This window comes from Urocitellus parryii, chromosome 10 (genome assembly GCF_045843805.1).
Source record: "Urocitellus parryii isolate mUroPar1 chromosome 10, mUroPar1.hap1, whole genome shotgun sequence".
NCBI classification, from domain to species: domain Eukaryota; kingdom Metazoa; phylum Chordata; class Mammalia; order Rodentia; family Sciuridae; genus Urocitellus; species Urocitellus parryii.
In genome coordinates this window covers 139,286,985-139,357,259 of record NC_135540.1, presented here as the reverse complement: position 1 = coordinate 139,357,259, position 70,275 = coordinate 139,286,985, and the positions used below count along the sequence as shown (strand labels likewise).

The 70,275-nt window shown below is 48.8% G+C and overlaps 2 protein-coding genes and 1 pseudogene across 7 annotated transcripts; 1 reads left to right on the top strand and 2 right to left on the bottom strand.

Annotated features, from left to right (window-relative positions):
• Positions 1 to 17,842: 17,842 nt before the first annotated feature.
• Zbtb49 (zinc finger and BTB domain containing 49) lies at positions 17,843 to 41,015 on the bottom strand. Its single transcript, XM_026403571.2, has 8 exons — positions 40,945 to 41,015; positions 36,181 to 36,347; positions 33,040 to 34,130; positions 30,592 to 30,638; positions 23,855 to 23,928; positions 21,847 to 21,929; positions 21,599 to 21,760; positions 17,843 to 18,832 (listed from the first exon to the last, which is right to left on the bottom strand). The coding sequence occupies exons 2-8, from the start codon at positions 36,330 to 36,332 to the stop codon at positions 18,156 to 18,158; spliced, it is 2,286 nt and encodes a 761-aa protein (XP_026259356.2). The 5' UTR covers positions 36,333 to 36,347; positions 40,945 to 41,015; the 3' UTR covers positions 17,843 to 18,155.
• Positions 41,016 to 41,112: 97 nt separating this feature from the next.
• Lyar (Ly1 antibody reactive) lies at positions 41,113 to 65,356 on the top strand. Of its 6 annotated transcripts, none has more exons than XR_013344407.1 (10): positions 41,113 to 41,248; positions 47,121 to 47,294; positions 47,900 to 48,014; positions 54,493 to 54,600; positions 54,710 to 54,793; positions 58,454 to 58,904; positions 59,171 to 59,350; positions 60,539 to 60,664; positions 62,716 to 62,805; positions 63,149 to 63,228. XR_013344407.1 is itself a non-coding variant. In XM_026403717.2 (9 exons), exons 2-9 carry the CDS (start codon positions 47,173 to 47,175, stop codon positions 63,829 to 63,831), a joined length of 1,188 nt encoding a protein of 395 aa, XP_026259502.2. In that variant the 5' UTR covers positions 41,113 to 41,248; positions 47,121 to 47,172; the 3' UTR covers positions 63,832 to 65,356. The 6 variants fall into 6 exon arrangements, 2 of the variants coding, with proteins under 2 accessions (XP_026259502.2, XP_026259493.2); XR_013344406.1 differs by having other exon boundaries at positions 60,539 to 60,877; XR_013344408.1 differs by having other exon boundaries at positions 59,171 to 59,257; positions 60,539 to 62,805.
• On the bottom strand, positions 52,218 to 53,199 carry LOC113192619 (holocytochrome c-type synthase pseudogene; annotated as a pseudogene).
• Positions 65,357 to 70,275: the final 4,919 nt, after the last annotated feature.

The window sequence follows — 70,275 nt, the reverse complement described above, 5'->3', positions numbered from 1 at the left end:
ACAGGACCTTGGTGCTCCAGGGACAGAGTACTAGGCTTTGAGTGTTGGAGGCTTGGTCTCCAGTGTGGCACTGTGGGGCCTTCAGGAGGTGGGACCCAGCAAGAGTTCCAGAGGGAGCTGTCCTCTGAAGGGATTCCAGTGGTCCTTGTGGGACCCTGAATTAGTTCTCCTGAGTTTTGGAGGGGCGTCGTGAGCCTCCTATTAACATAGCCCAGACACGTTTGTTTCTTTTCACAAAGTCAAAATTCATTGAATAACAATAAACTCAAAAATTACATGCATTTCTTTGGCTTTAATTCACTGGGTAATGGTCCACTTGAGCAAGGCCACCACAAGTTCTTTTATTCCAATATCTGTGATGCCAAAATCACACATGGCACTGCACACAGAGGCTCCACAGAAAGGCTAACGAGAATTAGGGTGGCCACAGGTGCAGAGTCACTGTGATGGTCAGTTAAGGGCTTTAATGAACCAAGCCCAAGAACGTGTTCAAGGTGGAGCACTTTAGGGCAAGAACTGTTGATGGAGGGGGTCTGGGTGGCAGGCCACTTCAAAGTGTCAGCCTGAAGTGGGTTGTGTATCCCAGGCAGGAGGAGACGTGCTGAGCTAAAGCCCAGAGCCAGAGGGGACAGGCTGGGAAGTTCATCACCCGGTGATGGTCCTGGGCAAGGCCCACCAGGTGATGGGTCAGCCTGCTTCCTTGCCCAATCTTTGGGGGATCCTCCTTTTATGGACCTTAGGTGAGGGGGTTACATGGGGTTACATTGCACGTCCCCACCAAAACCCATGTTGCAATTCCTGCCCATTGTGAGGGGGGCACTGGCTTTGCCCTTATGGGTGGATTAATCCATGGATCAGTGGCTGGTGGGCTAGTGAGTCTCCATGGGACTGGGTCTCTTAGAAAAGCCAGTTTGACTGTCACTCACATGCTGCCCCTGCTGTGCTACCTCAGGACTCTACAGAGTCCCCACCAGCAAGAAGATCTAGCAGATGTGACCCCTGGACCCAAATCCCCAGCTTCCAGAGCAATGTGGTGGCGACACCTTCATTCTTGTTAAGTCTGTCCTATTCGGGGACTGCCACGGACGTCAGGTGCAGATCCAAGTCCACATGCAAGGCCGTGGCCAGGACTGGCTGTTTCTGGAAAGCCGTCCTCACAGAGGGGGACTTATGCCAGCTCTGGGTCGGGCAGAGTCTGCGGGATAGTTCCTGTTACCAGGCACATGTGCCATGGACTCCCAGCTCCTTTAGTTTGGCTTTGACACTCGTGACCCCATTTTGATACTGGAAACTCTCACACAGATGGGGAGACAGGTGAAGAGACACATTGACGAGGCCTGGGGCAGGGCCAGGCACACAGGTCCTCTCTGGGCTTGCCAGCCACCCTCCAGCCCCACCCACCATGAGTTCAGCACCTGGGAAGTGTATGCACTCCCACTGCCCAGGAGAGCCCTGCAGAGAAGCTCCTCTGTCAGTGGGTGGGAGGAAGCCCCCATGCACTGACCACTTGGTCTTTCTGGGCACAGTCCCATGCTGAGGCTCTCTGGGGACTCTGCCCAACGTCGCCCCATTAGCACAACCAGATGTGAGTGAAGGGTCATTATGGACTATAGTCACCTTCGTCACTCAGGGAATCCCAAGGGCTTAGGAGCCATGTGACAGGAGCCAGGGACAAGGAACAGGAGACTCCATGCTGCATCACCGCCCGTGTTGCTTCCAGAGACAGTCTTTTTGCCATCTCGGCTTCTCTCCTCTTTTGCAGGGAGAGGTGTGCTCTCTGGTGAGGTTCAGGACAACGAGCACTTGAGTCCTCCTGTCTGCACGGCGCCGTCCACACTGCGGCCCTGTGGGTTTACAGTGTTTTCCTTTTTCACAGCATACGCTCTCCTCTAAGTTGGCTCAACTCTGTGAACATCTTTCTTCCAGGCCTTTGTTTATTTAAGCAATCCCTGATGGTTAGACGTTGAAACTATTCCTCATTTGTTTTTACCACTATCTTAAAAAATGTTGTAATGACATCTTCATACAGAAAGTTTGACCGCATCTCTGATTATTTCCTTTGGAGAGATTTTTAGAAGTGGAATCACAGAATCAAATGGAATGAATCTTTGGCAATTGTTGGGAAACATGATCAAGTTACTTCCCAAATGAGACCGCAAGCAGGGGGTGGGGGTGGGGGTTCAACACAGTGGCCAGCAGTGCTAATTACCATTTTATTAAAAAATTTTCAAAAAAAAGCTTATCTAATTTAAAAGGAAGAATGGTTTGTGTTTGTTCCATCACCAGGGAGCAAACATTCCCAGGCTGGTTACCTAGTCACACCTTGTCCCCAGGGCACCTCTTTATAGTCTCTGCTCCAAGAAAGGGCAACCTGCCAACCAGAGCGAACCCCGTCTTGTCAGGATCATGGAGCACAGTTGGCCCCAGTCAGCGCAGAGCACGGACACCGTGGGGGCCCAGGGACTTGCAGGGTCTCCTCGTCTTCTTGTTTTGTGATCAGAGCCGATGAGGCAGATGAAGGGCTTATCCTTCTCTGAACCCAAACTCTGAACCTCAGAATGTGACCTTATTTGGTTCAGGGTCATTGAAGATGTCATGAATTCAGTTGAGGTCACGCTGGACTCGGTGGGCCCTGTGTCCAGGATGACTGGTGTCCTTATGAGAAGGAAAGAGACAAAGAGGCAGACAAGGTGGAAGGAGACGCTGTGACGTGGGACGATGGGGGCGGGGCTGGTGTGATGTGGCCGTGAGCAGGAGTCTAAGGAGCGTGGCTGAGACAGAGAAGGTCCTGCCCGGGGCCATGGGGAGGAGAGCAGCCCTGAGCCCTGATTTTGACTTTCCGGCCTCCAGAACCTTGAGAGAATGACCTTTTGTGGTTTTAAGCCACCCATTTGGGCCCCTTTGTTCTGGAAGTCATAGGGCTACAGCTGTCATAGGGACAGCTGGCAGCACGAGGAGGCCAGCAGAGGACAGGTCACCGGGAGACGCCAGCCCTCTGTGCTCGAGAATGGCTCAGTCCCACTCTGCCACTTGGCACCCACGGGCTGCGGGCCAGTGAGGTCACCTCTCCATGCCTCAGTTTCCTCTTCTGAAAGGGAGCAAGAGGGGGTGCGCCCACAGGCCGTTGTGAGGACCGAGGGGACGGTGGACGCTGGCGCTGGCCTGGCACGCACGGCACAGGGTATGTCATCCCTTCCTCTCTCTGTGGCTGCTTTACGGGTGGCCCAGCATCCTCACCTGGGTTCCAGGCCTGCTCCGCCAGCCTCACTGACTTCCTAAGCCTCCGACTCCTCATCTGCAAACTGGGAATATGAAGAGATCAAATGGAACTTGACAGTGTGACGTGAAATAAGCCAGACTCAGGAAGGCAAGGGGGCATGTCTTCTCTTTCGTGGAAGCCGGTGAGGAAAAGGGACAGCCAGGTAGACTCGTGACAGCAGACGGGAGACCCACAGGGTAGAGAGGGGACAGGGCGGGGTGCTGAGGATTATGTTGTCACACTGGAACAGTGATCTGCATCATTATTGTAACTAAATGCACTAATAAAAACCAAAGTGACAGACAAAAATAGAGAGATGGGTGAGATATCACTGTGACACCTTTAGCATGTCCCCCGGCTCCTGGTGACAGTTGGATTTAGGATAAAAAGAGTGACATTACTGAGTCTCAGAGGAATCGTCTGCACACCCAAGATGCAGAAAGCACAGCTGTGAATCTGGAGCAACGTGCCCTGGCCTGTGCCCTTGTAAAATGGGGGAGAGGCGAAGCACAGGGAAAAGAAGCACAAATGGTGGCTCCCCCAGCCTCCCCTGGCCCACCTCCAGTTGGGGCCCTGACTACGGCTCCCCCACAGACACTGGGGCCCCGCCCGAGGCGGGCTGCTCACTCTGGAGAGCTGCCTTCTCCTTGAATGAGTGTCTGCTTCCCGCCACTGGCTGCTTATGCTGAAGTGCTTTTCCATCTCCAATGCCAAGAGCACCCCCAGTCCCCACCCCCCGCTCCCGTCCTGAGTTGAACCCCCCCCTGCCCCTCTGGGAGCTCCCCAGACGCTTCAAGACACCTCTTCTCCCGTGACAAGAGGAAGGGCTTCAGCGCCTCAGAACCGCATAGGCCATGAGCACAGGCCCGTGGGCCTCCTCCTACAGCCCAGGTGTGAAGGTGGCTGGGCTCCACCGAGGAGCTGCCCAGGGAAGCAGAGCTGCCGGCCCCGCGGCCTCAGGCTGCATCGAGTAGGACCCCGGGGAAGTGGCAGGCACGGTGAGGTGCTGGCTGCTCTGCTGTAAAGAGCCCATCCCCAACTTTTCCTCCCCTCAGCTGACTCAGGAAATGTGCTGTGTGCCTGTGCCCAGGCCCACCCGGGGCATCTGGGAGATACCTGCTGCAGACCCAGCTGCGTTCCCGCAGGGGGGACCTGGGTAGCCTGGCCCCGGGAAGGCGCAGGCCGGGCACTTGGTGATCACAGAAGTCCTGCCAGCTGGGTGGCCCGTGGGGCGGGGTGGGGCAAAGGGCTCAAATGAGCAGACGGAGGGCAACGGCCTACCACAGAAGAGGCTTTTGATGATCGAATGAGTGAATTGATGACAATTAGGAAACAGCAACAGAGAAGGGTCCTTCAGTCCCCCGACCCCCGCCTCATGCCGACACCCCAGGGGGCTGCCCGCTAGTCCATGAGAGCTTCCCGTGTGCTGCCTCCCGGCCCCGCTGTCTCCACTGGGACACGCACCCCTTAATGACCCCCCCTGCTTTTCTCTTGTTAACCTGCTTCTGATGCCCAGGTCTGTCCCTGCTGTGAACTTCGAGGACTGTTTGAATTAACTTTGTGCTGCTGTGACCAAGAGACCCAAAGACAACTTTGAGGACCAAGTTGATCTGGGGTCACTCTTTCAGAGGTTCAGTCCGAGGTCAGTCGACTCCATAGCTCTGGGCCCGAGGGGCGCAGAACACCGAGGTGGAAGGGCATGGAGGAGGGAAGCAGCTCACAACATGACCATCGGGAAGCAGAGACCTCCGTTCAACAGAGACAAAATAGAGACCCCAAACTCACACCCAGGGACCGCCTCCTCCAGCCACACCCCACCTGCCTGCAGTTACCCCCAGTCAATCCCTGTCAGTGATTAGTCCACTGGTCGGTGCGCCTCTCACAGTGTAATCACCGCACTGTGAACATTCCCGACTGTCCCACTGTGAGCTCCACGGGGCACCTCTTACCTAAACCACAGCAAGAGTTGAGGAAAATTCTCCCCCCCCCCCCTTCTTTGTATCAAACCTCCCGAGCTCCTCGTCTATCAGGACCCTGTGATTACACTCAGGACTCACCGGGTAATCCAGAACGGTCCCACCTCAGGATCCTGAACTTGATCTCATCTCTAAAGTCCCCTTTGCCATACAAGATGCCTCCACAGGGCTGGCGACCAGGACCCGGACAGCCCTGGCCCAGTTGACCACAGGGACCTCACGGAGGCCTGCGCAGGATGGCCGCAGGAAGCCCGGACCAAGCAGGGGTGGTCAGCGGCCTGGCCTGCGCCAGGAGATGCCCGGGGATTCCAGTGACTGGGCAGCAGGGAGGGGGCAGGCTGCAAATAACCCATGGAAGGATGGCAGGCTGAGGTGACACGGCCAAGAGCAAATGTCACCCTGGGGATTGCGCTGTGTCTCCTTTTAGCACCCATGATCTGCCATGGCATGCACAATGGAGACCCACACTGCCCAGGCCTTGGGAGAGACCACGGGGGGGCGGGGGGAAGGAGAGAGGGACAGTCCAGCCCAGCCCCCACCCCATGCCCGGGAACTGGGGCCAGGGGAGGTTTACATCAGGGTGGGACTGAAGCCCCGACAGCAGACTGGACCCGACTTCCATGCCTGGACCACAGCACACTCCATGGTGTCCGAGTGTGACCAGAGGAACTAGAGGACCTGCCAGGCCCTCGTCCGGGGCCAGGTTTAAAGGGGTAGAGATGAGAAAGAGTGGCCCTTCCCCACGGCCACCAGCTCAACCCTGTCACCCTTCCCCACGGCCACCAGCTCAACCCTGTCACCCTTCCCCACGGCCACCAGCTCAACCCTCTGGCTTCACAGCCTCCCTCCCTCCGGGGAGGGCCCAGGCAGGCCTGGCCTTAGGACGGCCTTCATCCCAGGAGAGAGCAGTTTCTTCTGTCTGGAAGGTTCTCTGGCTGGCCTCAGGGGCAGTGGTGGCTGCAGGCCTTGATCTCACCCACCTTAGCCAGGAGGCTTTTCCACCTGGGCCACAGGGAGCAGCACTGGCCAGGGGCAGGGGGTCAGCTTCTGGGGCCTCTCCCAGGTGTTCTGGCCACACCTGGGCTGGCGGGCTCCCGCAGGGCCTCCTGCCACCCTGATCATCCTGTCTTGGGCCCAACTCGGAGGCAGGCTTCTCTGAAGCTGAGACTATTTCCTGCAGAGTAGCTGATCTTCTGCCTTGGCCTGGAATGTTCTGGAACACTGGTCTCTGTAAGCATGGACGGGCACCTGGCACACGGCTTCAGCTCCACGGAGCTATGGGGAGTGGGCCTACAGTGGACCCTGCCCTCAGGTGTCTCCTGGACAGGTGGGTGGGCCAGGCCAGGTCCCTGATGGGGCGGGGGCCAGGCTGGCACACCCTGCGGGCCTCCCTGGACCAGGCTGCAGTGAGCCTGTGGACAGCCAGGCCACAGGCACCCTGACCACCCCAGAGGTGGTGTGTGACTGACCCGTGTGTGGGGGAGGATGGGCCAACCTGCCTCTCAGCTGGGTGAGAACCAGGGCCACTGCGGGTCACAGGTGCGCTGTCACCACATGCCAGGCTGCCGCTAGGGAGCGGGCCCTGGGTGGGATGAGGAGGGTCACGTGGGTGCTGGTTGTGCCCTGGCTGCTGAGGGGAGGCCGGAGGACGCCCAGGGCGGGATGTGCGGGAGGGCTGGGTGGTGAGTCCAGAGGGCCCACAGGTGAGGAGAACGGACTGGATCTGCAGGGACGTTGGCTGGCCTGCAGGAGTGGGGCACGCGGAGCTGGGGACATGTGGGTGGAGTCTGAGTGACCCTGTTTACTTCCTGTTTAGCACAGTGCTGCTGTTTGAGGGGATCTCAGGGGAACCGGGGGACACCACCACACGGCATCCCAAGCTCCCTCTGGCCCTGGTCCATCACCTTGACCTGGCAAGAGCCCAGGGCATTGTTCTGAGACTGAGGCCTTGCCCTGGGCCACTGTCGGTCTCCGAGCGTCTCCAGCTGGCTCCAGGCCACCATCTCCCCCCTCTGAGCCCTTTAAATACCGGGGCTCCGGGAGGAGCAGGACTGGACTGCCCAGCTGGACTGCAGACCTGCTCCCGGTTCTGTTTGAAGAGCTCATCCCCCTGACTCGACCACAGGCCAGTCCAGCTTCTGTCCTCCTCCTGGGCCCTAAGCCTTGACCACCTTCAGATTGGGCCACTCTGTAGTCCCCAAGAGTCCCTGCCAAGGACACTGCTGACCATGGGACAGGCCCTCTGCTCCTTTCTCCTCTCCTGCACCTGTCAGTCATCCCCTGGCCACGCCTGGTTCTGCCTGGCCCTGCCCACCACTCCCTGGAGGAGGAAAGCACATCTGCCCAGGCTTTGGGACGTCTATGGCCCTCCAGGGTGGCCTGCTCCTGTTCGGGCCCCTCCTCCCTCCTCTTGTGACAATCCTGCCTGATAGTCTCTCCTCCCCTGAGTCTAGACATGGGTTTTTTGTTTTGTTTTGTTCCCCAGCCCTTTTTATATTTTATTTAGAGACAGGGTCTCACTAAGTTGCTTAGGGCCTTGCTCAATTGCTGAGGCTGGCCTTGGATTTGCAATCCTCCTGCCTCAGCCTCCTGAGCCCACTGGATTACAGGCGTGCACCACCGTGCCTGGCCACATGTGTTTCTTGTGTGTGCTTATTTCTCCTTTTCTTGAATTTGTGGTAAACAAAAACAAAAACAAAAACAAAAAACAGTGACATGAAATTATTCTTCTGATCTGTCTGCAGAGCCCAGCATGGTGACGTTCAGCACACGCACGTTCTCGTCCGTCAGCCCTCGCACTGTCTCCAGAGCTGCTTCAGCTTCCCCAGCCCTCCACGCCCCTTTCCGTCTCTGTGAATCTGTGTTCGGCCCCCCGCAGGGCAGCAACTGGGGAGGGGGAGTGTGAGGAGCAGACCCCTTCTCACCTGTTGGTCTGTGTTGGGCTGAGGCTGCGTCCTCCGCTGCTACTGTGAATGTGCTGCTAGAGACGTGGGGTGTCGGAATCTCCTCAAGACTCCGCTCCCAATTCTTTTGGGTGTGTACCCAGAAGGAGACCTGTTCGTTCAATTTCTAATTCCTTTTTTTTTAAAGATTTTAAAAATTTGCTCTGATTAGTTAAAATGACACCAGGACACATTTTGACACGTCATCCACAAATGGAGTCTGACTTCTCCTCCTCCTGGCTGTACGTGATGTAGAACCTCGCGGGTCGGTGATCATATACGTGTAATCAATTGCTCATTCTTAATGTCAATTTTTAAAAATTAATTTTTATTTATTTTAATTCAACATTTTTTTTCAAGGAGTCTCTGTTCCCTTTTCCACAGCAGTGGCACCATGTCCCACCCACAGTGGACAAAAGTGCCAACATCTGTCCGGGTCACCAACACTGGGCCTTCCTGTTTGGTTTACTAATGCTCATCCTGACGGACGTGGGGTCAGATTTGCTTTCCATTTGACAAAATCGGTGAATCTCTCGGAGCACTGACCTCGCCCAGAGCCCAGCGGCAGGAGAGGGGAGGATGGGAACCCGGGGCGGTCTTTGCCACGAGGGCAAGAAGGGCCCACACTGCCTCTCTGCCCCGAGAGGCCCCAGGGCCCAGGGGACCTCAGCCTGACATGGAGAGTAAGCGAGTGACATCCGCACCACACCCACCACCAGGGAGGGGGACGTGTGGAGCCACCAACTCAGAGGCCCCCAGCTGGGGCCACGCAGGAAGGAGGGCGCGGTGGGCCTTCCCTCCGAAGGGCTCCCAGGTGGCGCGGTCTGCAGCTCTGAGCCCTGCTCTCTGGGTCCCTCTGCCTGGACGGTCCTGAATCCCAGCTGAGCTCAGGGAGAGGCTGCTGCAGTCCAAGGGCCAGACCTGCAGGGGGCTCAGGCCCTGGGGGGGCACAAGAAAGAGGGCTTCACCCAGGCAGCAGGCGAGGCCCAGAGACATGGCTTCTCCCCAGGTCACGGCGCAGGAGCGGCAGGACGCAATCACTGGCGGCCTCTCCGGCCTGTGGAAAGTGAATCCAGAGCACACGCGGCTTCTTCCTGATTCCTCACCACCTCGCGGGCAGCAGGTGCCAGCCCTGGGGACAGTCCCTACAGCACTCACCTGGAACGCAGGACTGGCCTGGCCCTGGGGTTCCCAGATCGGCTACTTCTCTAGCATGAAAACAAATACCAGCTGCTGTAAGAGGATTGGAAAATCTTAAAACCCCAGGGCTGGAGGGAAAGTTGGTCTCTGGTCTACTACCTTTCAAAATAATGATTCAATGGGAAAAATTCATCGGTTAAAAAATAAAAAGTAGAAAAATGTGTCAGGTGTTGTTCTATAAACCCCCTGGATCTGCCAGTTCTGGGAGGTGGCCAGCTTAGCATTCATGAAATGTCGAGATTTCCAATAACAGATTCCCTTCTTGCTTTGGCCACCAGGAATCTCATGGTTAAAGGTGGAGCTCATGGGAGTTAACTGGCAGGACCAGGTGTGTGTTAGCTTGCTAGAGTTGCCATCACAGAGCACCCTGAACAACAGAAATGAATCATCTCACACTCAGGAGGCTAGAAGTCTGAGATCAAGGTGCCGTCAGGGTGCTGTCTCTGAACGTCCTGGGGAGGCTCTGCTCCCCGGCCTCTCTCCAGCTTCTGGTGATTTCTTGGTCTGTGGCAGCAGAACTCCACCCACTCTTCCCTTGTGTTTGTGTCCAAATGTCTCCTTTTATAAAGCCATCAGGCATATTGGATTAGGGACCCACCCTGTTCCAGTGTGACCTCATCTTAATCTGATTAGATCCAAACGATCCCATTTCCAAGGGGGGCCACACTTTGAGTTCTTAGGACTTCAACATGGGAAGTTTTGAAGGACATGGCCTTCTGTTGCCTGTGTCCCTGTGTGGACACAGACGGCCTTCTGCTCCCTATGTCCTGGCCTGGACACGGCCTGAGTGGGAATTACCATCAGATCCATGACTGGTCTCTCAGCCCGCGGTACTGGCACCGTGCACTGGAGGACGTGTGCTGCTGCCCTTCGGGCCACCTGCAGGCTTCCCGGCCACCTCGCTCCTCCACAGATGCAGGAGTCCCTCCACGCCACACATGCTGACCACTCCTGTATCCTGCTCCATCTTGTGGGCTGAGTCATGCAACCCCCATTCCTCTGCTGAAGTCCTAGCCCCCAGCACCACAAAAGTGCCTGTATTTGGAGACAGGACCTTTAAAGAGGTGACCAAGGAATATGAGGTCCTTTGCATGGGCCCTCGTCCAACCTTATAGCATATGAGGCCACACACACACACACATGCACACACACACACACGCACACGCACATGCACACACACACGCACACACAGGCACACACACACACATGCACACACACACGCACACACACATGCGCACACACGCACATGCACACACACGCACGCACACACACGCACACACATATGCACACACACACATGCACACACACGCACATGCACACACACACATGCACACACACGCACACACACACGCACACACATACACGCACACACACACAAATGCACACACACACACGCACACACACATGCACACACGCACATGCACACACACACATGCACACACACACACACACATGCACACACACACGCACACACACACATGCACACACATACACGCACACACACACAAATGCACACACACGAGCACACACACACATGCACACACACACGCACACACACATGCACACACACACATGCACACACACACGCACACACACACACATGCACACACACACATGCACACACACACACACGCACACAGACCGTGTGAGGCCACAGGAGGAAGACAGCTGTCTGCAAGCCAGGGGGAGGCTTGGGAAGGAGCAGCCCTGCCCAGGCCGTGATCTCAGACCTCCGGCCTCCGAGCCAGGAGACTGACATTTCTGTCACTTAAGGCATCTGGTCTGTGGGACCCTGGGAAGCCCGAGGAACCAGTGCCTCCTAGGGAGGGGAATCTACCAAATTCAGGCATCAGTTACAGGAAAGAAGAGAAGGATTTTGTCTGTCTGGACAAGCCTCAATTTCAGAGATTTGTTAAGAATAATTTTCAAAAAGGGTAAAATCAAGCCTCTCTCTCATACATGAAAGTGAACCTGTGGGAGAGCGGTCCTCCTGCTGGTCCTTCCGTGGGGAGCCCGCAGGCCTCCTGACGGGTCACAGGAGAATCCCAACAGCCATGCGGGGCCGGCAGCATGGGAATGAAGGTGAAGTGGGGGCCGCCTGGCCTTCCCCGGCCAGAGCCGCTGAGCCTCTGCAGGGCAGGGCCCCACATGCAGGTGCACAGACAGGTGACTCTGTTGCCATTGGCGACCTTCAGGAATTGGCCTGGAAGAGGAGCTGCGGGTAGGTAATGCCTGGCTCTCCACCCGGCCAGGGGTGCCTGACTGCACCTGGCAGCAGGCCCAGGGGCCCCCCGCTTTCTAACCTGTCATTTACCCTGCAGCCACCGATCCTGGGGAGCCCTTCCCACACAGTTCCTCACCCAGAGCTGCTCCTGCCTCCTGGCTGGTGCTCTGAGATGTGTCCCTGGCCCCTTTGAATCATTCCTCGTCCTCCAAAAGGTTCTTATTGGTGATAAAAATAACAGTACTAACTCTGATTTATTAAGTGGCTGTCACAGGCCCGATTCAGGGCCAGGCGCTTTGTGTGCATCTTCCTGGTATAGCTTTCCTCTCTACTCTTTGTATTTGCATGTAAATTTATTTATATGTGTAAATACATAGAATGAAAGGGCATAGGCAGCACGTGTAAGGGTGTGATGCAATCTGCAAAACAATGTGTCCATTTCCAGTCACGTATGTAAGAGAAAATCATAGTTTTAAATAGTTGGATGAGGAGAAGAGGATGAGTGTTAGATGAGTGTTAGATTTATTATCTCCAGGCCTTATGTGAGCCAAAAACCACCTGAGCAGCAAATGGCATTGTGCTTATTTTTTAAGAGATAAATTAGATTTTTTATGATCATTTGATGGTTTATCAGAGTAAAATATTTGTAATAAATATATAGTATTTCCAGAAAGGCCTGAATGACTGTACTGGTAGGCAAACCCGGGTTTGGTGTGCCTGTCTCAGGGATGAGGAAACAGACTGAGGACCCTGGACCGGTCTCCCCAGCCTGCTCCACCGCCCCCCTTACCCTGGCCTGTGTTTTGTACCAGGTTCCACTCGTTCTCAGGGGCTCTGTGTGGGAATTCTCCCTGCCTGCTGGAGACGGGCCTTCTCCCTGGTCCTGGAACGTGCCCTCTGCCTCAGGCAGGGAGTGAGATTGGGACGTTGGAGAAACTGCAGGGAGGAGCAGGGGCTGGCCCTGTTCGGCCACAGGATGGTCCTGAGATGGGCAGTAGATTGGAAAGCCAGGATTTGGGTGGAGAGGCAGGATTTTAAAAATTTCTTTCATTGTGTCCTTTTGCACGTCACAGGCCAGACCTTGGCAGTCTAGAGGGGTCTCAGGGTCCTGAGGCCTGCCGGAGGGTGTGGAAGATCGGGTACAGGAGGCAGGAGAATGGAGGGCGTGGGGCACGAGGGTGGGACAGCAGCACTTCTCCCCAGCCCAGGGGCGGCGCAGATCCCCACCTCCTGATGAGCAGGGGAGAGGGGAGTCTTCAGGCAGCCCCCACCACAACGTTCCCCAGGGCCAAGCTACCTGGTGACGGGCCAGGTCAGGCTTGTGGAGGACGCTGGCCCTCGCTGCTCTCTCAGGTGGGGGCCACGTGGGTGGTTCCTGGAGAGGAGGCTGGGAACACTGTGCAGGGCCACAACTGGCCAGGCCTGGTGGAAGGCATGGCCAGCTCCAAGGGCCATGGAGGACAGTCACCAGCTCTAACCTGGCCCTTCATGGACCATTTCCCTGGGCAACCCCACAGCAGCCCCTGAAGGACATTTCTACTCCCTGTGGGGGTTGGGGGTTGGACCCAGGGCCTCCCACCTGCTAGTGCTCCACCACTGAGCCACACCTCACCCCTTTTTATTTTATTTTGAGACAGAGTCTTGCTACGTTGCCCAGGCTGGCCTTGAACTTGCAACCTCCTGCTTCAGCTTCTCCGGAACTGGGATCACAGACATGTGCCATCATGCCTGGCTCCTCACTTTTGCAGGGAAGAAAACCGAGGAAGAGCCCAGGTCACAGCAGGGTCAGCTCCCCTGTGGGCCAGCGCCATTTGACCTCAGTCTAAATCAGTGCCTATGGTCACCTTGTGGCCTACACAAACACCAGGACCCACAGTTGTATAGGGGTAACTGGACTGAAGGAAGTTCCAGAAAACCTGGCCCTGTGCTCCTCTTCCCACTTCTTCATCAAGAAGCAGAAACAAGAGTCTGAGCCCACCTTGCCCTTGACACAGGGGGAATCAGTGGGGGTGTGGGCAGTGGGTAGACAGGCCCTTGACAGCCTCCTACCTGTGCTGTGGACACGTTGTCACCCTCATGGTAACAACACATGCACAACAGAAAATGCACCTTTTTAATGAGGGAGCACGTCGCCTTGGCCTTTGGTTCACGCACAGTCCGGCGTGACTGCGTCTGTGTGCGGACACCGTGGACACTGCAGACTGGGCTGCTCCACAGCAAAATGCTTTCCACAGTTCTGGAGGCCAGGAGACCCAGAAGGAGGTGCCCCATCTTGACTCCTGGTGAGGCTTCTCTCCCTGCTGGGCCCTGCTTGGCCTTTCCTGTGTGTGGAGAGATGGGGGAGAGGTGGGAGGGGAGGGGAGGGGGAGAGGGAGAGAGGGAGGAGAAGAGGGGTGGGGGGGAGGGAGAGGGGGAGGGAGAGAGAAGGAGGTCTGGTGTCTCCTTACCAGGACACAGTCACACTGGGTCAGGGCCCCACGGCCTCATTTGACCTTATGACCCACTTACCCTTACTGACCTCCTTAAAGGCCTGTCTCCAAGTACAGCCACATGAGGGGTCAGCCCTTCAACGCATGAATTTAGGGGTGGGAAGAGGGGCAAATCCAAGCCATAACATCCACCCTCTGGTTCCAGAACTCTCTCATCATCCCAAACCAAAGCCGTGTACCCAGGAAGCAGTCGTCCCCCATCCCCCTGTCCCTGCAGCCACGGACCTGCCTTCTGAGCCTGTGGGCTGGCCGGGACTGGAGGGGTCACAGGAGTCAGTGGTCCAGCCATGGCCTCTGTGTCTGGTGTAGCACAGTGTCTGAGTTTCACCCTGGCTTAGGGCTAGTTTTCAGCCCTTTTTTATAGCCAGAGTCAGGAGGTGCAGATGCCCAAGGCTGATGCCCTCTTGAGAGCTGGGAGGGCAGGGTCTGGACTGTGTGTCCCCACACGGCACAGACACTGGAGTCCAGGGGGTAGACGGCACTCAGCAAGGCTGAGACAACTGGGCAAGTGACTTCCCTTCTCAGGACACACTCCTCCAAACCACAGAGGGGACGGCTACCGTGCCACAGGCTTCCCAGAGGGCTCCTGGGCTCTGCCATCTGCACAGGGCAGCAAGAATGCCACATGGCCCAGGCAGGAGCCCCACCAGCCTTCAGCATTTCAGGTCTCCAGCCGCGTCTGCTGAAGCAAGTGGGCTGCTGCCACCTGGTGGCCGCAGGGAGCCACACAGAACAGCGAGGGGGGGGCGGGGGCGGGGCCTGTGCCTCCAAGGAAGAGGTCCTCCTCCACCACCTGCCACCTGCCCAGGACTCTGGTGCTCTCACCCATCCTCCGCGGGAGCAGGGTGTGGTGGGAGCTCTGCACAGGGATTTGAAACGTTGACGGTGACGTTTGAAGAGGGAGGAGGTTGATGACGACTTGCCCCACAAAGTGACTTCTGCCACAGACCAAGCAGCGCGGGAATGACAGTTTAGGTGAGGTCAGAATCTCTGTCCTTGCACTGGCTGCCTCCTCCTCAGTTACCCAGGCCTTGACCCTGACCTGGGGAGGCAGCTTCTGTGAGCCCCGCAGGGCTGTGGGCCTTCCAGAACCTCGGCAGCTGGGCCCCGGGAAACGGCAGGTTCCCAGGCCCTCCCAGCTCACTCTTTTTCTGATGGGCTGCCCAGCCTCTGGGCCTCTGCCCCCAGTCTCTGCCCTTTCAGAAGGCAGCTCCTGGCCTTGGCAGGTTCCCTAGGTCCTCGCCACGGGCTGTTCACAGAGAGTCCCAGAGCGATGGCATTAAAATGCCGTAGTCGCTCCATAGTCAGGACCCCAAAGACTGGACAGGGACGGGCATGTGTCCCGTGGTTGGACAGAGATGGAGACCAGAACACAAGCCCATCTCCTGGCTGGGATGGGGAGTGGGGGGGGTGTGAGTGGCGGCCACATACATTCCCGCAGGGCCACCCGGGCTGTGCACGGCACAGTCCCCGCCCACCCAGTGCCAGAGCACGTTTTCACCTCTGCCCAACTTTCCTTTATCAGGGGAAGACTTTGGGGCACAGTAGCAAAGGGACAAAAAGAGGACATTGGAAGTGTAAAAGCTTTTTACAGTTTTATTTCTCAAGCTCAAACTGTTGTCCCATCAAGCAGATCTGTCCGGCTTGGCCATCCCAGTCCAGGGGAGAGGAGCCTAGAGCCGATGGCAGGTCTCGCTGGTGCGGAGGTAGCACCCTAGTCCCCTGGTGGAGGTCGGTAGCTCTTGGGGTTTTTAGCCTGAGCAACTGGAAGGACAGGTTTCCCTGTGACAAGCTAAGCCGTGGGAGGGGAGGGCGGGGCTGGGTAGGTCGGGAGCTCAGTCTTGAGAGCTGTGGGCTTGAGGTGTCCATGGGACAGCAGGATGGTGTTGGTCGCAGCTGGGTGCATGATTCTAGAGTTCTGAGGAGAGGCCAGGACAGGCCCAAGTGGAGGTCATGGGCAAATAGCACTTCAGGTCATCCTTCAGGAGAGGCAGGGATGGAGGCTCTCGAAGGTGGCCTGCTGGAGGCGGGAAGGAGGCTGGGCTGAGCTCTAAGGGCAGGAGGGATGGTCCTCTAGGCTGGCTCCCCACTGAGGGGGCATCTAGGTCGGGGTGGAGAACCCATGACTGCCTGAGCCAGGGAGAGGTCATCAGTGGCCTGACGAAGGTCTCCATGGAGGAGTGGGGAATGAACAGGGTTTGTGAGAGCGTCAACCTAGGACGTCCGGTATTTCCACCAGAATGTGTTCCACAAACATTGATTTGACGATCATTTATGGAGCTTCTGCTGAGTGCCAGGAACTGCTCTGGGCACTAGGAACAGCAGTGATCCAGACAGAAACCCCAGAGCTCACATCCCAGGGGGGACACAGAACACACGGTGGGCGCAGCACTGCACCCCAGTGAGACAGAGCAGGGTCTCAGGTCACGAGGAGAGGGGGAGCAGAAGCTTGGGGACACCTTCGTAGCAGGTATCCCAGGGGTGCAGTCCACAGACGCAGAGGTCAGGAGGCGGGTGTGTGGTGGGGATCGAGGGGAGTTCCATTTGCTTCCGTGTTCAATTGGGAGCACGATCACGAGGAGGGGCAGCTGGGAGACCTGAGCAGGGGATGAGAAGACGGTCACGCAGAACAGCGGCGACCCAGGTGGGAGGGAGGCTGCGAGGATGAGGGCTCCCAGAGGGAGGGCTTCTCACCAGTGGGCACAGCGGCCCTGTGCAGGCTCAGAGGGCAGAGGCTTCAGGTGAAGGTGAGCGTGAGAGGCCAGTGGGGAGTCGCGGCTGAGGCCACAGGGATGACAGGGCCCAGGAGAATGCAGGGCTGCTGGGGTTAGGACAGCGCAAGAGCTGGAGCAGCGGGAGATGGGAGGACAGTCACACAAACGCGCTCCAGGCTCAATCCCAGGCAAGTCCCATGCAAAGCACCCACCTTGTTAAGAGACACAGCCTGTGCAGGGTCCCAAGTCCTCAAAAGCTCTGGTTCTCCATGTGCTGGTCAGGGACGCTCTGGCACCTACGCAGGCCTCGTGGACTGCAGCGCAGTGAATGGCCGGGAACCCAGGAGGGAGCCCACTGCTGGCTTCACACCTGCCCTGCGACTGTCTCTCCCTGAAAACACTGACCTCGTTGTTCACATCTGGTTGACAGAAGCTGATGTGAGGAGGCGAGGGTGCTCCCAGCTCTAATCTGCACAGACCACCCATGCTGAGCAGCACTGCTGCAGCTGCGCCCCGTGATCTCCAGTGACAGCGCTGTGGACACAAGTGCTCCCAGAGGCTGCCATCCTACTGGGAGGCAAGAGGAAGTGCCTGTTTAAGAAGCCCTGCCTGGGGCCGGGGGCTGGGCGGCACCTCCAAGTGGGTCTCAGGTCAGCCCCATAAGGTGTTTCTCACTCTGAAGGAAGAAAACCAGAGGACCAGAGAGGCTGTGTGGCTGCTGGGGGCCAGGCTGCTCGAAGCTCGGGGTCCCTGGTGTCAGATGGCAGAGCAATTGGACTTAGGACTCAGCTCTGCTGCCAAGACCTTGCTAACCTTTATTTTAATTTTTTGCCAGTGCTGAGATCAAACCCAGGGCCTTGCACATTGATATTTATTTTTATACCACCGTCGTCTTCAGACGATCATCATTTGGAGAAAACAAATATTATATAGAAAACAAGTTTTGTTTATTCAAATTAAATTATGTTTCCTATACAAATAGAATCTGTAAATAAAAATACAAAATGCTACAAATTTCAATCTTGTAAAAATGCAAAAATAATATCTGTATTATTATCACACATATACTTTTCCTTTAACACAAAAGTGTACAGTAGTTGACACAAAGCATGGGCGCTCATGCTGGTGGAAGGTAAGGTGATGGCTTCTTCCGCCCCAGGCTCTGGGAGCCCCACTCCCGTGCCTGCTCCAGGGGCACCAGTGGGCTTCCTCCCACTGTCAGGAGGGGAAGCATCTACATATTCTCTGATGGTCGGCAGGGACCAGGTGCAGGGGGGATGGAGGACTGTGGCCTTGAGACTGGTTGGCCACACTGAGGAAGCCGTACTGGGCAGCAGGTGCTGATGTGGGGTCATTGGTCCAACTCATTTTCATTCTGCAGTGTCTTCATCGCCAGCCCCCAGAGCGTCATACTGGAGAAAAACTGCCCCTCTGAGTTCCTATAAGCCGTGGAAGACGCACGGCCGCCCAGGGGATCAGGGCAGTGATTGTCCAAAGCAGCCAGAGAGGAGCGGACCATGGCTGTGCTGTCAGCCTGCAGCGGCTCGCTGCTGGCTGGAGTGTCCATGTCTGGGTAGGTGTAGGCCTGGGGCTGGGCCTGGGGCACCTGGGGCTTGGCCAGCTTGACAGCGTCCAAGCTCAGCTTCTCCTGGGCACTGGCACCAGGAGGGGGAATCATGGAGCGTAACTTGCAGTAGGAGCTGGCAGACTGGCCGTCAAATTCCGTCGTGGAGTTTCCCACCTGGTGGACAGGGAGTTTGACGGACACTGGCATCAGTGCCACTGACACGTCCTGGGAGAAGGAGTCGGAGCTCTGGGACCTCTCCAGGTCAGAGGTCTCGAGGGCGCGGCCGAGCTCCTCCAGCACGCCCGGGCTCTCGGCGTCAGCCCGGCAGTGCATCTTCCTGTGCCGCCGCAGCACGGCCGAGCGCGTGAAGCACTTGCCGCAGATCTCACACGTGTAGGGCTTCTCCCCGGTGTGCGTGCGGACGTGCCTGCGCAGGTCGCCGGAGCCCCCGAAACACTTCCCTGCAGGGGAAAGACCAGGGTTGTGAAGTGGCCTTTCTGGAAGGATCCCTTTCCTCCTGACATCAAGTGACCATGGTTTAAGGAGAGCTGGTGGCCGATGGCACCTGCTCACTTTGGGGCAGTATTCCTCCTGCTGCAGTCCCCCCACCCCCACTGGCCTGTGGGTGTCGAGTCTCTGCGAAAGTCCTCCAGGGACTCACTGTGCCCCCTGCACAGAGGCCACCTGCAGGCCTCTCCAGGTCTGGACTCCCCTCATCAGTCTCACTGACGTTCCTAAGTCCAACATGCCACCCTGAAAGTCAGAAACACCTTTCCTGAGGGTACTCCTGTAGTACACATACAACCTCCCCAGGCCCTATTTCCTTTTTCTGTGTAAAGAGATGGAGTTCCATAGTCAAAATAGGCAAGAAGCCGAGAAGTGGAAATTGTCCATCAGTACCAAGGTGTGTTCACACAGGACGCCCGCCCTCTGCACGCATGTGTGCGAGACCCTGCCTTATGCACCGCTCTGCTCCTTCAACTCTCTCTCTCTGCCCTAGTCACATAACAGGTGAGGTACTAAGAGGTATGTAACAGGTGAGGTACTAGGGAAAAACACCTGAACAATCCAACTAGATGGAACCACCGACACACTGAACTCTGGGCACTTTCCACACGCCCTGGGAACTGCCTGTTTCACTGCTGCATTCTGTCCAGCACCGCTGTCTTCACGGGACACAGTGGAAGCCCTTTCTACCCTGTCTTGATGCCGCACTGTATTCAGGTCTGGACACTTGTGATCGGAGGCCTCAGCATGGGGGCTTACTGCTGCACATGCAAGTGCTGCCAACCGTTTACCTAGGTGATGGATACCACAGCAAGGGCCTCGTCTCTGGCATGTGGGATCTTCATGATAACTCCCCACAGCAGAAAGGACAAGGGAAGGCTCTCCTTTATGCCTCATGCATGGACAGGAGCCTGGCTCCACCTGCGTCCCTGCTGTGATGAGGCATGACAAGATGGCACCTTTCTCTACATGGTCATGCTAGTGGCGGTTGCACTGGCAGCAGAGAGGAGGGTCAGCACTGCACCAGGTGGCATGCTCCGTGCTCCGTCCACAAAATGTGTGCAGCCACTGACCAACGAGGTCAAGCTGAGCTGCTTTGAATCCACTTACGAGAGCTGCCTAGAGGGCAAGGAGACACTAAGGAAGAGTTTCCCAGGCACAAACTCTGCAAAGCCCAGGGCGGAAGGGAGGGTCAGCTGGAGGGACAGTGCGATCAGGTGTGAGGGAGAGGGGCGCCTGTCTTCAGGGCCATGCAGTGAGTGTGAGAGGCAAAGCTCAGAATATGAGCCACCACAGCAGGAAGCCTGTCTACACAGCGAGCAATGAAACCCATCCATGCCAGACCCTGTCCCTGCATGGCCATAGCTCAGGGGCTATGTGAAGAAGTCAGACACCAGCTACAGGGAGCCTGGGTACAACTTCACTACAGAGCCGTCCTGAACAGGCAAACCCAGAGACAGAAGTAGACAGGCAGTTGCTGGTGGCTGGGGATGGGAAGGGAAGTCACTGCTAATGGGTATGGGGTTTCCTTTTGGGGTCCTGAAATGGTTCTTAATGAGACTGTGGTGAGCAGCACAACTGGGGGAATATATGAACACCCTGACTGTTCATTTTACATGGGTGAATTTTATGGCATGGGAATACTCTCTAGGCACCTGACTTGTAGGAATATTCCTGTTCCCTTTATATCTCTGTTCCCCCTAAGGTTGACCTTGTAAGTCAGAAGCAGGGGCAGGGCAGAACCCTGAGGTGGGGATACAGAGATCCCCTTCCTTCCTCCACTAGAGGGACCTGAGCAGCAGCAAGTCCTAGCTGGGGAGGAAGAGAAATTTAACTCCAAACCAAGCCCACAGTCGTGATGATTATTTAGAAGTGACATTTTAAACTGGTGATCTAAGGCCGAGTCTGTAATTTAGAAGTGATGGAACTTTAGTTTCTGAGAGGCTCCAAGTGGCGTGGTGTTGCCTGTGTTGGTGTACAATTAGAACAGGGAGCAGAGAATACGGCTGCCTTCTGGCTGCATCCCCAGAGTCCTGCCCTAGTTAAGATGCCAGCGCAATCAGAACAGACCACTCTCCACAGCACTGCAGTCCAGGATCCCACACTTGTTCTAAAGAGATCGTCATAAAGATGATTGTCACTCGTCTATTCACCGTGGTCAGGTGCTGGTCCTGGGCACACACCTTGCCTGGGGGCAGGCACCGTGCACTCACAGGTGCTCCGCCTCTGCATCCTCATCTGGGCAGCAACTGCCCCCGTGCCCAGCCCGCCAGCTCTCCACTGTCCTCCGTGCTGAAGCCACCAAGCCACGGACATGCTGTATAATCTGCTGTATAATCCGTGACCCCACAAAGCCCATCCCCTCACCCCCAACGTGTGCCCCCAGGGCTCCAGGAGGACACTCTGGTCTCCAGCCCCCTCCAGAGCTTGCACCCTTCTCATTTGGACATGAGCCTTCAGTGCCTGAAACTCTTGGTCATCTTCTCATCCAGAGCACTGGGGACAGTTTCTGATACCTCACAGGTACTCAGTGAGCACATTCTTGAACACTGGAATGAGAGACCGCAGGAGGTGGCACAGAAAACTATCATTGTCATCTTGCCTAGAAGGAAGCAAGTGTCTATCAGAGGCACCAATCAGATCAGCTCAAGGTGGAGCAGGATGTACTCTCCCACTGCACGGTCGACCAGGCACCCCCAGGGAACGAAGCAGAGGCTCACCACAGGCGGAGCAGCTATAGGGACGCTCCCCGGTGTGCCGGACCCTGTGCTTCACCAGCTTCCGCTGCATGTTGAAGGACTTCCCGCACTGGTCGCAGGTGAAGACCTTGTCAGCCGTGTGCGTCTTTTTGTGCTCCTTCAAGTTACTGAAGTTGCTGAACCCTAGGGAGACCACAATAGGCGGTGAGCTGAGGGACAGGTGGCCTGGAGCAGACACCTTCAGGGCAAAGGAGGGTGCTCTGCTGTACCTCGGCCACAGGTGTCACACAAGTGTGGCTTTTCTCCCGAGTGAATGATGATGTGACGCTGGACATCACCGGAGGCTGCAAACCTGCAATATAATTGGAAACTTCCATTAAGAGCCTGGCGACACTCCTGAGGGTCTCAGTGACCCAAGCCGCTGAGGGGAAGACAACGTGTTCCCGCTCTGCTTCAGAGTGGTCTGATTCACCTGAAATGTGCATTTAAACCGTTTTTCCTTGTGTCTCTTTTAAGAAAAGCAGAAAATGACGCAAGGTCTTGTTTTTGCATTTTTCCTGCTTGGTTCCACCTTCCTTCCTCAGCTTTACACAGCATGAGAGCAGACCCCCTGTGCTCTTGCCTCATTTCCTCAGGCTGTAAAGGAGAAGGAAGCCCTGGCTGGGAGGAAAGCAAGGCCCTTCTGTGCTGCAGTCCTGCAGAGCCCGGGTGAGTGTGGCCGCCTGTGCTCAGCAATGCAGCCCTGGCTCTCCTCCCGCAAGGGAGGCTCAGGACCAAGAGGCAGTGTGCCAGAAAGACTCCCGAGAAGCTCACCCCCTGCACCCTGAAGACCAGGAGGGAATGAGCCCGAGAAGCTCACCCCCTGCACCCTGAAGACCAGGAGGGAACAGGCTCTCCTGCAGTCACATGGAGACTCACACACGTCCTGCGGCAGAGGGAGAAAGGGCTCTGAACGGAGACAACCAGCCTCCACTGACAGCTGCTGTGTGCCAGGTGACGGGACAGATGCCTCAAAACTGTCACCTCACACACTCTCACACCACCGGGAGGCATTTTCACCCCACTTTCCAGATGGGAAAATTGAGTCCACAGACGGTCAGTACCCTGCCGAGGCAGCAACTCAACCCAGGAAGTCTGTGCTTGTTCCTTCCCGGCACACCCAACAGGAGTATGTTGCATTCTGGGGAAGGGGCTGCACACAGAGGTGACTCCTCATGGAACTCAGAAATTGATGACTAGAAACACTGACATTCAGGAGTGGGGCACTGATATGAGCCCGTGATACCTGGCACCGTGTTCCAGAAGCCACAGCAGAAGGGGGACATGACTGACTGGGCAGCTTGGTTCTAGCCCGTTTTCTACCAACAGCAGAGATAGTGTTTACCTGAGCCTGAATCAGGGTCGCTCCTGCCTCTGCTGTTCCCACAGCACGTGACGCCACAGTATCAGAGGGCTCTGCCTTCTTCTGACCCAGGGCTCGTCTCTGACCCTGACATTCTTCAGTAGGAGCTTGTCAGAGGCAGAGAATCTGTGCTGTTGGATTTTATGCTGTGACCACAGCACTGAGCACACAAGGGGCATTTAACAGATCTACCCAGGCTGTGGCTAGTGGTCCTGGCTGACATCTGGGCTTTAGTATAACAGCTGGGTGGCAGAGTAGAAGACCTTGAAACATAACCAAGTGAGGGAAGGAGGGCTGTGGGCTGTCTGGGGATGCGCTCCTCATCTATACCACCCTGTGCAGAGGAAACTGCTACTCATCTCGTTCCACTTGCATCAGATACTCTGCTGCCAGCTCAGCTCTCACTTCTCAGGTCAAAATCCACCTACCCATTGAAGCCTAGCACCACCCTCCTGCCACTTCCTCTGAAGTCCAGCCACCCACGCTGCAAGTCTCATGTCCCTACTAGACAGTGCCCTCCTTGGAACATCAGTCTATGTTCATGACATCCTGCAATGAATTAAAGTTTTAGTATAAAATAAGGTTTCATTTAAGTCCCATTTCCTTCCTAAGACTCCTGCCCCAGATGTTCTTTCTTTTAATTTTTGTTGTTGTTCTTTTTTAAAAAAAAAAATTTTTGGTTGTAGATACACACAACACCTTTATTTTTATGTGGTGCTGAGGGCTGAACCAGCGCCCCATTCGTGCTGGGCAAGCACTCTGCCACTGAGCCACAGCACAGCCCACTTTTATTCTTCTCACTCTGTGTTTCACGTGAAGAGCCAGAGGGCGTGACTCCCACCCACCCATCATGCACAGCAGAGCCCAGGACGAACCTCTTCCCGCAGATCTCGCAGATGTAGGGTTTTTCACCAGAGTGCCTGCGTAAGTGAGTCTGCAGGTTGCCTGCCTGCAAAGAGAGGAGAAGAGAGACACCAATCATCAGAGTTTTCTTTTTTTAAAGTTGTATAAATTCAAAAGGAAAACTACAGATTCAGCCAGGTTCAACCCAACTTTCAATGATGACTACAGAGATACAACTTAGAAGCCATGTGCAAGAAGGTCAAGGACAGCAGGTGCTGCCTCTGGTGCAGCCACCTGGACCACACAGGAGCTCCTGGCTGAGGCCTTGCACATGTGACCACTCTAGATGCCACCTTTGTAAATGCTCTGGTTCCCAGCCTGTATTGTAAACAGACCTTGATGCATTTTATTTGGGTATCTATGTGCAACAACATTTGGAAAAATAAGAAGCACTCGTGTATGTTCACTCCAGTATTCACTGTTTCTAAAAAAAAAAAAAAAAAAAAAAAAAAAGTGCTTTTGGGCATAAGGAAGTATTCCTGGGGCAGCACAGTTAGTTCTGCCTGGGAGGCTTATCATTTTGACCTTTGTGCAAAAATGCAAATCAGGAGAAACTTGGCAGCACCATGGGGCCTTTTGAGTTCCTAATTTCTGAAACTAGCAGGGCTCTGCAAAGTTACACTGATAAGGAGATCACCAAACAGATTTCCAAGTACTAATCATGGGAAGTCAATATTAAGTTACCTAAAGTACAGAGAAATTAAAGTCACAAATGCTTTAGATATTAAAAAACTATTTGGAAATATTTCAAATTAGGATTTGGAGATAAGACTTTATACTGCCTTAATTTAATAGTCTCAAGCTGTCATTTTCCCCATTTAATTTTTTATAGTATTCTGTTGCCAAAAGACAAAAGCATACAAATAAACTAAGATGCCTATGGCTCCAATGTGTAGGCAGGATGCTCTAGAGAGACAAGGTGAGAAGGAATAGCATCCAACTAAGAAACTGTCTTTTTAATTTTGCAAAGTATACTTTAAGTAGAGATGGTTCATGGTTATAGGTCTGAAGATGAATCTCATGTTCACCTGTGAGTGAAAACTCAAATATAAAAAACTTGTGGGCTACATGACTTGGAGTTCACGACGCCTATCACACCCCGGGAAACACCGAAACAGACACTTGCGTTAGACTAAGATAAATTCAGCTTAAGGAGAACTTGGGTTTATTTTCAATAAACAAAGAGAAAGAATTTGGCAAAGCTTTGGGAAACATCCTGTTTTTAACAGAATAACTATTATGAAGAGTAAAATCACCACAAATATCAACAGCAATGCACATTTGTTCAAAGTCACACATGCCACTGGTAACTGCTACCATTATTTCTATTTTCTAGATGGAAAACAGATTCAGAAGAATAGTTACTCCAGTTACATGGTTGGGGTACAAATAAACAGTGGTCTGTGTGATGCTGAGCTCCTCTACTTGTGGAGCAACCCTGAGAAAAAGCCAGCTCATTGTGAGCAGTCAACACAACAGTCACTGGGCACCCGGGAAAAAGCCCATGGGTGGGAAAGACACATCACTGGTGGCTTTAAGCCAATCACTTCAGAACCTCAGAACAGCCCAGCAGTCCTGGAACAATCTGAACAGCACTGCTGCTCAATGGTAAAGCTGGACCCTACGGCTTCAAGTTGTTTTGTAAATTGTGTATCATGACTAAAAACCTGCCAGTTAATTTTCAGCATGGCTTAAATGGAATTATTTATTTTCAGACCAAATATAATCAAATGGTCTTCCTCATAATAAGCAGTAGTAAAAAACATCCACATGCTTCTTTACCTACTTCTTACTGGAAACATAATAAAAATAATTCTATTTTTCCTATATCAAAAAACACATTTGGCCAGGTATGGTGGTGCATGCGGCAGGAGGTTGAGGCAGAAAGATCGAAAGTTCAAAGCCAGCCTCAGCAATTTAGAGTGAAGCCCTAAGCAACTTAGTGAGACCTGTCTCAAAATAAAAAGGGCTGAGGATGTGGCACAGAGGTTAGCACCTCTGGGCTTAACCCCCAGTACCAAAAGTAAGGAGCACATGTTGGTCTGATAAATAATATGAAAGCAGACTAAATAAAACTAATAGGATAATTCATTACATTTAGATGATTTCTTAATGTAATCCACACAGATCATTCAGCACACTTGGGTCTGCAGGGTCCGGGCTTTGGTTAGTGCTTGGTAAGCTTCTGCCAGGCTCCCATGTGGAGGTCCTCCTGAGTGCATAGGCCAGGTTAAAAAATCAAAATTCCTCTAAGTGGTAACAATGCTAACAGCTTTCACTGGTCAAGAATTAAGATCTTACAAACTAAGCCCTTTGCAAAATTGTTGTGCATAGTATTTAACTCAATTGCCACAAATTTTTTTTTTTTTTTTGAGATGGGGTCTGTGTTGCCTAGGCCAATCTTGAGATCCTACATATGGTCAAGATCCTCCTGCCTCAGCCTCCCAAATGCTGAGATTGTGAGTGTACTCACCATTCCTGGCTGACACAAGGACTTATAGAGCATATCATTCACATTCTGTACAGAACTAAGGAATCTGGGAAGTAAATTACTGGCTTCAGATCATAAAATTTGGATTGAATTCTCTAACTCAGATTTATCTGTTGACTCAAAAACTTATGCTGTTAAAACTATAATTAAAATACTACCAGTAAAGGAATTTCAATTTTTTTTAAAAGTAAATACCACTTCAAACAAAGATGAACTTAACAGAAAATCTGCATAGAAAAGTAGCCCAAGGGTTGGGGCTGTGGCTCAGTGGTAAAGAGCTTGACTAGCATGTGTGAGGCACTGGGTTTGACTTCTGCCTTTTCTTTCAGCACCACACATAAAAAATAAAATGAAGTCCATTGACAACTAAAAAATATTAAAAAAAATGTAACCCGGGTTGAATGATTTTACAATAAACCCTTTTGACATGGACTCAATGTCGGTATTCAAACATGAACAGACCCGGCCCCAATTCTCTTCCATGAGTGCTCCAAACAGCAGCTGAGTGATAATACGACCAAGTCAAGGGATCTCAAGGATTTTAGAGGTGAAAGGGATCCGAGACCTTAAAAGCCATCCAGTTCAGGAGTATCAAGACTTTAGGATTCCATAAAGTTATAAAATTAAAAAGATAAATTGCAAAAGTTCATTTCAATGTCCTCATTTTTTACATTTTTATCATGGAGGGGAAAAAAATCACTCTGGCATTAGTCCTGCACCCTGGAACCTCTGTCTGAGCAGTCACCTGGAGGGTGTCATGAGCACGGGAATTGAGGGAGCCACCCAGTCCAGACACCAATGCGGGGAGACTACTGCCTCTCACCCTGTTCCGCTTCTCAGGACTCATCCTGCATGGACTCCCCGGTGCTTTTCTTTCTGCCTCCCTGAGGGACAGAACTGCTGCTCCTTTTCGAAAGAAGCTGCATTTGCTGGACTGACTTCTCTATCACTGCCCTGGTCTATGTGCACTGCAAGGAGACAGGGCACCTCAGAAGAGTCACAGGCACATTCCCAAAGCAACATGGAGCCTTACTGCACAAGAACCTGAGAGGTGAAGCGTGCAGGTTATGCTACCAGGTATGTGGTCTGTTGCACAATCAAAGATGATACCAGGGCTGGGGCTGTGGATCAATGGCAGAGTGCTTGCCTAAGCACTGGGTTCCACCCTCAGCACCACATAAAAACAGATAAATAAGATAAAGGCATTGTATCCATCTACAATTAAAAAAAAAAAAAAAAAAGAGGATAGCAGCTTTCATAAGCTGAATGCTATGGAGTGTGCCGGCTCATTAATGAAGGCACAGTTAACTTTTTAATAAAATCTAACTGCACTAAACATTAAGTTCTCAGTATACAGGGTCAGAAATTCTGACTCGTGTTTTTTAAACTTTTGAATTCTCAGAAGGACAAGGCTTTAGGCACCCACTGCTACTAAAACACTCTGGCAAGCAACATGGGGGTGTTCCCGTACACTGCAACCACGACCGTGTTCCCGTTTATTACCGGGGCTAAGGGAGGGTTGTGGGCATCATGCACTGAGCATCCCCATGCAAACAGCACTGCTGCTCTCCTGCCCTAGGAGGCCAGGAATGCCTGGCTTACCACACATCTGTCTCCAGGGCACTCTGGAGCACTTGCTGCCCTGCCTCATGCGCCACGCCTTTAGGAGGAAAGACGCGCTCTCCTCGGCCTGTGCTGTTCCCGTTCCTGTACGTATTCCAGCCCAGCATATTCCATGTGAGTGTCCTTGATGATCAGTGGTCACTTCTTCCTCTGAATGATAAGCTCCCCAAGGCCTTACTTTGGTCCCTTCTAGCCACAGCAAATCTCGTGGACAGAACAGGGATATAACAGGCTTGCAATAAAACCTTGTTGAATGAAGTCTTTAAAACAATTCCTGTTCATAAAAATTTCATCATTTCACTATGAAAAAAAAAAAAAAACAAACATTTGAAGACTGTGGCTACAGATAACTCTGTGTTCACAGAAACCCAACAAAAGCAGAGTGTGGTGATGCACACCTTCGTTCCCAGCAACTCAAGAGGATTTCAAGTTCAAGGCTAGCCTCAGCAACTTAGTGAGACCCCCATCTCAAAATAAAAAGAAAAAGGGCTGGGGAATTTGCTCAGTGATAAAATGTCTCTGGATTCTATCCCTCGTACCAAAAATTAAAAATAGAAATCTAACAAAAACACAGATACCAACTCAGAAGAAAAGAGGAGGCATTTGCCTCAGACAGGGATGCCTGCTAGGGTTTAAGAGGGCAAGTGAAGACCAGGACCTAAAGCAAGTCTCCAATTTGTCTACTTGGCAAAATCACTGATTTCTAAATAACAATACTGGAGCCCGCCCAAACGAGGAGTCAGTGTTTCTGAGGGTAGGCACCAGGCATCAGTGCCAGAGGAGAAGGGGAGGCAGGTACAAGGAGGCCTGGATGCTGGCTTTCCTTTGGCTACCAGAGGGAGTCAGGGGGGTTCTGAGCAGAATGTGAGAAAATACTGCATCGTCGCAATTTAACTGTAGAACGTGCTTTCCAGAATGTTTCCATGAAGTAGTAGTGTTCCCATTTTAAGAATAAGGAAAACAAGGACCAGAGAAGTTGCCATTGCTCATTATCAACAGCCTTGCAGGTCGGGGGCTTGCCCATAACACCCAAGATGTGGGAAGTGGTGGGGACAGGAGGTCCCACAGGGAGACTGGGACACAGAGCAGTGAGGGCTGGTGAGGCAGGATGGGGCAAGAGCATCAGGATGAGGGAGTAACTCACTACGCCAAGAGCTTTACCTAACTCCTTCCCTCCTGCAGCTCTTTTGGGGTAAGCAATTTTATTATCCTTATTTTACCAATAAGGGAACTGACTTGCTCAAGGTTGCACAGCCGTGATCCCTGACAGAGGCAGTCTTCAAATCCAGACCATCTAGCTCTACAGACCAAGCTGGGACCCTGGGGCCGGGCGGGCAGGAGGATCGCCACTAGAATGGTGCTGGAGGATGAGCACTCTGCTCATCTCGTCAATTATGCACTCCCCATTCCCTGGGCAGGAGCATCCCCTGAGATGACATAAACACACTGCCTAGCCCAGAGGAACTGACCATCCGGGGAGGACAGGGTTGCTCACGCACAGAAAGAATGCCGGATTTGGGACATCACTGCAAGCAGGGAGTTAATGAGAGGGAGGAGTGGAGTATGGCTGGCAGGTCTGGTGTGTGGAAAAGTGGGCACACCCTCAGTGATGCAGGGGACACTGAGAGCTGTGTGGGGCAAGATGGCACTCACTGCTCCCATGCTCTGCAGGACCTCCCTGCCCAGCCCTACCACACCAAGGGTCTCCCACTCCTGATGGGGACCAGCCCAAGCTTATTTTTCTGGCTGAGCAGCATCTGCAGATATCTGCCCTCAGGCCCCAGAGCGGCTGCCATCTTGTGTCCCTTGGAAGCCCAGTGCTCTGAACCTGGCCATGAAGAGATGAACTTTATGTTTCAGAGAGAAAAGCAGGTGCCCACAAGCCAGGTAATTCTAGAACTTTTCTGTAAAACATTAAATCTCTAGGTTTGTGTCCAGGGCCTAGCACAGTACCTGCCCATGAGAAGGTACAATAAAGGTTTTCTGAATGAGAGAATTAACTACGTGTTCAAAAGATCTTAATGGAGGTCAGCTAAAGGAGAGCAGTAAAAGCAGGTAATAAAAATGATTTAGGCTAGGAACAGTGGTGCACACCTGTAACCCCAGCTGCTTGGGAGGCTGAAGTGGGAGGACTACAAGTTCAAGGTCAGCCTCTGCAATTCAGCAAGACCTGGTTTCAAAATACAAAAAACCCAAAGGGCTGGGGATGTAGCTCAGTGGTAAAGCATTGTTGGGTTTAATCCCTAGTGCCACACAACACATCTAGTCCTGATGAGAATAAGACGACTATTGGTGGAATATTATCTGTAGGCTCCAGGGAAACTACACTGTGTGTGGTGCACAGGAATTTCATTTACCAAAAAAAGGCATACCTAGGATGGGACCCACACTTAGTAAGGGAAAGGAAGAGGTACTGTGAGAACCTGCCCGACCTCGTGAACTAGAAATTTGTGTTCTTAAAAACTATCTCCTGATTTATTCTGGAATCTTCAAGTAATAGATATTATCAGAGGTAAAAGAGTATCTTATTCATAATAAAAATAGACACTGCGTTTCAGGTTTCCAATTATTAATAGTAAATAAGAGTATTCCCACCTGAGAGAAATGTTTCCCACATATGTTACATTCAAAAGGTTTCTCACCTAAAACAAAGCAAAACAAAACAGAACAATTTGTAAAACCAGTACTAGCATTTGAGCAATAATTATTTAAAATGTTTAAATGATCCCTGTTCTCTTTCACACAGAACAGGACATTCTCCCCACAGCAGGACAGCGGAGTTTCTAGTTCCACTGTCACTTGGCTCTCACAGATAGTGCTCAGTGAAATCTCTATGCTTTTCGTCTAAAAAAATCAAATGGCTCTTCAGGTAGAAACCTGTGGTGAAGCTGAATATATTTATCTGCATTCAACGCAAACCCCAGGCCCTCCTTGCAGTTTTCTTGCTGAACAGTGGGAACCTGACTCCACTTTACTACTGGCTCCTAAGAGGACAGGCAACCCATTCGCACCACCCATAGTGTGAACGCGGGAGCCCCAAACAGGGCGGACCTCCTAAAACATGATGAGACAAGGAGACAGCCCCTCTCTGCTGCCTCCCAGCCTTGGTGGACATGCTCACAGGAGAGAGTGAGGCTTCAATGGGAGAGGTGCTCCTCTGTGGTCTTTTCAGTCACCTCCCATTTAGTAGCTCTAAGTGATCCTGGACAGAACAGGCTATGGAGAATGGATGCTGCCACATGAAACCACAGCTGTGTGCACACAGCCTGCAGACCAGGACCTGCAGAAGGTGTCTGTCAAGGTGCCGCCCATGGGCCACACAAACTAAGGAGCAGCCTGAGCCAACAGCCTTCCCTTTCCCTGTTCCACTCAGATCACATGCTGCATTAAGACCCTCTTCGAGAAATAACAACACTGTGCTCCCTTCTGACCACACTGCTGGGCTCTGCTAGCTTTCTGGGCTCACTGTAGCTTCGTGGGCCCTAAATGATTATAATGATATTGTCTGTATTTTGGGAGTCCAAAAAAGGATTATGTATAAAATTACTATGATAATAGGCAAGTTAAAATTCCCTTAAAAGATATACTGAAAAATGAGAGGTTACTGGTCACTCAGGTGCTAAGTGAGCAAGGCTAGTAACTCCACCCAGTGGGTCACAGACTTTGGCCTTGGTATCCCTGCACTGGTAAAACCAAGGTTCAAGATATTCTGTCCACATGGGCTGTGTCTATCAGTGTGTGCTACATTAGAAATGAAGAGAATGAAGTCCGTGACGCACAAGCACACTTCACTGGCCACCAGGATGGGACATCATCACACCACGTAGCCACTGGCAGGCTCCACCGCAGGCTCATGAGAGAAGAGGAAAGGGCAATGATGCCCTGTGTTATTCTGAAGACAGTTTTGGGATGGCAGGTCCCAGAGAGGGTTCCCAGGCTCTGCTGCCCTCTCATCAGATGTTCTCTCAGAATAAGTAATTTAGTTTCCTTTAAAGCTAAACAGCTAAATTTCTCAAAAAAATTATAGTGATCATTAGGCTGCAGGAAACTTGAGCAAAATTCATGGTAAAACCAAGTCTGTGATGCCCACACATTTTGAACTAAGAGTAATAATTATAACAGCACTTTATATTCAAATTCACTGAAATTTATAAATGGCTTTCACAAATATTACTGATTGATGTCTCCCAAATATACATGAAGAGGTAATCACCTAAGCAAATCGGGAATCCCAAGTGATAAGAGAACACTACATCAAAAAATGCAATGAACACACTGTATGTGTAGTTATTCTGGAAGCTTCCTGTGCACACTGTCTCATGACTAGAATTGTACACTAATTTGTAATGTTATTAAAGTCATCATGTCTAAATATAGGAAGGAAAGTTACATGTAGGTATTATACAATGTAATATGTATATGGTATACTATATATGTAACATATAACACATATGGTATAATACCTCTAAAAATTTGTGAAAGGGGAGAAGTAATGAATTAATAAAACCTTGAAAATTCAATGTTTAAAATGGAAGAATTTTTCTTTTGAAAATATCAAATGCTTAAGGCTTCCAAATCTCAATTCTTCAAATCAGATATTTATATTTCTTCTGAGAAACCTTTTAGAATTATTCAAACTATATTATTTTAGTTTCAATTACCTACATTATGCTTTGAAAAAATAAACTTGATCTAATTCTAAAGAAACAACTAAATATAGCATGACTATTTTAGAATTAATTAGGAATTTTGAGCACATCAAAATAACTGACTACACTTCTTTAGAAATGGACAGTTTGTCACATAAAACTACACCTGAAATAAAAAGTACTCCATCTTTCAAAAATGGTTCTATTTTAAAACCATTTGCAGAATTTTAAGATGCATCATTAAAAATTAAAAGTAAAGTGTAGTTAATGTCACTTGAGTTTTAAGAACACCAATGACCTTGTCAAGAAAAGAGCAAAGCTTCTTATACAAACAAGGCAGGGTGTCATTGCAAGTGATTTCCTTCCCCGTGCCTGTGGGTACGGGTCAGTGTACCTGTATGAGACCGTTTGTGCAGCTCCAAGTTGCTTGGGTGTTTAAAAGGTTTCCCGCACAATTCACATGCGTACTGTCTCTGTGAATGAAGACTCTGGGACTGATCTTCCTGTGTGGCGGGGGCTTCGGACAGCTCCATCTCACTAACACAATTAAAATTCTCAGAACTGAGGTCTTCACTTTCTTTTTCTTCAGTACTTCGGCTGCTAGCTTCCTCTGCCATATTTTCATGGGCAGATTCCGTCCTCTTTGTTAAACCATAATCCAACTTGTGTTCAGATGCTTGCTCTGCCGATTTCTGGGACTTTAGGAAATTGAGTTTCTTCAGGTGAATGGCCTTTTTGAGCCTCATCTGTTTGGTAGGTTGTTGGCCGGGGGCATCTGACTCAGGGTCTGGGATGGAGTCACTGGGCGGCTGGGCCAGGAAGGTAGAAGGCAAGTGCTCGGAAGACTCCAGGAGACACTCAGAATGACTGATAGCACAAGACTGGCTGTCCACTGCAGCGAGGTCTGCAGGGGAAGTGAAGGCGAAAGGCTGCTCGGTTCCTCGCTCTTGGCTGGGACAAGCGGCCTGTTTGCAGTACTGCTTACTGTAAAAGTCTCTGAGTTTGTAATAGTAACTTGGCTGTTTGCAAGGCAGCTCTGAGCAGCTGCTGTCTAAAGCACTGGGGGCTTGTTTGGACATTTCACCTGTGGAATGATGAAGACTGACTGACGGAGCGTGAGGATGCGGCTCATCTAAAACCTTAGCATGCTGGGTCCCTGCAGGACACTCTTGCAGTAAATGAGGGTAGTTTTCATTCATAACACAGGTGGCATCTGGGGCCAAAGTGCTTTGCAGGGAGAATGTACTGTCACAAGGCATGCCAGGTGGCTGTTCAGAGGCTGATTTTAAAAATGTGTGGCACAGATCCAGAACGTTCTGAACTTGCAAACACTGAGCTGTGTCCAGCATTACTTGAATATTGTCTGGATTCAAGTCTAGGTGAGAGGTATACATGAAGTCCAGGATCTGCCCTATGCCGCTGATGTTTTTGACATCTAAATGGAAAACATCATTCTTCTGGCTTGAAGAATTCTGAAAGAGGCTCCTGATTTAAAAAAAAAAAAATCCATTTATGATGAAAACTACTCTTACAATCTGCTTTTTCTTATAACATTCATGTTTAATATTTAAAAAAAAAACTACACATAGCAATATGGCTCATGACTCACAAAGACAGATCTGAAAATTATTATGAACATGATCTACTTAATATAAATAAGAATGTTCTAAATATCTTTTCAATCTGCAATTATCCATATATATTAATTACATATAAATAAAGAAAACTAAATTCATGCTTTTGAATATTACATTTAGTTTGACAAATGACATATTTCAGACTTTAAAACATATTCACGAATATCTTCATGTCTAAGTGCCTTAAAAATTTCCTAAAAATAAAAACACCTGTAAAAAACCAACCCTTAATACACATTTTGCTTTGCAACAAGTAAATGCCTAATTACTGGCAGGTTTTTTGGCAACCCCAATGGTCCATAAGCCAATAGTAAGACACCTCATGAGTTAATGAATTTAAAAAAAAAAAAAAAAGATGCCATAAAGCAGGCTCTTTTTCTGGGTACAAGTCAAATTCACAGTGAACGAACTGGTACTGTGTGTACCGTAATCAAATGAGTTAGTAAACTGTCTTGCAGCTTGTTGATGACATTTTGTCAAATATAGTCACCTGTTTTCCCAAAATGGCCTTCAGTTCTGAATTATTTCAGCTCAAAACAGCCACACAACAGAGAGACCTAACTTCTTTTTTGTCCACTCCTCCTCTGCACTCCCACGCACCCGGGAAGGCAGAAGCAGGTGACAGCAAAGCCCAAGGGTCTGGGGCCATTTTGCATATGGACAAAAACTGCGGCCCAGCTTCACGAGCTGGTTCATGACAATCCGTAGTGCTGTGGACTGTAACAGACTTCATTTCATGATTCAGGGTTTTACAAGGGAAAGAGCATATCACGTTCCATATATTGGTTACTAGAGCAAGAAAATGGTACGCATGCTGCAAATAAACAAAAAAATACTTAGGAAAAAGAAGTCATTGTGTTTAAAGAGAAATAAACCTGCTAACCAGAAAACTAAATTATGTAGAATATATAACTTTAATAATGTTAAGTACACTGCAATAAGTTTTTGGTGTTATTCAGCATTTATGAATAATAAATCTTTCACATAAGTAGGAATGATTACAGGGAAAACTAAGTTGAATTCAAACCAAATATTGTCTTATAATATTCAAATGAGAATAAAGATGAAAAAAAGAATATAAAGCAGCCCACAGAATGTTTTCCCCTCTGATTTTTTCTTCTTCTTTTTTTCCCCTTGCAGTACTAGGGATGGAACCTAGGGCCTCCTGCAGGCGAGGCAAGCACCTTACGACTAAGCTATATCCACAGCCCTTTCTAAATTTTATTTTATTTTCAGACAGGGTCTCACTAAGTCTCCCAGGTTGGCCTCCAACTGGTGATCCTCCTGCTTCAGCCTCCCAAGTAGCTGGGATTATAGTCATGTACCACCTTGCCTGGCCCCCACTCTGATTTCTTATCACAGAAAAATTGTTACCAGGAATTCAATTCCTTAATCATTTTATCCTGAAAGGAAGATATATGCAGAAGACTGAAATTAAATCAAAATATCAAAATAAAAGACAAAAGTACCAAAACACTTTCTTTTTTCTTTAAAAGAGATAGAGAGAGAGGAAGAGAGAGAGAGAGAGAGAGAGAGAGAGAATTTTAATATTTATTTATTTTTTTTAGTTTTCAGCGGACACAACATCAGGATTGAACCTGGGCTGCACGCATGCCAGGCAAGCGCGCTACCGCTTGAGCCACATCCCAACCCACCAAAACACTTTCAATCATCCCAAATACACTTTAGTTAAGAGGTATTTTTCCTTTGGGTCATTCTAAACAGAAAAGCAATAATCATATTAAGTTGAACTAAAATCAAAATACCGCCCCCCAAAAACCCCCATGGGCATAAAAAGATAAGAATAGTCAAACTCAAGAAGATAGAAAAATGTGATCAAAATGCCTCCATACTAGATGGGCGTCCCCCATAGCTGGTAGGCTGTACAAGATACGCACCTGAAATACTGGCTGAAGGCTGCCAGAACGTTCTTATGTGCTTTGAAGCAGACCCCTCTCACCACCAGCATGCAGTCGCAAAGCAGGCCCTGAATGCGCTGCTCATGCAGTTGTTGGAGAAGATGGCAGCTGTGGGCAGCAACAGGGTCCATGCTAAACCATGAGACCTGGAGCAGAGCATGAGAGGAGACTCAACACCACCACTGGACATGACACAGCCCCCACAGCACTCGCTCCTCTGCACCTCCCCATGGCAGCGCTCCTTCAGCTCAAACACATACCCCCACCCCCCATGAAGCTCAGTTGGCAGCATCTAGACCAGTGCTGCTCAAGAGCACCATTTGCAGGATGGAAATGTTCTCTGCTGGGTACTCAACACAGTAGCCACTGGCTACGTGGGACAACCGTGCCCTTGAAACATGACTGAGGAACTGAAATTTCATCCTACAAATTTATATTTAAATGGTCACTGTTTTTGATAGTGTAAATCCAGAATACAACCATGATACTAAGTGTACCTCTCATGGTCTATTTAGTTATGTTAAATTAAAAAATAAAACAATACACCTATATCCATACAAGGTTAAAAAAAAGACAACTAGTTGAGATCAAACCCACATCTGTCAAACACCTAACTTATGGGTCAGTGAATTGGAAGCTGGGGAAAATCAGGGGCCATCTTAGGGAAATGAGGTGCAAGTCAAAATAACTACCTTCACCAGACAACAGGAGGCACCCTGCAGCAGCGTGCTGGATCCGGGGCCTTTGTGCCTCTCTGATAGGTGTGAGGGAAGTCAGGGAAGGAGCCAAGCAGCTACCTAGGCAGACAGACCATAGGCAGTAGGCCTCTGGAGTGCGACTCAGTGGCAAGAGATGCCCTCCTAGATGGCAAGCCACAGTGAGCTTCACAGGCCTTCTAAGAACCCTGACTAACTCTCAATGGAATAATGCCATAGTCCCCCAAAGGCTTATGTGGTCCACCAGGTGGACAGGAGGTAGCGACTTGGAAGAAGTAGGTCACAGGGAGTGTGTCCTTAAAGGGTATATTTTACCCCTGGCCCTTGCTCTCCCTCTCTCTCTGCTTCCTGCTCACTGTGAGGTGAGCCACTTAGCTCTGTCACACGCTCCCCACCATGGTGTTCTGTCTCACCACAGGCCAGAAACAATATAACCAAGTGACCTGGGACTAACACCTCTGAGACTGTGAGCCAAGATGAACCTTTCTTCCTTTAAGTTGATTTTCTCAGGGATTTTGTTACAGCAACAAAAGGCTGACCAACAGATAGGAAACCGTTGTGTGTACACAGGAAGTTTAATCATATGACAACTATAATAACTACTGTGTGCTAGGCTATAGGTTAATAGCAAAGAACAAAACATGCTGGGTCCCCACCCTAATGAAGCTGATATTCTAGTAAGGACAACAAAATAAGTGCACAGTACACCACTTAAACAGAAGGGTGACAGTGAGACATTGGGACATACTGCTCACTCCCAGGCCCAGGCCCTACGAGCTGACAAGCTTTTACTTCCCATCTTTTGGAAAACTGGCTCTGGGAAGCCTCAGTCAGCTGTAGACATCCAACTAGATAGACTACCTGGAGAGGGAAAAGGGCTCCGGGGCTCCGGATCCCAGGGAAGCCATGCTCATACTCCCCAGGGTAGCCTGTCCAGAAGCTGAATACCACTCAATGTCCCAGATGAAACCACATGGAACTAAAGAATTACCCAGCTGACATCTGCCTAAATTCCTGACCCACCAAACCGTGAGGTGAAACACTTCTTAAGTCACTAGCAAAAGCTTCCCTTGACCAAATCAGTTGCCTCTTCAATCTACTGCTTTCTGATTCAAGTCACCCCACCGACAAGCACTGCATGAAGTCTCTACACAATTCAGGACAAATATGTGGCATACAAGGTGCTGGTGTGACAGGAGGAACACAGGGATTTTGTCCATGTTTGCTGCTCAGTGTGATAGCTTTCTGTTACTATAGAAAATACCTGAGATAATCAACTTATAAAGAGAAAAGGTTAATTTTGGCTCATAGTTTTAGTTCATGATGGGTTGGCCCCATTGCTTTGGCTTTGTGGTAGCACATCCTGGCAGTTATTCATAATGGACCAAAACTTCTTACTTCATGACCAGAGTGTAGAGGAAGAAGGCTGGGCCCCCACCATTACTTCAAGGGCACAGCCCTAATGACCCGAGGGCCTCCTATAAGGCCCCTCTTCTTTTCACCACATCCCAACAGCACCAGTCTAGGTAACAAGTGTTCAACATACGGGCCCCTGGGGAACATATAAGACCCAAACTACAGCAAGAACCTTGGGCTAGATACTCTAAGGTTTTTTTCTTTTCCTAAAAGCTACAGATCTATACCAGATATATAAAGGTAGAAAATTTGGCTTTGTTAGAATGATATCAAACGATGGAAATATAGGGAAAAAGAAAAATGGAAGGAGAAACCTTCCCTTGGGTGGATGTGAATGAGGAAGTGCTTTTAAAGGGAACAAGAGCCAGAATGGAACTTTAACCTGCAGGGAAAGCACCTACAGCAAAAGCCCTTGTTTGGGGTGGGGGTGGGGGTGTGCTGCAATTCTATCAATTGGTCCAACACAAATGGATGAGTTTGACAAAGTTTTTCAGTGAAGCCATTAATAGATTACTTCTCCAAGGGTCCAAAGTTCACGTGCCTCAATACCAAGCTTCCTTAGAAGGATCCTAAGGGGTATTTGCCCATTATGCTTAAAAAAATTTATATTGTTATCAATGCAATTATAATGATATCAATAGTGGGATCCATTGTGACATTTTGTATATGCACATTATATAATTTGGTCAGTTTCATTATCCAGTGTTTCCCCTTTCCTTCCCCTCCTCCCTCACCCTGGCCCCCTTCCTCTACTCTACTGGTTTCCCTTCTATTTTATGAGATCCCCCTCTTTTCCTATCAACCTTCCATATATGAAAGAAAACATATGACCCTTGCCTTCCGGAATTTGGCTTATTTGACTTTACAAAAATCTCCCAAGTCACATCCATTTTCCAGCAAATGACATATTTCATTCTTCTTTATGGCTCAATAAAACTCCATTATATACATATAGCACTTTCAACTCGCTTATTTCTAGTCCCTCACCCCACCCGAGAGACAAAAGTGCTGGTTTTAAGCAAACAAGCCTTGGTCTTGCCTTAGCTTTATGTTGACTGTCTTCTAGGAAGGCCAATTCAGTTAAATAGGTATTGTACATCTAATATGTACAAGATATTGTTGTAAGGATGAGTGCTGGCAAATTGAACAGGATCTGTTCCCTGGCCCTCAGTTTCCCATCAATTACTTAATTTTACAGAGTATCGACTGTCTGCAGGTGCTGAGGATACAACGGTGAACAACTCCATATGCTCATCCACGCCTTCATGAAGCATCAGTCCAGTGGGAAAAAAAGTACAGCACTGCAGGAGCATTATTAAGTAGGGGGAGGAAACCTGTGCGGGGAGGGTCAAGGGAAAACTTTCTGAAGGAAGAGACATCATTGCTGAAACCTGAGAGTTAAGTCTGTCAGACCAAGAATGAAGAGGGTTTATCCTCTTTGAACTGGGGGGGGGGGGTAAACGAAAAAGAAAATGCAGGACAGCACAAGAATAATATGCTGTGCCCTGTGCAAAAACACTACCACAAAACACCTGGGGCACCCTGCTTTACAACCCCTCGGCCATTCTGTCATTTCTGTTGGCAAATATTCACCTCCTTGTCCCCCTGGTGAATTCCTTGTTAAGGGCTCAATCCTGTTCCCAAAATGTGACTGCACATGGAGATCAAAGCCTTTGAAGAGGTAATGAAGTTAAAACCCAGGCCAAGAGGGTGAGCCCTACTCCAGTCTCAAAGATGTCATTATGAGAAGAGAGGATTTGGACCACAGAGAGACATCAGAGATGCAGGAGCACAGAGGAGAGACCATATGAGGACAAGCACAAAGATGGCCACCTGCAAGCCAAGGAGAAAGCTTGAGGAAGGGGGGGGGGGGGGGAAGCAAACCTGCCTGATCCTTGATCTTGGTCTTCCAACTTCTAGAACTGTGGGAAAAATTAAGTCTGTAGTCTAAGTCACTTGTATTGTTATGGCAGCCCTAGCAAACTAATACATCTGCTCTTCCAGGCCCAACACTGCTCACTGCCAGAGAAGCCTTCCTATCACCCATAGGTACCGCCGGGGGATTAATGGTTTTCATAATACTTTGCTCAGCGCTCATTCAACTTTCATTCCCTTATTTAAGCAACGAGATACTTAGTGACCACCGCCGGATGCAGACCCTACTGTGAGGGCGGAGAACAGCTAACGTTTATTGAGCAATTACTAAATGGCAGATGCTGGACTCCCAACCCGGGAGTCCTACCCGACGGTGTGGGAACTGCTATCAGACCCGTTCCACTGATGCAAATCGGGAGGCCGAGCCAGGCGGGGAGCTCCGCGGTCTTAGGCACCTCCCCAACTACAGCGTGGAGCGGGACGGAGCGAGGCGGCACCCGCGCGGGGCGGGCAGCCGGGGAGGGGGCGCACTCGCAGGACCGGCCACTAGGTGCGGAAGCGCCCGGGTGCCGGGCGCGGGACGGGCGCGCGCCAAGCCGCGCCGGCCGCCAGCCCGACAGTACCCCGCAGGCCGGGACGCCGAGGCGGCGCGCCCAGGCGCTCCGGGCCGCTCCGCCTGCGCGAGTCGCTCCGGGCCGCTGCCGCCTCCGCCTTCGCGAGGCCGGCGGCACCTTACCCTCGGAGGCCGCTCCCTGCCCCGCCGCCGCCTCTTCACCTGCTGCCCAGGCCCCCAGCGCCGCAGCCGGGTGGCAGGCGCCGCGGAACCATCCCGACCACGCCCCCCTCCCCGCCGGCCACCCAGCTTCCGGTGGCGTCACTTCCGACAGGCGGTGGGGTGGCCGTGGCGCGCAGGCGCGCGGGGCGGTTCCGAAGTGAATTCTGCGCCGGCAAGTTCGAGAGGCTGCTGTAGCGCTGGCGGGCCGCAGCGGCTCCACGTGCTCCCGGCCGCCGGTTGAAACCGTTGGCAGGCGCCGGCTGAGGTGAGCGGCGGCGGCGGCCAGGGGTCTCCGAGCAGGAGGGCTGCGGCCGCACCCGCGTTTGCACCGTCCGCCCCTCCGCGAGCTCCTGCGTTCAGACTCTGCGCACGGAGGACTGAGGAGCTCCGGGCTTAGGGTGGCCGTTTCGTCCCGGGTTTAAAACGCAAAGGCCCCCGGGCCTGGCCAGACCGGGTCGGTTGGATCCCGCCGCGCTGGGGATCCGGCTTGCTGCACGTTGGGGACAAGGCTCTGCGAGTCTCGGGAGCTCGGTCCCTAAGGGAAGGCCTCAGGGCCAGTGGTCCAGAGCACCGACGGAAGACCAGAATAACCGCGTGCCGGGGGTTGTCATTAGCTGGACATGAGACCTGGTGCTGGGTACTTAACCTCTTACTGCCTGTGTCACGTGTGAAAAGGGAATGCTGTAGAACCTGACTTGGGGGGCTGGAGGGTTACTGGAGTGGAAAGGTGTTATCCTCCGGTGACGTTGCAGTTGGTACTCAGTAAATGTCAGAATATTCTGCAGCACCTACCTCTGAGGAGAAGGGGAGGGACGAGAGGTGCGCTGTGCACTTGGAAGCCTTTCTGCAGACAAGGCCTCGTGGGTACTTGTTTACACTGTGGGCCAGGCTCCCTGTGTCTAGCATCGTTTCTGACAAGTAGTAGTTAACCAAGTGAGAGGATGCTATTTGAACAGTGCAGGTGATGTACTGGGAAAGTCTGAAGTTATCTGAGCCTGGCTTTGCTCATCTGCTAAGTGGAAATAGGGGCACCTACTCCCAAATGCTTGTGCAAGGGCCAAAGAAGAGCTTGAAAACACATTGCAGCCTTTGTCATCCCCATATGCAAAGGTTTAGGGGCAGTAGTGCTCAGGGTATGCTTGTGTGTTCTCTTGAACTATACCTGTGGTTTTTGGAACTCTACCCCTGGAAGGGACTTGAGTCTCTTCTAATTGGCTTAACCCTTTGCTTTATAGATGGGGAGAACTTGAAGTTGGTTTTGTTGATGTTGTTTGTTTCGTTTTTTGAGATAGGCTCTTAACTATGTTGCCCAATCCTCCTGCCTCAGTCCTGATGTAACGGGGACTGCAATTATAGCCACTACGCCAGCAGAACTTGAAATTTGGGGGGCTTGTTTTTTTCTTTGCTGGGAATTGAACTCTGGGGTGCTCTACCACTGATCTGCATCCCCAACTCTTTATTTTTTATTTTGAGACAGGGTCTTGCTAAGTTGTCCAGGCTGACCTCAAGATTGTACTCCTGCCTCGCCCCCTGAGTACCTGGGATCACACGTGTATACCTCTGTGCCTGGCTAAAACTTGAAGTTTAAAGGGGCAGTGGTTTGTTGGAGGTTGCACCCTGTCTGGGCTTTGTGCTTGGGTTGCCAGTCTGGCCCCTTAGATGGGCTGTTTTTGGTGTGGGTATGGTAGTAATGGGGTGTAGGTCAGTATGTGTGTTGTGGGGACAATGTTTTAACATAATTTTTAAAGAAAATAAAAATATACAGAAAATGTAGAGGAAGGAAGGTTAAAAGAAGAATCCTTCCAAATTTCAATATAGAACCAAACTTAGGAGCATGTTTTCAGGGAACAGGGTGGTAGAGTAGGCCCTTGAGGAATAAGGAGCCAGAGGGGACTGGAGTGACTTATGAAGACAGATGGATGAGTTGAGGGTCCTATTTAAAGGAACAGCAGTTGGTCGGGGACTGGGTGTGATAGTATTGATGTATAAGTCAACAGGTCATAGAGAAACCTTCCTGTAGTTGGGTGAGGAGGAGGCCTCCACATCTGGTATTTTGTTTAACTTTCCACACTATGCTTTGAGATGGATATTAGACCCATTTCACAAATAACAGGTCTGATGTCTGAGTTTCTGTGATCTTTGGCAGATGCCGACTTCGGCTCAAGTCCTTCCCCAAGCCCAGGCCCAGGCCCAGGCCAATAAAACGTGGCCACTACCTTGTTAAAAGAAGGGGCTAGGCTGTAGCTCAGTGGTAGAGTGGTTGCCTCCCATGCGCAAGGCCCCGGGTTCAATCCCCAGCACCACCTCCCAAAAAAGACTAAGATGCCCAGGGTTTTTCTCAAGTTCTCAGCCCTTTCCTGGCCACTGCCTGCTGCCCCCAAATTCAGCAAATTAACACCTGAAAGCCTCTGCCGTGACATGGTTGTTCTCCTTGCCCAGTTTGCACTGCTTTTTGGGTTCTAATATTTATGAATGGAAAATTGTTATTTCCCGCATTTTGGATGAGGATTTCAAGTTCCGAGAGTTACGGCCAAGCAAATGGCAAGGTTGTGATAGGCAAGGTAGTGGCAGAATGTCTTGCAGGCTGCCTCAGCCACTTGCTGTGACTTTGGGCAGATCACTTAACTTCCAGAGCTTGCTCTTCTCTGCATACAGTGGTTGTGCAGTCATGGCTGACCTGGGTAATGGATACACCTGGTTTTATGAGTAGGAAGTGACTTTATAGAGAGCCAAGGTCCTGTTTTCTGTCCTCGGGCCCTCGTATTTTTCTAGAATGTGGTATATGAGAGCTCAGTACATTTACCAGACACATGAATAGATAGCACACACAGAGGACCTGCTCAGCTTGAAGCAAGGGTCTCTGGGTGTACCTGGTAGGATAACCCTTACTGCACACTTAGCATTCAGCAAATGTCACTGGATTGAGTCATAGATTGTATTTGGCTCGAGAACCAGAGTGTGCTCCCAATCAGTCCAAGAGCACTACTTTCTGTTCGTCTTCTTTTTCAACATGCCCACATATCTGAAAAGAAGAGCACATAGAATCTCTGTGGCTGTGTTGGGACCCAGCATTGAGTGCACACAGGGAGTGAAGAGTCAATGAAGCAAAAGGGGACTTTTATTTAAGTCCAGCAACACTAAAAAATGCTGTCTTCTTACACTTTGCAACAAGTATCTGAGCCCTAAGTGTGTCATCTTCATGCAGTTTTAAGCTTTTGTAACTTCAAAAGCATAAATGGTAAGCATAAAACTTACCAAAACATCATTTGAAAGTTTTAATTATTCAAATTCCATTCACATTTATCTTGTGGAATTTGAATAATACAATTTTTTTTAGGCTATGTTTGCTGTCTTCAGTTAGCGCACATGATGTCTTTTTTGAATTTTGTAACATCAAACTTCTGAAATTGTTAAGTCTGCACTAAGACTTGGGACCCTGTCTGCTGGGAGTCGAGCTGGTTTTGAGCTTGCTGTTCTTCACAGCCCATGCAAAGTGTTTACTTCATAAATGTGAGGTATTTTCTCTAGGGACCAGGTCCAGTGTGAGGCATAGTCAGGGTGACTCCTGGGCTGTTGTTGGGATGTCCTCAGGGCTCTGAATAAGCTCCTTGCAGATTTTACCTCAGTAGTTAAGCAGGTGGACACACTGTTCTGAGTTCATGTCAAGTATAAAAACCCCAAGGAAGGCAGGCAGGGCCTGAGTTCTGACTTCATGCAGTCCACTCATTCTTCCTTAAAATATGTAGATAAATAAAAGACCAAGTGAAAATGTGTGGAGAGATATTTTTCAAATGGACGTGCGATCCAATTCTCAGAATGGCGTGAACACAGTGTGGACAGCTTCCAGAGGGATGCCATGTGGTGCAGATCTTCTGAGCATCTTTTTGTCAATACTACTAGCATCTTTCCTTCGGTATATTTTGTTTCCTGCTGTCCTGCCCAGGTCTTTAATTCCTGCCTTCCACCATAGACCCATCCTGTGGGGAATTGGATCCTAAGGTTCATGGAAGCTTTTCTCCCCACCCTCTCTGTCATAGTCAAGAAACAGTATCCTCACAGCAGAAGTTATAAAGCTCTAAGCCATAGTTAAGTTTGCAGAGATGTTTGCCCTGTGAAGGTGCTTTAAAATTTTCCAGCAGATAATTTGTTTCGCCACAGTGGCTTCTACCAAGTGGGTATGATGGAAGTCCATTTCTTGGTGATAACCCATGATCCCTTGGTCTTAACCCAAAAGTGCACCCTCCAAACTCATAGTGTGATGTTGGCCCTTGTTGCAAAATGGCTGTTTTTGTTGCCTGACATTTATTGAACTCCATCTGCCTTATGCAGCATGATAAGCTTTGAGGGAACTGGGTCATGGTCAACATGATCCCAGCTCCCCTAGCTTGTGACTCTATCACTCATCTTTACAGTAACCAGGTGCCCTAGGGTTGTAACATCTGCATTCCTTGGGATTTGGCCAGGCATGGCCGACCATGTGCCTGCCCCAATGAGGGAAAATTGGTCAGGCAACCCTGATAGCAGGCTGTGGAGGGGACCCAGCACACCCAGGGTCAGTGGGCCTGCGGTTTGTACCTAGGGTAAAAGGTGAACTGGAGCCCATTGGGTAAGAAGCCTGCTCAAGAGACCAGCTGGGCCTTTGAACCCTGGAGAGGCTGGCAAATGGCCGTGAGCAGCCCTGATCCTTGTTAGGTGTGACCTCACTAGCTATGATCTGGAACATGGTGAAGGGGAGATGCAGTTCATGCATGAGGATCCCTGTAAACCAGTGGTAGCTCTTGTGTGGAAGGATTCGTGGGGTGGGTTGGGTGGAGTCTTACCCTGAAGCAAGTAATGTTGACTTCCTTGATCCTCTCTTTCTGCTCATAATGAGGAAGACAGGGTTGGGCTAAACAGTTCTCAATATCTTTGCTGATTTATAATGTAAAACAATGCTCTAAACCAGTGATAAAAGTTTATAGAAGCATGGAAATTTACCCTGAATGCTTAGCGCTTAGATGAATCTATATTTTCTTGAGCACAGTATCACCCCCTGAGCTTATAATATAGATGAAGATACTGTATAATGGGCAGTGCTCAGGATACCTGGGGCACCTGGGTTTGTGAGCTCCTTGAGTAATTCAGCACCCAGCATTTGGGATACGTAGGTATGGTTACATTTCTTTCTGACTGATCTATCTGGCAAGAAGCTATGTGAAGGAGACCCTCACCTGCTCCCTGTTCAGAGACCAAGGGGTATGATCTCATACCTGTGAATGTTTTGGGAACCTAGAGAATTCATTTTTAGAGTTTTCCCCTTTCTACAGCTCTCTGTTCCCCTTCTTATTTTGTTATTATATTTGGGACCTGGAATAGTTGGCAGGGTATACAGACATTGCAAGGCCTTTTATAATTTTCATTGTGTAAAAATGAAACTTATTCTTCCCACACAGTTCTGCCAATCTGCCAAGGTTAAATTTATTTCTGTTACTGTGTATCCTGGGGCAAGTTTCTTAATCTCTCCAGATAAATTTTAAACAGTGATAATCCTTCCCTAGGGAAGGGTAGGGTTTGTTTGAGGCTAAATTAGATATACATAAGCTCTTAGAATAGAGCCTGATACATGATAAACACACATTCAATAAATGTTAGCCCATTATCACTAGTGATGGTTTACTTACATGGGTGGTAGGGTTGTTCATAGATGGCTGATCAACTTTGAATCTGTTATTTTCATGTGAAATTATCGTTAAAAAGTTAACTATAGGGCTGGGGTTGTGGCTCAGTGGTAGAAAACTTGCCTAGCACATACAAGGCACTAGGTTCCATCCTCAGCACCACATAGCAATAGATATATAATAGATGGATGGATGGATGGATGGATTGTGTCCATCTACAACTATAAAACAGTTAACTGTAGTCATACAGCATGGTGGCGCACGCTGGTACTGGGGAGGCTGTGGCAGGAGAATCACAAATTCAAGGCCAGACTTGAATTAAAAGGGCTGGCAGTGTAGCTCAGCGGTACAGAGCCTCTGAGTTCAATTCCCAGTACTGTGAACAAACAAATCAAGTTAAGTTACTTGTGTGAATCATTTGTTGAACAGAAGTTTTAGTTTTTGTTTTCTGTTTTGTATTTTTTTTTTTTTTTTTTTTAGGACAAGAGTTAAAGCCTATCTTGGATAGAGAGTATTTAACCATTTAGGTAAAATGGTATTTTTTACATGCAATGCATGTGGTGAATCAGTGAAGAAAATACAAGTGGAAAAGCATGTGTCTGTCTGCAGAAACTGTGAATGCCTTTCTTGCATTGACTGCGGTAGAGACTTCTGGTAAGTTCCGCATAGTTCATGTAGACCCACAACGAAGGTTCAGACCAGATTTGGATCCCTAGCCCCACAAAGCTTAGAAGAATAGAAACAAATTTGAGGAAAGAAACTTTAAGGGAAGGGGCTGGGATTGTGGCTTAGTGACTGAGCGCTTGCCTTGTACATGTGAGGCCCTGAGTTCGATCCTCAGCACCACATAAAAAGAAAAGAAAAAACAAAAAAAGAAACTTAAGGGGAAAAAAACAAAACTCGTAGGGCCCACTGACTACAATTGGAAACCTTGTGCATTTTTAAAGAAAAGGCCAAGAGAAGGGGAACTAGAGCAGCCTGAGCACTTCTTAGACAGTAGATGGCTCATCCTGTGGCCACTGTCAGTGACCAGGTCCAGGGAAGCATGTGCCCAGAGTGAGGCTTGAGGGCTTCAGAGCTGTTTTGTTAGAACAAAGCTGTGCTCTACCCGTCCCTCAGAAGGGATGAACTAAGCCAGAAAGTGAGTTAAGGTGGGTGGCAGGGGACAGATGTGCATTGTACAGACAGTGGGAGCAGCTGTCATCAGGGCCCCCAACCTGCGTGGCAGTCTAATAGTGGGACTTCTGCTCTCTTTGAAGGGGTGATGACTATAAAAACCACGTGAAGTGCATAAGTGAAGATCAGAAATATGGTGGCAAGGGCTACGAAGGCAAAGCCCACAAAGGCGACATCAAGCAGCAGGCCTGGATCCAGGTACCGGCTTCCCGTCCCCACAGTGGCCTTGTCCGACCCCCTCCTCTTCCTTCAGAAGCCTGAGAGACTAAGAGCACGCATTCATCCATGCAGACCAGTCTGCAGCATCATGTCTTAGCCCAGCTGAAGGCCAATTTATCTTCTTGTAATAGAGTTATTTTCTAACTGTTAACACAACTGGGAGGTGTTTTGTCTTTAATATGTGTGTTTTACACATTTCTCTCTAAAGTATTTGAGAATTCTCACTAGCTTTCTTTTGACTAGAAAATCAAGTAGAAATTTTCAGGTCTTTCTCTTGTAGTGTTAATGCAACTTTTGCAGCTGAAACACTGTTAATCTGTCATGTCTGCTATCAGGATCAAGCAAAATAGACATTTTCACAGGTATAAGGAATTTTCTATTTAAATAAAATGAAAATGTGTACAATAAAAAGTGGCAAAGTCAATGAAATTCCTATTTGGGAAGCATGACATTGCAGAAGGGAAGATTTAGAAAAGGAGATAGAGAATTAAAGACAAATGTTATCCATGTGAAGATTTCATATTTTCCTGAAAATCAAATTAATAGCTTCTGACACTGACTAACTCTCTGAAATGGCATACTCCTAAGGAGACAGTTCTGTTCACAAAGGACTTGCCATTTCTGCCCAGTGCAGGGTGAAGAGCTGGTGAACCTGTATCTTAACTGTGAAGTCGAGGCTGGTGACTACTGGCACCTTGGGTCACTCTCTCTGTTATCCTGAGACTCAGGTGACATTTCTGGGTGCTGGGGCATGTATAGTTCTACCTCTGCTGTCATTACACTTGAAAGAAATCCTCAAAGGCAGGGTGGGGTGAGCTGCGTGGCTGGTACTTGGGACAGAACCTGTGAAGCCTAGGGTGTTGATTTTGTGTTGACAGAAGAGGTTTGCTGACCCTTGCTCTGTGCTTAGTGGCCCTCTTGGTGTAGATCAAGAACTTCACTCTGGTTCCATTTGGGCTGCTGGTCCACTCCCATCCCATGGCTCCAACGCCCTGGGTGCCCTTAGCAGGTGGATCAGAGGACGTGGGTTAAGCCAGGAGAACACACTGGGGTCGTTCTTGTAGACATGGGTTTGAGGGTTTTGTTCTTTCCCTTTATTTCCCTCATTTAAAAAAAAATATACATATATATATATATATATATATATATATATATGTACACACACGCACACACTTAAGTAATCCAGTCAGGAGGGACCCTGTTCTTCACAGGCTTTAGTTGTTAGTGCTGGGGAACTTTTCTTCTTTCACAATTAGCCTTGACCATTTCATCCTCCAGCTGTTCCTGTTTTGTTCAGCCTTCCTGTGGGTTCAGAGTTCCCAGGAATGCCACTTGCATTGGTCCCATCCCTGTCGGCAGCTGGTCCTCTCAGACATTGCCCATTTCAACTTCAACAGTCTGCTCTGCTTCTCTCTCTTTCTGTTAATTTTGATAACTTTATTGTTTTAATAAAAAAATAAGTAGCTATTTAATTTTTAGGAAAAAATAGTCAAGTACTAACAGAAAGATTACACAGAAGAAAACAACACATGCTCCGAACACCAGTCAGCCAGAGTGGACCAGACCTATGCAGTTGGCTGGGTAGCGTCCCCATGCCTCTGGGCTTGTGCAAACCTGGACGCTGGAGAAGCATCTCACTCTGTGGGCCCTGGTGTTGCCTTCGGACCTCGTCACCCGTGCCCTGTGCTCTTCTGCCTGGTTTTTCCTCGTTCATGCTTGTCTTGCCTTCTTAGTTGGTGCAGCCTGGATGCCGCACACAGCTTTGGCTAACCGTTGTCTTAGGACCCTGTCTCCATGTTTCTGGTCTGCTTATATGTAGATTCTCTTCTTTCTTATGCAGGGACACTTTCCTATGTCATATTTGCAGAGCTTCATTGTCCATCTTAGGTTGACTCACTGGTGACTGTCCCTCCTGTCTGCTGACAGATCTCTAACCTAAGTAATTATTGCCTCTGACTTTACTGGGATTGCTGAAGTGTTTTGTGTGCTCTTGCTATTTTGGTTTTATTTATTAGATCTTAATACTACTGTATTGTTCTCATTTTATACCCTCTACTATATGTTTTTCTGTGATTCTTGATTCCATTGATGTAGGGATATATTTTTCAGGTTTTTTTTTTTTTTGCCATGGTAATGTATATATTTTAATAGCTTAAATTTATTTATTTGTATGCAGTGCTGAGGATCGAACCCAATGCCTCACACATGCTAGGCAAGTGCTGTGCCACAAAGCTACACTCTCAACCCCCATGATAAGATACTTACCATTTTATAGTTTACTTAAACTCAGGTACATTCACGTCACTCTTCAGCCATCACTGCTGCCCATCTCCAGAACTTTCATCTTCCCCAGTTGAAACACTGTCCCATTAAAAACTCATCTCTCCATCCCCACATCATTTTGGTTTCTTATATTTTTTTAATTTTTATGTTTTGGTGGTGCCGGGGATTGAACCCAGTGCTCACATGAGCTAGGCAAGTGCTCTTCCACTGACTATGCCCCCAGCCCTTCTGTTCTACTTTCTGCCTCTACTTTATGGTTGCATGTCTCTACTGCCTCTACTTTATGCTTGCATAAGGACCTCGCATGAGTGGGAGCATGCATCCTCTGTCCTTTTGTGATGGCTCAATTCACTGAACATGATGTCGGGGTATGCTCATGTCGTAGCATCTGTCAGAGTTTCTTTTCTCTTTAAGGCTGAAGAACATTCCACTGTTTATCCATTCACCTGTCAGTGGACACTTGATTCTTGTCACATCCTTGCTTTCATTTCTTCTAGGCATGTACCTAGAGGTAGAGTTACTGGATCATAGGGTAATTCTCTTTTTCTTTTTCTTTTTTTTTTTTTTTTTTTTCCTGAGGCAGCTGTGTACTGATTTCTGTAGCAATTGCATCATTTCACATTCCCACCAATAATGTACAAGGGTTGCAATTTCTCTTTAATACTCGTAATTTTCTGTTTTTAGTTTTCATAATAACCATCGTAATGGGTGTGAAATGTTATCTTTCTGTGGTTTTGGTTTGTATTTCGCTTATGATTTTAGCATCTTTTCATGTATTAATTGACCATTTGTACATCTTAGGAGAAATGTCTATTTAAGTTAATTGCTCATTTTTTAATTAAGTAGGAGTTTTTTGGTAAGAGTCCAATTTCATTTTTTTTCAGGATAATTTAAAAGATTTAAGATTATCAACACTTCAAAAAGCAGTCATTTGTGACGTGCTGCTATAATTAGAACAACCAATTTTTGAGTTCAAGGAATTTCAACAGCAAACTTAGAACTTCCTTAAAACATAAAAATTGAGACAGTGAATTGTTGCAGACATACTGCATCTGAGAAAAATACTTGTGAATATTAATACTCCGCTAAATATAATCCCTGGCACTGTGACTTGAACCAGGCTTTTAAATTAGATGAGGCCAACCTGGGACAAGGCTTCAATGGAGGAAGGAATAGGATTCAAACTTGGGATAACTTGAAATGCCAGAGACAATGAGGAGATGTGTTTTGAGAGAGCAGAGTTACATATCAGAACAACAGGAAAATGTTTAAAAAATTATGTTTCAAAGCATATGCATCAGCATCTCATGGTGGGTGAGTTGTAACTTCTTTAACAAGGTCCAGTCTGAAAAGTGCATATAAATGAGAGCCAAGATACACCTTAGTCTTGCCCATTGCAAGGTGTGGCTTTGCATTTTGTTCAGGGTTACTACTAAATTGTGGGAATTTCAGAAATAATAGTCTCTTTTAAAAAGATTCTGCTTTTTTATAATGAATGATTTTAGTTAAAATATTTGAGCAGGTAAAAGTTCATGAGCATCATGGTGACTTTCAGGTTTTACCTCTCAAATATTCCTGAGAAAACTAAGGAGAAAAAGCAGCTTTTCTCACTTTCTAAAAACTCTTTTGGAGGTTGTTGAGACTTTTCGAGATGAAAGATAACAGACAATGGTGCAGCTAATGGACACACTGGGGAGACTGCTTGTTACTTAAACTAAACACGAAGAAAACTTTTTAAAAATCTGCTTTAAACTACAAGGCAAAACGCTGCTCAAACCAAACAGAGCGGGGTCCTTGGCTAAGTGCAGGATAAAGCGTGATTATCCTCTTGAAGTCCCTGATACTTCATGCATGCAGTTCAGTTTGGGGAAAATAGTTTAAAGTATCTCTTAGAAAAAATTAATTTACACTTTGCATCACAAACAACAGTGGTTGCGATGTCTGGTGCCACCAAGCAGCCTTTGTTCTGTCTCATACAGCAGAAAACAAATCCAAGGTGGGGCGGACATGCCACATGCCAGGTGGTGGTGGACTGGGAGTCCTTGTTGACTTCACCTCCAGGGTAGTAATATGCTACATATCCAACTTCTGTGCCACAGTGGTTGATGATCCAATCGTGCCTATTGAAAGGCAACTCCATCCAGGAACGAGTTCTTGCCCTTGGCAAATCAGATCAAGGATGGATCCTGCGCAGCATGTGGGCTTCCCCTGTGCACTGTTCTGACTGAATTGTAATTTATACATATCCTTCAGTATCCTCACCCTTTCACTCTACCCTTTCCTTAACATGGCATTCCAGAACGTCTGTTTGGAAGGATAACCCGCTCTTTCTCTAAATCTGCTCGTGGAATGGCTGATTCCTCTCTGATGGTAGACAACATGAAGGGCTGATGTGGGGCCTGTGTTTGGTTGGGTGATGGCATCAGATTTGAATGATTGGGGTTCTCCTGATTCTTAGCAGAGCACCTATAAGGGGCCCTGCACATAATCTTATGCACTGTCTTGGTGGGCAGGCACAGAGTAGGTTTTGCTCTCACAGGTTGGAACCCTCACAGAGGGTTCTGCACTCAGTGGACAGCCTTTCCTTTTCCCTTCATGCATCGGGCATCCTGAAGATGATGATCTGAAGCATTTGAGGTTGGAACTGGAACAGCAGGAGTAGAGGCTGACAGAACCCCTGCTTGGAATCAGTGTGGACTCCAGACAGTTTTAAATTTCCAGCTGCTGCCGTCTCCACCTTCCTCTTGCTGGGTCACTGCTGTTTACGTGGTCACCTCCAGTGTTCTCAAACAACACTCCTCTGGCTGCATTCTTCTCCGTGTGAATATCCACTTTTCCCAGTGCCATTTGTTGAAGAGACTTTTCATTCTTCACTGACTGGTCTTGATGCCTTTGTTGAAAATCATCTGACCACATATGCAAAGGTTTATTTTTGGGCTCTGAATTCTGTGCTTCTGTCTTTATGTCTGTCTATGCAGTGCCACATTGTTTTATAGCTTTGTTTTCTTTCTTTTTTTTTTTTTTTGGTACGGTGATTGAACGCAGGGGCCCTTGACCACTGAGCCCTTTTTTGTATTTTATTTAGAGACAGGGTCTCACTGAATTGCTTAGTGCTTCACTGTTGCTAAGGCTGGCTTTGAACTCAAAATCCTCCTGTCTCAGCCTCCCTAGCCATGAGGATTACAGGCATGTGCCACCATACCTGGCTTGTAATAAGTTTTGAGATCAAAACTTTTTTATTGTTTCAAAATTGTTTTACCTATTTGGTGTCCCCCAATGATTCCCTGTGAATTTTAGGATGGATTTCCTCCAAAAAAAAAATCATTTATATTTATCTATCTCAACTAGGTTTCAGTAGGAATTGTGCTGGATCTCTAGGTTGCTCTGGGGAGTATTGACATTTATAATCTTAGGTCTTCTAATCCATGAGCATGGCATCTCTTTCTATTTATCAGTGTCTTTAATTTCTCTTAGTATGTTTTATAGTTTTCAGAATACAAGTCTTTTACCTGTTTGATTTTTGTTTTTTTCCTTACTATTCTTTTTTATGTTATTATAAAGGGAACTATATTCTTAATTTCCTTTTTGAATTGGTCATTGTTGGTATATTTTGTTACCAGGGATTGAATCCAGGGATATTCAACCACTGAGTCACATCCCCAGCCCTTTTTTATATTTTATTTAGAGACAGGGTCTTGCTGAATTGCTTAGGGCCTTGCTAAATTGTTGAGGCTAGCTTTGAACTTGCAGTCCTCCTACCTCTGCCTTTGGAGCTGCTGAGATTACAGGTGTGTGCCACTGTTCCCAGTGCAACCAGATTTTTGAGAGTAGATTTTGTATCTTGCAGCTTTGCTGAATTGATTTATTAGTCCTAACAGTTATTTGTGTTGAAGGTTTAGAGTTTTATACATAAAATCATTTCTCTGTACAGGTCATCTATGAACAGGGATAATTTTGTTTTGTCCTTTCCAGTTAGGAAGACTTTTATCTCTTTTTCTTGTCAACTGCTCTAGGACTCCATTTCTATGTCAAATAGAAGTTAATATATTTTGAAGCGTAAGCAATAATACAGAATCCATACTTCAGATGTGAATTCTTTGGTCAGGGCAAGGACTTTTCGATTGGCTTTCATGAAACTCATGGGTTGGTTATTTATTGTTTTCTTTTTTTATAGAAAATTAATGAATTAATAAGGAAACCCAATGTCAGCCCCAAAGTGAGAGAACTGTTAAAGCAAATTAGTGCTTTTGACAACGTTCCCAGGAAAAAGGCCAAATTTCAGGTATGGATTTGATTGGTTTTTCTGAATGGGTGGAGGGCTGGACCTGTGTGTATCTTGTCACAGTAGGATAAGTGGTTCTTTTTTTTTTTTTCTTTTTTGTTCCTTACAGAATTGGATGAAGAATAGTTTAAAAGTTCATAATGAATCCATTCTGGAGCAAGTGTGGAATATCTTTTCTGAAGCTTCCAGCAATGTAAGTTAGAGCTAATTTTAGATTGTTGCAAGAATAATTAGTAATAATGAAATGGGAATGTCTATATTTGGAGGTCAAGGTAGCCTGCTTTTTCAGAGACCCTCTGTGTCTTCATTTATGGGAAAGAGTAAACTGAATGCACTGCAGGGAAGATTTCCTTATTTACAGAGAAAGGTATTTAGTCCCAACATTTGATAAGGGTCCCAGCGGACATGTAATGACTGGTGTAGCTATCAGGCAGTGGATGTGTTGAAAAGAACAGGAGTTTGGATTTCTGACGGCCCAGGTTCAAAGCCCTGCTATGCAGTTTGCCAGGTGTATTATCATTGGCACATTAGTTAACCTCTAAGCCTCAGTTTCCTAATCTAAAAAATGTGGATAGTAATACTCATTCATTTATTCCTATTTACCGGGTCCTAATCTGTGCTAGGTCCTCAACAAAAAATAGAAAGCATATCAGGAGGGTATGGTGCTATGAAGAGAAAGAAAACGGGGCAGGACATAGTGGCCAGGTGGACCTTCAGACAAAGGGTGAGGTGTGAAGCCTCTGTGGGAGTGTTAGAGCAGAAGAGGGTACCCAGCATTTAGTGACCGTTCGTCTCCTTCCTTCTGGCGGGGAGCAAATCCTATTTGAATATTCATAATCAACCACCTGCTAGTGAAAACTATTTGAGAGTCCTAAATGAGGAATGCATGTGTAGAAGGTCTTAGTTGGATATATTTTAACCACTCTGTTGGTCACTTTGTTAATTCACAATTGTTTCCCACTAATTTCATTATATATTGTTCCTGTTTGGAACTTATGTGCTTCTTGGAAACTCATATCAAAAGTTTTCAAAAAACAGCAGGGCTCTAACTGGTCTTATTCTAGTCAGATTTTTAGGCGTTGTTTGCTTTGTGCAGAGAAAATAGTTTTGGTGACAAATTATGGCCAATCAGTGGACAGCCCCTGGTAATCTCAGTTCTGTCAGCGCTGGCTGGTGGGGCTGCCTGTGCCTTTGCCCAGTGATCCTTCTGCACACCCTGTGTTGGTGGGACACAGCCAAAGGTCCTAGGGCTTCATTTGTCCATGAGTCAAACGCCTGTCCTCCTGGAACTCTGTCCTTCTCGTCTATCTAGCTTCTCCCCCATGGTGGTTGGCCGTGGCCCCTGCACATGCAGCTGTAATTAGGTCCTGCCCTCAATGGCTACATTCTAGAGGATTGGAGGCCTCTCTTAGTGCCAGGTCCAGATGAGTGTGGGAAGAGACAGAGAAAAGGCAGGTAAGGCAGGACTCTTCCATTACAGAAGAGCCAGGCAGGGCACCCTTGGGACAGCAGGAATGAAGAAGAAAGAAAGTGGGAAAGAATTGGTCTGCCCACCTTGCCTATCTTGCATGGTGGAGCTGGTGTGGGTGTGGGGCGAGGTACCAGATGGAGACTTGGCATACATTGGGGAGAAGGGAGGCTAAAGGCTTTGGCACTCAGTGCTTCTGTACTATCATTTGGGCATTGGACGCCCCCCATGGGCCCATGTGGCTTGGTGCCCAGGGTGGCACAGCTGGGATATGGTGGAACCCTTAGGGAGTAGGGCCAGGTGGGAGGTCCTCAGGGCATTGGAGGCATGCCCTTCAGGGGGAATGTGGCCCCGACCCCTTGTCCTCTCGGTTTCCTCGCTCACAGGGTGAGCACCTTGCTTCCCCATGTACTCCTTCCATGAAGTGTCACCCTTGCCTGAGGCTCTGAGCAATGGGGCAATTCCATCTTGGACCAAACCTTTGGAACCATGAGCCAAAATGAACACAAAAAAGTTAATAAAAAAAAGTTAATAAAAATCCCTGCCTCAGGGATTTTTATTATAATCATGGGAAGCTGATTAACACATTATAATAATACCTTACCAGAAAATCTGAGCAGAATTGCTGGAGAGATATGAAGTTTCCTCTTGAGTCTATTTCCAGATTCATCCTTGACCTCTTTTCCCATGATCCTTGGCAGCTTTATGTCTGTGAACTGTGACTGAGTTCCTAGTGCTGCTCCTTCAGGTGTGGTGTGATAGGTCTGAGTGCTTGTGTCCTGGTGAGAGCCGCCCACAGGAGGAGGACGATAGGTAACCTGCCCCACATTATCTGGCTGGTGAGGAACAGGTTGGGATGTACATGTATCCCTGCAGCTGAGTGTTGGCCCCTGCCTTCCTCTGCAGATGATAGGGCTCCCAAAGCCATCTGTTTCATTGCCCTGGCTTATCTCCCAAAAGAGAGGGACTTAGAGTGCACCAAGGAATGGGGCTGAGCTGTGCTAATGTCATGTTATATGTAGGATCTATGTGCTGATCTTCTTAATTGGGTAACTAAGAGACAGAAGATCTGTCTTGTTCTAGTATTCATAGTTAGTTTTCTTTGGTTCTATATTGGTCCATTTTCTTTTCTTTCTTTCTTTCTTTTTTTTTTTTTGTGTGTGTGTGGGTGCTAGGGATTGAACCCAGGGCCTTGTGCATAGAAGGCAAGCACTGTACCATCTAAGCTATATCCCCAGCCCTATATTATCCATTTTCTGTTGCTATAACAATGCCTGAGTCTGGGTGCTTTAAAAAGAAAAGAGGCTTATTTAGCTCATAGTTTTGGAGTCTGAATGTCCAAGATCAGGCATCCAACATGTGGTAAGCCTTTGGTGAGGGCTCCTCTGGCTGTATCACAGCATGGCAGGTGGCATCATGGTAGGAGTGTTTTTGGAAGGGATCACATGGTAAGACTGGAAACCAGAGGAATTCACAGGATTAGGCTTGCTCCATTTATAACTACCTTCTCTTGAGAGAACTAACTCGCCTGGAGAGACCAACATCAGTTCCTTCTCAGGGCAGCGTCCCCAGTGACCTAATCACCTTCTGCCGCGCCCTACCTCTTAAAGGTTCTCCCACTGCGAGGCTGCCACACTGCAGCCCACTAGCATGCAGCATGTCAGCCTTTGAAGGACGCTGAAGCATGTCTAGAGCCTGGCAGGTCCCCTGCTCTGTTCCTCACGTTCTGTGCAGGGTCCCTTGCCATCCTCCAAGGGCAGCCATCTCATCTGGGTAGTGATGGTGGTAAAACTTCCTTGGCTAGCCCTTGATGGCTTTCAGAACTCTCCACGTTCATTGGGCCGGTTGGTCAGGCATCCATGATGAGACGCACACAGTGTCTTTTCTCATTTTATTCACACCCCAGTGGGAAAAGGTGAGTGTGACAACCTTTTACTTTCAGATTAAGAAATAGATTTGGAGAAGAGAAAAAACTTGCCTTGACTAGTCACCTGATTAGTAATGAGCAGATTTGGAACTTGAACCAGGCCTACAAACATAGATCTTTGATTCCGACCACACCTGAGTGCTCTCTTCCCACCTAAATGAAAGATGATTAGTGAGCAGAGTTCAAGGTCTGGCTTAGGTGATATAAAGCTCTTCATTCTTTCACTCTCAAGTGGAATGAAAGTATCTCTTCAGTGCAGAGGTGTGGGCTGGGGGAGTTCTCCCCCACTTGGTATTTTTATTGCCATATTTTCACAGTTGGGGGTTCACAATTGTAAAATGGTGAGTGATAAAAGCATTTTCCTTGAACAGTTCATTTTGAGATACAGGTAATGATGTGAATGTTTGGTTCTCCCAGATCAAATATTGATATGTTTCTTGGTTTTGCTCAACAATCAGGAGCCATTTAGTAAGGGGCAAGATCAGCAGCCTCTTAACCAAGTGGCAAAGTCATGTTCAGAAGCCTCCACCAAGACTCCAGCGTCCTCCAAGGATAATGACTCCATAGAAAAGCCAGCAGAGGCAAAGAAGAATAAAAGAGAAAGGAAGGAAGAACGGCAGAAGAACAGAAAAAGAGAAAAGAAAGAACTGAAATTAGAAAACCATCAGGACAATTCAAGGAGCCAAAAGCCCAAGAAGCGCAAAAAAGGACAGGAGGCTGACCTTGAGGCTGCAGGGGAGAGGGGGTCCACGGCCAATGGCTCCATAGGGAAGAAGGGCAAGAAGAAGAAGGGCCAGGGCAAGCAGGCAGGAGAGGAGGACGTCAACAGGGTCAGGGGCCCCGAGGAGGACCCCAGCAAGGTGGAGATGAAGGCCACTGTGGGAAGAAGGAAGCGGAAGCACTCGATAGGTACACGGCCGGGCTCTGGGGTGTCATCGGGTGGCCAGGCTGCCACTTTGAACCAGGGAGGGAATAACATAAGCCTTGGGTCCAGCTGACCTGTGCCTCCCATCCCATTCCTCCTCTGCAACATGCAGGATGGTACCAGCCATGGTCCTGGGCTGCCTGGAGATAAGGAGGGGGACGGTCTCGTGGGTCTAGCGTGGTAGGGCCCTCCTGAGGAGTAGCAGCTATCAAATGCAAACCTTTTTTACAATTTTTTTTTCTAAACTTAGCTGAAGCAGATTCTAAGATGAAAAAGATGAAGTTCCCAGGACAACCTGAGGCTGGAGAAGCAGAGGACGATGAAGCTCCTACGAAAGGTACCTCTGCGCCATTTGAAAAGCATCGCCTACTTAGTTTGGGGAAGGAGCCAGCAGAAATGCCCCTTTCCTGGGGTGGATCAGGTACTTCTGGTAAGTCATGCCCTCCAGAGGCATGTCTAAGGATTTAAAGCAAAATGAGCGCTCTGGGGTTTGTATTATAGTGAGTCTGTATTATGGTGCTTCTGTCCCTTTGTCTTTGAGGAAAAAGGGAGGATAGTCTGGATTGGAAATGTGTATGTTAGTTTTCCATTACTGTAACAAATATCTGAAATAGTCAAACTGTGAAGAGAAGGTTTGCTTTGGCTCCCAGGTCAGAGGTCTTGGTCCATGGCAGGTTGGCCTAGTATTTGGGGCCTGTGGTGGAGCAGAGTGGCTCACTTCATGGCCAGGAAGTTAAAGGAAGAGGATGAGACTGGGGTCCCACTCTGTCCTTTAAGGGCATGTTCCCAGGGCTCAGGAAGACCTCACATTAGCTACTGGGAGGTTCCTGCCTCCCAGTAGCTCCACACTGGGACCTGGCCTTTAACAAGGGCCTGTAGGGGACATTCCAGATTTCAGATCCACATGATAGCAGTGTTTTGCTTTTGAATTTAAGATGAACCCAGATGACTTTCCCAGACGCTGTTATCTCCTGCCTGCATCTTGTACTGTAGGTGCTGGCCTGTTCCTGTTATCTAGAAATACCCTTGGTCCAGGAAGACTTGACTGTGCCCCTTTCTAGCTTTGAGTCTGTTCCTGGGGCCTCCTTACCTGGAGCTCCATGGCTACCCACTCCCTTAGCCACCATATGTATTGTTAAAATGCAGTCCCTCGCCTTCAAGGCTCGCCTTACATGCAGCCTCATACGTGGGAAGCTCCTGCTTCCTCAGGCCTGAGGCTTTCCCTCCTGCTGGGAAGTATGTGTGGTTTGTCCACCCGATTCTGTCAGTCAAGAGTGGACCCAAGGAATCAGATGGGCATTGCAGCTTTATTTGTGGGGATCACTTACTGCCAAGGTGGATTAGATCTCTTAGCTTGAGCCCCCACTCCTAACTGTGTGGGCATTTTAGCATTTAAATTGTTGGACTAGGGTATAGTGCTCGCCTAGGGTGCCTGAGGCCAGAGGAAGAAGAGTGTATTTTAAAGCAATTGTAGGTACACATTGAATCATGTGTAGGAAGTACTTGACTTAAGCATGCTCACAAAGCCGTTATTTTATTTTATTCGTTTGTTTATATGTGGTGCTGAGACTCGAACCCAGGGCCTCACACATGCTTCATTGCATTTCCCCACGGGCAGCACCTGAGAGCCTGTAGTGCATGTCAGCCTGGACGTGGGCATTGATGCAGGCACGGTGGAGAGCATTGCTGCCCCACAGGATGCCCCTGCCACATCCACTCCCCGCCTCACCTCTGGCAGCCACTGGTCTGTTCTCCATTTCTGTGATTTCTGGATGGTGTGCGAGTGACTCCGCGACTGGCTTCTTCCACCAGCATTCTTCTCAGTGACCCATCTGGTCTCTACAGAGTTAGCAGTCCATCGCTTTCTCTGCTTAGTCACACCCCATGGAAGGGATGCGCTGTGTTTCTTTCCCATTCACCTCCAAGGCTGTCTGGCTGTTTCCAGCATCTGGTTATTGTACATACAGCTGCTTGGGACATTCATGTGCAGGTTTTGCATGAGCAAAAGTCAGATGCCCTGTGTAAATGGCCATTGGTGCAGGGCTGTGTGGGTCCTCTTGTGGTGGCATGATTACTTTTTTAAGAACACTGCCAGGCCTAGGGCTGTCTATTAGTAGTAGAGTGCTTACCTAGAATGCCCGAGGCCCTGGGGTCAGTCCCCAGCCCTGCAAAAAAACCCTCCAGATCAAATAAACAAAAACCTGTGGGGACTTGGGAAGCACAGCTGTGCACCTCACCAGCGGTCTCAGGCTGGCCTGCATCTGCTGACGTTGTGGTGGGTGAGCAGGGCAGCGTGCCGTGTTTTCAGTTGCCCCTTCTCTGGCTAGTGATGCTGGATGCCTGTGTGTGCTTGTCTGCCCTCTGTATCTGTCTCTTCATTGAAGTACTTGATTTGGGCATTTGGTCCATTTTCTTCCCCCCACCCCCCACCCCAGTGCTGGGGATTGAACCCAGGTTCTCATGCATGCAAGGGCAAGCACTCTAACTGAGCTATATCCCCAGCCCTGGCCCATTTTTGATTGGATTGATTGGGGTTTTTGTTTTTTTACGGTTGAGATTTTATTTAGAGTTCTTTGTATATTCTGAACATCAGTCCTTCAGTGGGACACGGGTCTGGGGCACCTTCTCAGTCTAGAGCGTTTCCTCGCATCCTTCTAAGGGAGTCATTCATGGAGCAGATGTTTGTTTTGATGAGTCCAATTTATCAGTTTTTCCTTTTCTGGGTTGTACTAAGTCACTAGATTCCAAATGTTTTTTTTGTTTGTTTGTTTTCTAGGCTTTTCTTATTGGTCAAACCTTTTTTTTTTTTTAACATTTTTAAATTTTATTATCTTTATTTTATTCATTTGTTTATATGTCGAACCCAGGGCCTCACACATACTAGGCAAGTGCTCTACCAATGAGCCACACCTCTAGCCCTGGTCAAACCTTTTTAACACACAGAATTTTTATGTATGGAAGGTGTGCGACTCAGTGTCTGCTCACGTGTGTGCAGATTGAGCTCGTCAGCTCTCCCTCACCCTGTGTGTTTGTGGGTGCAAGTGCTGGTGTGTGTAGTGAGAGCCCTTGAGACACTCTCACCAAGCTGCAAGTTTGTGCTGTAAATGGTTTATAGTCTCACATTTTATATATATTTAAGTCCATGGTCTGTTTTGAGCAGTTTTTACATATGACATGGGCTTTTATTAAACTTCCTGTTGTAAATGGCTTTCTCTCCTGATTGCTGATGGAGGAGGATGTGCCAGGCAGGACTGATGCAGCTCAGGTAGCTTGGAGTGGCCCACTGCTGGGTGAGAGTTCTGTTCCATCCTGGCCTCTGGCTCCAGGGCTGTGGCTGGCGGGGTGTGGTGAGCACAGCCATCTGTGGCATTTGCCTGAGGAAGTTGTTCTTGTGTCGGTCTGTGCCTCACTGGCTGCTCCTTCCTGCTCCTGCCAAGACAGCAGGCTTCTCTGGGCTCGTCCTGGCCTCACCATCGGCCTTCCAGTATGCTGGCTTCAGCAGATTCAGAACATGAAGGCCAGAAGTGGCAGCCTGTCTTCTTCCCACCTCCGAGGGTCGCCTGGGCTTGCTGCTGCAGCGTCTGCTCTTGCTTGTGCTTTGCAGGACTGGGGAAAGCACACTGCCACCAAAGCGAGCGCCCTGGCCGAGCCCTTTCTTGCCATTGCTCCCTCTCTGAAGCTGCTTGGGCTCTCCTTGTGTGTTCTTGGCTGTGCTTAGTCAGCCTCCTGATCTTGGTGGCTGCTGGGTGAATCTCTGTTTTCCATGAGATACAAGTTACCTTTCTGTAATTCCAGCTGCTTAGGAGGCTGAGGGAGAAGGATCACAAATTGGAGGACTGCCTGGGCAACTTGGCGAGACCCTGACTCAAGATAAAATAAGAAATGGTAGGGGTGTTGCTCAGTGGTAGGCATTTGCAAGGCCCTGAGTTGGATCCCCAGTGTCACCAAAAAAAAGGGAGAGAAAACCAGAAGTCACCTTTCACAGGGCTTCGTCCTGGTGCGGTGCTCTGGCTGCCCTCTCACTGCAGAACGAGTCCTTGGAAGGATTATCGGTGCTTCCTGCTTGGGCTGATACAGGGGTTGTCACCTGGTACTCTGGCATTCTGTGCATGGGAGGGGCAGGTCATTTCCCCAGAAGCAAACAGATGCGCAGAAATTGTTTCTTTCTTTTTTGTGTGTGTTTGTGTTACAACAAAATAAAATCTCTTACATATTCTTTGTGTTGTAGGTAAATTCAACTGGAAGGGAACTATTAAAGCAGTCCTGAGACAGGCCCCGGATGGTGAGCTGTCGATCAAGAAGCTAAGGAAAAAGGTACAGGGTCTAAACACATCCCAGGAACGGCTAGGAGAATTTATTTTAAATATACACTGATGGGTTTTTACCTAGAATACAAAGAGTGAGAGAAAGTGTGTGTCGCAGTTTTTAAGCTGCTCCCTTTGTCCCTGTCTGGGGCAGGAATTGAGCCAAACCCACCACACAGACTCAGCCAAGGCAGCTCCTAGATCTTGGACTTGCTGTCCGACTGTTTGAAGAGAGGCTCCGTTTATTTATGTTATGTTTGAAAATAGTTGTTTTGGCTATTTTTTTCCTTTTTACTTGTTCCTAAGCAGTGGTTTCTTTGTTTTTTTTTTTGCACTGTGTCTGTGTGACAAACACGGACAGCTGCTGGTGTTCACAGGTAGAGCACAACTGTGCACGCAGTATGCTGAAAGACCTGTAAGGTAAGTTTCCAGGACAGATGCACTCCCTTGACGTCCGCTTTTCTTTGCTCAGGTTTTAGCTCAATATTACACGGTGACAAACGACCGTCACAGATGTGAGGAGGAGCTCTTGGTCATCTTCAACAAGAAAGTCAGCAAGAACCCCACCTTCAAGTTAATAAAGGACAAAGTCAAGCTTCTGAAATGAGCATTTCATACTTAGAAACTGAGCCCATTCTGTTGACTTCTTCCTTTTACTGCTGTTTGTAAAGTGTGTAGGGAATTAGAACAACTCAAATCTTGTTTTATGAAGCTGTATTTTTAAGTTAAGGAAAAAATATATTTTTGTTAGAACTTTTATGAAAAAATAAAATATATTCTTGCCCAAAATTCTAAGTCTGTTGTGGGAGAAGTCATTGTACTTTGAAAAGTACTTCTTGTAGAAAAAATTCTTTTAATGTAGTACAGTGACAAGTCAGAAGTAATTTCTCCTGTGATCAGACTAGAAAGGATTCATTTCAACCACATCATTTCTATTCATTTCCCACCAGGGCTTTTGTGCTTTTGAATGTCTGTGTTGTAACAATGTGCTTGACAATGGCAGTATTTGATCCGTGGATGGTTGTGACAGTGGTCTTTTGTCTGGTGATCCTTATTTAGCCAAAAGTTTACTCCTCAGAGGAGGCTGGTCTGTAGCAGTGTAGGCCATATACACTCTGACCAGGCTGCCTTTGGCCAAGGACAGATGGCCATGGACTCCCACTTGGGTGTGGCCTGTGGCCAGGAGTGGAAGTGCAGGGAAATAGCCATTGAAGACAGAGCACGCGGCTGAGCTGACCACTGCTCCGGTGCCCTCTCAGCTGAACTGCTGCCGAAGCGAGATCAATCTGAGGTGTGGCTCACTGGGCTGGAGGGGAGCCACGTGTCACCTCTTTTTGATATGGAGTAGGTTTTGCCCACAAGTCCTTTATAAACCTGGTGCGTCTGATAAGATGCTTTAAGGTACTCCTTTAGCCAGTATTGTCAGTACTCATCCTGCAGGTGACAGTGAAGACTGGGGCGAGTGCCACAGGAGTGAGAAGATATTGGTGCAGGGTGACTCCATTTGAGCCTTCAAGATAAGCCCAGGGAGCCAGCTTGTGTGCCAGCGGAGCTGGTTCTCAGCCGGTTCTGTGCTGTTGTGCAGGGGTGAACCCAGGGCTCTCGTCTGAAAAGGACTGCAGAATCAGGCCTAGAGCCGGGTCCTCTTTGTCCTTTCCTGGCCAGCCTTGCTAAACCTCACTTTCCTCATCTGGACAACAGGATGTAGAGGTTCCTTGGATTGGGAGTGAATGAATGAATATACAGCAAACCTAAAACCCATTCAGTGTTGCCATCGTTGCTGTTCCTGGGAACCACGGTTGAGCCATGAGATCTGCAGATGACTGGAAAGCAAAGGGAGAAGTAGGAAGAGAAGGTGGCCCAGACCACATGCCTAACTTGGGACAGACACTGAACACAGCTACTGCCAAGACCAGCTTGGACATCCCCTGTTCTAGTGCCCAGGTGCAGAAGTGTGCCTTCTGTCCTTGCAGCATGACGGACAGGTGCAGAGCAATCTGGCCCCAGAGGATCACAGTGCTGCTCAGTCACCATGGCATTTCCAAATGTAGATGGATTTCTATTTTTCTGTCAAATTTTGTCAATTTGACTGTGGTAGCTTTAAGGCAAAGTTTGGAGAATGTGACAAAATTAAAATGTGTATTTAACTCTGGTCAAATCCTCATTTCTGTCATCTTTTTTAGCGGTTACCCAGGCTCTAGAGCAGGGACTTTCCTAAGCAGAGCAACTCTCCAGGGAGCCTGGAGGGGGTGCCCCTCAGATCCCTTGAAGCCTCAGGATAGCGGTGGTGATTCTGCCAGTCCATGTCATGAAGTGTGTCTTGATTGGACACTGTATTTGGTGGCAGGAAGGGCTGACTGGGGTCTGACTGCACTGCATGATCCATGGGTCATCAACAAGGTCCTTGCAACAGAGTTCATCCTCTTCAATTTTTGGCAATTGTCTGTATGACTTGAATTTAACATACATGACCTTGAAGCTCCAAGGGCTTTAGAAACAACTGGTGTTAGGCTTCCCAGCTCTCTTAAGTCTCAGTTGAATATCTAGTCAGATGCTCCCATTTCTGCCTGTCCTTGGGCTAATCTGATGAGTGGGCACTCAGGTATCCCAAACCTACTAGGAACACATTTTGAAACCGTGGTCTTATCTTAACGGGTCTTATTTCCTCCCTTATTCCTGACATTTGTCTACTGTGTATGCTGGCCATTTTCCATGAATCTGCTTCCCCAGCAGGATTTGTGAGCACATGGGCTTTATCAGCCTCCAAAAGAATGGAGGTTTGTGATTTGCATGCTGGCGCTTCTTAGGCCACATGAGGCATTCTGGTGAGAAAACACTTGTGAGCAGAAGCCAGGGGAGAGGAAGCCAGACTGCCCTTCATCTGCACCCTGCAGCAGCAGCCAGACTCTGAACTGTTTGGGCAGGAGGGGCATTTTATGGGGACACCTTGAGAGTTGCAAAAGTCACTCAAGCTTTCTTAGTGGAGTAAGTTAATTAGTGGAGTAAGTTAACTCCTCTGAGGAACTGTGACTTCTCCAGAACTCCAGCCCTGGTTCTCTGGTTAGACCCACTTCAGGGCTGTTGTGAGAACAAACTTAATAAAGTCAAAATGAATAGCATTTTTGCAGATCTGCAGGTTTTCCTGAATACCTTTGAAAAGCTCTCATATTATCCTTGGAGCATCACATGTTCCTTTTAAAGTGAAAACTTGAGTTGACAGGTAGTCTTCAATGATTTCCTCTTATAATCTCATTGGCTTCTGATTGCCTCTTCCAAAACAGATTTCTAGGTTTTTTTTTTAAGTGTCTCAGAGACAATACTTGCAGTTGAATAAGGAAAGTCTTAAGAGACCTCTGCCATCCAGTTCGTCTCCATCAGTTAAGGATGTTGGTAGTGTATCTTTGTTCTTTATTTCTCCATTGAAAACTGATCCTCCTCACTGGTTTTATTCTTTTAGTCTCGATGATGAACCTGGGCTTCAGCATGAAGTTGATAGTGGTGTGTTTTTTATTTTAGCTGAATTCAGAGCCATGACATGATAGCACTCAAGATTCCTTCCTTGAGGAAGGACATTGGAGATCACTCCTTGTCCTGGTCTAAGATAGGAAAGCACAATCTCTGTGTCTATCCATGCCTTGTGACCACTCGGTTCTCAGAATATATTCAGCCTTTATCCCTCCTTCCCATTAAGCTTTCAAGAAGTGGCTAAAATAGGCCTTCTAAATTCTCAACTTGCTAAGCAGAGTGAGCATATTGTATTTCTCATTTATTAGAAAGTGTTATTTTATAGTGATTCCTAAATTACACGTGGGCAAGAGGTTGTTCATGTAGTTAATCCCTGTTCTCGGTCCAGTAAACTGGATTTTGGCAAAAGAGCAGGTACACATGAGAACACTCGCCCTGTCAGTTTGAAAGAGGGACACTGGTCACAGGTGTGTGGGGGGACGTCACAAAGAGGCCCTGTCCTCTCGTGTGTGCTGAGCTGGGCTTTTCCTCACCACACAGGTTGAATCCTGAAGCCTCTGGTTCCCTAGGGGAAGCCCTTTGTCATCAGAGCCATTCTAAGTCACAGGACTAAATCAAATCATTCTGGATGGTTACCCTAGTCCAAGCTCTGTGCCAAGGGTCTCTGGGAAGGGGAGACAAGCATCAAGTCAAAAGGGAAAGTCCTATTGGTCCTACTGTGGGCAGAGGGGGACTTTGGTAAATCTGTCAGGGTGGGGATGGATGGTGCTGGACATGCGAGCCCACTAGAGTGATTCTGGAAAGATAAGGGGCTATTCACTGCCTCCATGGTGTAGGATGGAATCTTTTCCATATTGTGTCCCTTCATCTCCCCCTGTGTGGGGGGCAGGATGAGGTGATGGGCCCTGAATGGGCCTGACACGAGGCCAAGCTGAGCTCTGTATCCTACAAGCCAATGGCCTGCATCCCCAGCTCTGTTTGCTTATTTGTTTAGACAGGGTCTCTCTAAGCTGCTCAGACTGGTGTCAAACTCACTGTCCTCCTGCCTCAGCCTCCTGAGTAGCTGAGACATAGTAGTGTGCCACCAGCCTAGCCCCATGTTTGCTGCATTGCTGTGTGGTAGTGATCCATTCCACTGAAGAAATGCTCAGCTTTTGACAAGGTGGCTGCATTTCTGATGGAATCCACGTCTTGGTACAAGTGGAGCACGTACTTTCCATTGCTACTGTGCATGCCCAGGAGTGGCACCCCAGAATCGCAGGGTACATTTCAGCTTTATCAAATTTGGTGTTTTCTACCAGTTTGCAATGTCACTCCCACATAAGGCAGGGTCTTTACCCTCAAATCTAAATGTTTCTTATCCATCTCTGTGTCCACCTTCTCAAAATAGCTGTGTTATTCAAAGTAGTCAAGTGCCATTGCTCAGGATGACCATTAGATTACAAAATGGATGCAAGTGGTATTTTCAAGTTCTCCCAGCAGAGTTCAGTCTTGAGTGATGCTAAAAACAAGACCACTGCAGGCCCGATCACATAGAACATACTTAGCCGGGCCGCCACCATGCTGTTCACACGAGAGAAGTTCAAGACTTGATCATTGGACTTTTCAGCTTCTGTAATTTAGGGCTAGGCCTGGCTTAGACCTATCCCTCACTTTACAGAACAAGGAGGGTCTCTGAGAAAAAAGTGTATACACTGGTGAAAAGAGGCTTCTCTGTTTTCTTCTGAGTGTAAATGCTACTTTGGCTTTTTTGTTATGGGATCCTGGCAAGCTTTAATTTCTTCCCTTTAATAGGCGTGATTAAACTGCCCTTTGGTAGTGTAGATTGTAATTGCTGAGTAAATACATATGTTTGTGGGAGTTTAAAGGTCAGGCATGGCTCAGGAGGTCAGGCCTTTGTTGGGGCACAGAGCAGCGATTGTGAGCTACTGAAACGCTCCCTTCCCGCTTCCTGGTGACCTCCGTCCGACTTCTGGAAGCCTACAGTAGGCCATATATTAGATTTCTTCATTGCAGATCAAAGGGAGGTAGAGATTCAGCCCTGCCAGGCAGTTTTGAGCAGTTTTGGCATTAAGTTTGAATCGGGAGACTAACAACAGTGTCACAGGATAGCCCCACTCCGGCTGGTACTGCACAGAAAGGGAAGTTTTATACAGCTCAGTGTGAATCGTCAGTCTCTCTTGCAGGTTTCAGAAGATAAGCTCATAAAAATTTCTCAATCTTAAGGTGTACCTGCATAAAATTTCCTAAGCCTCTCAGTACGTGCTGCTCCTCTCCTCATCTGTTCAAGATGCTAGGAGAGGTGGAGCAGGCTTGCAGAGCACTTGCTGGTGTTTCTGCTGGATGTATCCATATTTCACAAAAGCACTTGGCATGCTGCTGTTTGAGTTAGATAATCGTGGGGCAGTGGTCTAAAAAGAAAGATTAAAAACAAAAAAAGGCAGTGATAGCAGTCACTGTACCCTGAGAGCTCTCTGTGCTGGGCACCATGTTGGTCCCCAAGCCTCGCTTGGCCTCTGTCCAGGGCCTCCGCCTCTGTCCATTTACACCGTGGTGCTGGTGCTGGGGTTCAGGGGACTGTCATCCTTTGCCTCACAGTCACTCTGCTCACTACTGCCCATGTTGACAGACTGGTGTTTTCTCCCCCTTGTTTTGTTTTCCTTTAATTTGAAGGCCAGCAGTATCCTTGGGCTAGGACAGTAAATTTGGGGTGATGCCCAAAGTGGGATACACAGTCCAATTGACCCATGTGTGGCAGGGGAACTCGCCCTCAGTGCCAACCTGTACCACTTGGATTTTTCTAAGGTTGACATGGATTCCTTAGGAATCTTCAACCTGTGTGTGTGTGTGTGTGCGCGCGCTCACTCTCGCAATTCCCAATACGCCTCAATGGCAAGGTGCTGAGTCTCCTAAGGGAAGGCGCACAGACTCTCAACAGCAGGAGAGCGAACCTGCTGAGACCCAACACTGCACTTCCGTTCTGTTCTCTGCCATCCCAAGCCCACTGCCAGCAAGAACCTGTCAATGCGGGTCAGTTGGTACTGATTTTCTAGTGCTCTTCAGGATTTTGAAGCCCTAACCTGGCTCATAGGAAAGAAACGCTGGGAGTGATGTGCAGCCTCTGCTGTGGGTCTAGTGAGAACACAGGTCGTTACAAATAGCCCTCTGCCTACTGCAGCTTCCTTGCCAGGAGATCAGGCCGTGTAGGGATCAAGACTATTCCAAAAAAATGTTCAGATATGTACACACTTCTCTTGTCATGGTGCCCTACACAACCTGTAAGTGAGGCACACAGCACTGACATTGTGTTAGGTGTTAGGAGTAATCGAAAGATGACCTCAGCACATGGGAGGGGAGGATGTGTATGCAAATACTATGCCATTTTATACCAGCAACTCGAGCTTCTGAGTTGGGTACAGGGGAAGGGTCCTGGAACAGTCTCTAGGGAACACTGGAGGACAGGTGCATTCCCTTTGTGGCTTCTAATCAAATGGAGGTGGCCCAGCACCATGGAGCCAGCATCCAGCAGGATGGCCCTAGCTCTCTGACTTCCCTGTACCCCTTGTCCTGAGATCGTGGAGTCAGG

Bases quoted from the DNA above. Each gene is read 5' to 3' on its own strand.
- Zbtb49 (XM_026403571.2), bottom strand. From the start codon at position 36,332: ATGGACCCTGTTGCTGCCCACAGCTGCCATCTTCTCCAACAACTGCAT. The intron at 21,761-21,846 runs GTACAGCAGAGC...TGGTCTCCCTAG, and splicing joins GTGTGACACCTGTGGCCGAG to GGTTCAGCAACTTCAGTAAC. The intron at 18,833-21,598 runs GTGAGCCTCTGC...TTTCCCCTGCAG, and splicing joins CTATAGCTGCTCCGCCTGTG to GGAAGTGTTTCGGGGGCTCC.
- Lyar (XM_026403708.2), top strand. From the start codon at position 47,173: ATGGTATTTTTTACATGCAATGCATGTGGTGAATCAGTGAAGAAAATA. The intron at 47,295-47,899 runs GTAAGTTCCGCA...CTCTCTTTGAAG, and splicing joins GACTGCGGTAGAGACTTCTG to GGGTGATGACTATAAAAACC. The intron at 59,351-63,148 runs GTAAGTCATGCC...TTTGTGTTGTAG, and splicing joins GGGTGGATCAGGTACTTCTG to GTAAATTCAACTGGAAGGGA.